The 50515-nt window shown below is 34.2% G+C and overlaps 3 protein-coding genes across 5 annotated transcripts; 2 read left to right on the top strand and 1 right to left on the bottom strand.

The window, feature by feature from the left end:
- Positions 1-1720: 1720 nt before the first annotated feature.
- Positions 1721-13139, top strand: LOC130946982 (probable fatty acyl-CoA reductase 4). The gene is made up of 11 exons (XM_057875901.1): positions 1721-1749; positions 5910-5953; positions 6051-6154; positions 6574-6776; positions 7211-7311; positions 7781-7970; positions 11884-12045; positions 12158-12239; positions 12386-12643; positions 12785-12843; positions 12927-13139. The coding sequence occupies exons 1-11, from the start codon at positions 1721-1723 to the stop codon at positions 13087-13089; spliced, it is 1395 nt and encodes a 464-aa protein (XP_057731884.1). The 3' UTR covers positions 13090-13139.
- LOC130946981 (proteinaceous RNase P 2) lies at positions 12984-17890 on the bottom strand. Of its 3 annotated transcripts, none has more exons than XM_057875900.1 (7): positions 17603-17890; positions 15839-16952; positions 15608-15709; positions 15328-15503; positions 14797-14917; positions 14212-14280; positions 12984-13861 (listed from the first exon to the last, which is right to left on the bottom strand). In XM_057875900.1, exons 2-7 carry the CDS (start codon positions 16781-16783, stop codon positions 13586-13588), a joined length of 1689 nt encoding a protein of 562 aa, XP_057731883.1. In that variant the 5' UTR covers positions 16784-16952; positions 17603-17890; the 3' UTR covers positions 12984-13585. The 3 variants fall into 3 exon arrangements, with proteins under 3 accessions (XP_057731883.1, XP_057731881.1, XP_057731882.1); XM_057875898.1 differs by having other exon boundaries at positions 15839-16905; XM_057875899.1 differs by having other exon boundaries at positions 15839-16840.
- Positions 17891-19284: 1394 nt separating this feature from the next.
- On the top strand, positions 19285-19932 carry LOC130945765 (uncharacterized). The gene has a single exon (XM_057874470.1). It carries the CDS (start codon positions 19285-19287, stop codon positions 19930-19932), a length of 648 nt encoding a protein of 215 aa, XP_057730453.1.
- The last annotated feature ends 30583 nt before the right edge of the window (positions 19933-50515 follow it).

The following is a 50515-nucleotide window of genomic DNA, read 5'->3' as shown; positions in this document are numbered from 1 at the left end:
TAAGAAAAAAATATAATTATAAAAAATTAACAAAATAATAAAAGAATAAAAAATAAATTATATTTTTTTATTAGTGTTTCTATATTTTTTTATTAAAATAAATACAAAATATACTAATTTAATATTTCTAACATAATATCTCTTTTTATATTTTATCTACCAAATATAATTTTATATTTTAATATTTTTATTTTAATGTCTCGTTCCTAAAAACAAATAGGGCCTTAGAAACTTCAAATAAGAAAATTAAAGGTACATCATAGAAAAAAGAGTGGACGTGGCTAATTTGCTAGGATATTCATATTACTTTTCTTCCACACCCAAAAAAATTCCACAGTTTAGTATAGCATATTCTATATTTATATAAAACAAGGACTAAGTAATGACACAAAATATATCTACAAAGTAGACTTCATTTTATATAGATAAAATAAATACACAGAAAGAATTCCACAGTTTAGTATACAAACTACAAAGTCTCCATCATTTTTTATGGATAAAACAAAGTACGCACTAAAAAATTCCACAATTTTGCATACAAACATTATTAATAAGGACTGAGAAATGACACAGAAAACCCACAAAATTAAAAAGTGCACCAGTCATATTGATAAAATAAATACACTAAAGAAAATTCCACGATAGATTTACTATACAAATAACTACATATTGCCCATCATTTTTTATAATAAAACAAATACACACTAAAAATATTCCACAATTTAGTATAGAGACATTAGTAAGGACTAAAAATCACACACACACACACAAACTACAACGTGCACATCATTTTATATAGATAAAACAAAAGCGCACTAAAACTATTCCACAATTTTGTATACAAACATTAATAAGGATTAAGAAATTAGACACCTCAGAATTTAAAGAAAAAACTACAAAGTGCACATAAATCATAATCTTCTATAGATAAACAAATACAAAATAAAAAATTCCACAATTTCCTACTATATACAAAGATTAATAAGGGCTAAAAAATATCCTAATTATATTAGTTACGTTGTATACTAAAATTAATTATTAAAATTAATTATTAAAATAAAATACACATTAAAAATGAGTTAAACTATATATATAAATATATAATAATTAATTTTAGTAACTAATTTTAATATACAAATAATATTTTAAAAATGATACATGTAAAAAAAGAAAAATAAACACCACTTTAAATAGATAAAAGTCATAGATCGAGAAGGATAATTAGGTTGCGTTTATTTTTTGAGATTGGAATTGCGACTGGAAATTAAAATTGAGTATTGTATTTAGTGATCAGATACTAAAACTAAAATTTTAATCCCAAGACTCATAATTTTAATTCTTTTCGGTTTCAGTATCTTCAGAAAGTGAGAATATATAAAACTGAAAGTTTTAGGAATAGAGATTGAAACTTTAATAATATTTTTTTAAAAAAATATTTTTATTTAACTTTTTAAATTTTAAATTTATCTTTCAATCTCTATATTTATCTTAAATCAAACATGATATTAAGGTATAATTTAATTCAGTATATTTTATACCAAGCACAGTACAAATACTTAATTTAATTTTATCTCTTAATCTTCATCTCCCAGTCTCAGTCTCTCTCCAAAGTAACCTCAAATAAGAAAATTAAAGATACGTTGTAGGAAAAAAAATTGTCCCAGTACTTTTTAAAAAGAAAAAGTATAGATAAACAATGAAAATATTAACAATGTGAATAATGGATATATCAGATGTTCAATTTACTAGGTGTGCAAATGGTTATTCTAATATTAAGATTTAGGTGAGTAATTTAAAGTGTAATATGTTTTACTTGAATTTGGCGAATTTTAAAATTTATTATTCATGTTGTTCGTTACCTAACATAATCCTTTTAGAAATTGGAGAACAAGTTATCTTAGTTTGGATTTGTCATTTATTATTGCATAATAAATTTAATAACGATTCACATATCTAACACGTAAATTTAATCTATTTATATATTGGTGAATGCTATCAAACTCCCTCTAAAATAACATGTAAGTTATCCTTTATTGTGTGTCACATTATAATTGGTCTTTATCTTAACCATAGTTGGATTATTTTATAATTTATTATTCTTAAAATATCAAAACCCCACTCCCGTTAATTGAAGCACATTCCACTCCTTCATTTTTTGTTCATCACTTCATCACCTAGATTCGATCCTTCCAAGCACCGTTGCGTTCGTGACAAGAAGCACCAACGTCATCGCCATCTACTGCCTTCCCACACAACCTCTATTTCTTTAGTGCATCATCCCTTAGTCATGTCGTTGAATTCCGTCGCCCATAACTTGTCCTTCCCAGTATAGACAGCGCTTCTTTTTGCCATGTATCACTGCTTATCCATATAATTAATGGTTAATTTTAGTTATTAAATTTTTTATTAAAAAAATATATCTTTATTTAATTACGTGACGGAACATGTAAATTAAAATATAATATAATAAAATAAATCTATTCAAAGTATTTAAAAGTATAATTAAAATTATGAACATACAAATATAATAATAAAATTTGTACTCCAAACAAATAAACATATTTTTTTTTTATCATACATATATTATTTAAAAAATAAATATATTATTAAAATTAATAACAGAAATTTAAAATAATAAAATTTAACTTTCTTACCGTATTTTTTATAGTATTTTTATTTTTTAATTTTTAATTTATTAGTACTTTATTATTTAATTAAAAATTAAACAAATTATTTTTATGAAAAATTATTTTTTGTATTATATTAGAGAAGAGACCAATATAGCAGTTTAAAAAATAAATTGTATAAATATTTAAGAGATAAATATAAAATACATACCTAAAATAAATAAAACAGACAAAATGGGAGTACTATTGAGAAATGGAGAATTATTTTTGTCTGTTTTATTTATTTTAGGCATGTATTTCATATTTATCTCTTAAATATCTATCTATATAATTTACTTTTGTATTTAAAAATTTTAATATTATCTATTTTTTATTTAAAAATTATTTTTACATTATTTTTTAGATTGTTATATTGGTCTCTTCTTTAAGATAATACAAAAAATAATTTATCATGAAGATAATTTATTTAATCATTAATTAAATAATAAAGTACGAATAAATTAAAAATTAAAAGAATAAAAATACTATAAAAAATACTTGTAAGAAAGTTAGATTTTATCATTTTAAACTTGTGTTATTAATTTTAACAATTTATTATTTTTTAAAATAATTTATGTACAATAAAAAATATATTTTTTATTTTAATTATACTTTTAAGTACTCTAAATAGAGTTATTATATTATATTTTACATATGAATATATGTTCTATCGTGTAATTAAATAAAGATTTATTTTAATAAAAAAAATTTAATAACCAAACTAAATATTACTTAGGTATGTATTTCATATTTATCTCTTAAATATTTATACAATTTATTTTTTAAACTGTTATATTGGTCTCTTCTCTAATATAATATAAAAAATAATTTTTCATAAAAATAATTTGTTTAATTATTAATTAAATAATAAAGTACTAATAAATTAAAAATTAAAAAATAAAAATACTATAAAAAATACGGTTAAAAAGTTGAATTTTATCATTTTAAATTTCTGTTATTAATTTTAATAATATATTTATTTTTAAATAATATATGTATGATAAAAAAAATATGTTTATTTTTTTGGAGTACAAATCTTATTATTATATTTGTATGTTCATGATTTTAATTATACTTTTAAATACTTTGAATAGATTTATTTTATTATATTATATTTTACATATAAATATATATTCCATCACGTAATTAAATAAAGATATGTTTTTTTAATAAAAAAATTTAATAACCAAATTAACCATTAATTATGTGGGTAAGCAGTGATTCACGCCAAAAAGAGGCACCGGCTATACTATACTGGGAAGAGAGGTTGTGTGGGAGGGCATGGCTATGACGTTAGCGCTTCTTGTCACGAACGCGACAGTGCTTGGAACGACCAAATCTAGGTGATGAAGTGATAAACAAAGAATGGAGGAGTGGAATGTGCTTCAATTAACGGAAGTGAAGCTTTGATATTTTAAGAATAATAAATTATAAAATAACCCAATTATAGTTAAGATAAGGACCAATTACAATGTGACACATAATAAAGAATAACTTACATGTTATTTTAGAGGAGATTGGGTAGCATTCACCTTATATATTTTATTTGAATATAATATATGAAATATCGTGTTTAAATTAAATTATAAATAATTAATTTATCCATATCATTTCTATTCTAAATAGACAACTATTTTGAATGGAATGAGTGAAAAAAAAATGTGAAAAGTAGTGCAAATTAAAGCTCCTAACTTAAAAAGCCAACCCTACTTTCTCTGTTATTAGTCCTACTTAACTTGGGCTAGTAAATTATTCTAAGTTTTAATTATTCTATTAATTTTTTATAATTTTATTAAATTTATATATTTTTTATAATTAAAATCTTACATATTTTTTTAATTTTATAATTAAATTTTGTTAGTATAAAAATATTAAAATTAATAAAATATTTATCTATAAATTAAAGATAATTATAATTAAATTAAAATTTTGACCACATATTTAAAAAAAATTAATTATTTTAATATTTTAAAAAAATCTAATTACAAAATTAAAAATTTATTTAAAAATGTTAGAAATTAAAATTTACTCAAAAATTGAATTTTTTTTATTTTAAAACAATTAAAAATAAATTATTTAAATTCTTTTAAAATTTTTAATTTTTAATTTTTTTATTTATAATTCAGATTAAAAAGAGTCTAATTTTCAAACTAATTCTCACACCTCTCAAATTTAATACGTCAAATATTAAAAACATTCTTATTATATTCATAATTTGTAAAATAACTTTGTCAAAGATAAAATTATAAAAAAAATTTTAATTCATGTAAAAATTGTTTTAAATTAAATAATTAAAGTCCATTCTATTAATACATTAAAGTCATTTTAAATTATAGAATTGAGTTTCAAATAGAAATAAATTTTTTATAAGAAAATAATATTCTTTTCTTATATTAAAAAAATTTTAAACAAACTCTAAAAATAATATAGAAATTCAATTAAAAAATAAATAAAAATTTAATTATAAATTTGATGAATATAATTATAACAAGGACTAAAAAATAATTAAACTTTTTGCTAAAACTATCATTGTTTACCGGCCTTTCTAGATTTCACCGCTTTTTTTTATATTAATTAAATATATGTGTAATACATTATTATTGAAAGATTAGGTGTATTTTTTTTATATGACTTTTTTTTAATTGATAATATTTAAATTGGACGGTCCAATTTATTTGAAAAAAAAAAATAAATTACAAATCGAAAGGTTCGATTTATATTTTTAAATTTTTTTTAAATAAAAATCGGACGGTCTAATTTTAATATTAATTTTTTTTAATTTTCAAAAACACAAATCCGACACCGTCCGATTTGTGATTGTTTATTTAAAAAACAAAACAATACAAATAAATCGATACCTCTATAGCAATGTAAAATACTTCTCTCCCCACAGTATCCTGTGATACACCACTCTCTCTCTCACGAAAAATAAAAAGCGCAGCAAGTGACTATAAGTACTAATTTCTAATTATAGATTCATTGATTTTGGGATAAGAGAAAAAAACTCAACATTAATGTGTATTAACTATTAACTCTTAATCCTACAAATTACGGCTGATATAAGACTTTTTTTTTTTTCGCTATATATATACAGGACCATTCCGTGGCAGTTATTGACATACAGAACCAAACTACATAAAATTTAGTACGCGTTTTCATATACCGTTAGTTACTTACAGCTATTTGTTATTTCAATTAGCTATGAGAGTTCACAAGTAATAGTGTTGAGGAGCATTTCAACAGGAAGACCATTTTAGTTACTGGTGCAACTGGATTCTTAGCCAAAAGTTATTATCTTGCATCTATATCTATACTTCTTATGGTGAAATTAGTACAATGATTAACGCTCTAATGGTTCTTTTTAAATTTTAATTTTGTTTATAGTTTTCGTGGAGAAGATATTGAGAGTTCAACCCAACATAAAAAGGTTATACCTTGTTGTGAGAGCATCAAATCCACATGTAGCTCTCCAACGCTTGCATAGTGAGGTACCCATTTTCATTTAATTTAGTTGTTTCTTGCTCAATTGCATTAGTTAGAAATTAACACATATGAACTACACGTAATACATAACGCGGCTAACATTTCTTTTATTGAAATTAATAATAATAAACGTTTCATCTTTTACTAAAAATACTGACTCCTTTTATACACACACTCAGACAGATTCATGTGTGAATTTGTGGGGGCAAACGCCCCACTAAAATTTGAATTTTTTTTAAATAATACATGATGATATTTATTTGTTCTTATTATATTAAATTATTATAAAAATTATTTTATTGACATATATATTTTGCGTTTACTGTTAAAAAAATTTTTTAGAACCATAATCTCTAACTATATAGATCCACTATAGGACAAATATTAAACAAATTTTATATCGACATATTATTTATGTAAGTAGATCTTTGGGAAGAAGTTGTTCAAAATACAAAAAGAAAAGTGGAGTGAAAAATTCAGCACCTTTTTGTCCGAGAAAGTGGTGGCAGTTGCAGGTGATGTTTCTCTTCACAATTTCGGAATCAAAGATCAAATCCTTATTGAAGAGATGTTGGAAGAGATTGATATTATAGTGCACAGTGCCGCAACTACAAGACTTGATGAAAGGTAAATAAGATTGCGTTATTTTAAGCAATAGCTATGTATGTGCCAAAATCAGTTATTGATATAAAATATATGTTAAAATATAAATATATTAAAAATAAATAAAATGATATATATATTTATATATAAATATATTAGTTAGTGATTAATTTTAATGTACAAATAATATTTTTTATAATTATTAAGCTGTCATACTCTTATTTTTTACGGATTTATCCAAAGAGGGTTTTAAAAATATTAATTGAGAGAGTAAAACTTTTTCTCTCTACAGTTATTTTTTTGAAAATTTTTTTAAATATATTAAGAATACTAGTATTGTAATAATTTTTGCTGTTGATTTCAATTAATATACATTATATATATTTTATAATTAAAATCAATAACTAAAATTACTCAAATACCTAAAATTCTATTAGTATTTAATTTATTTTATGCAGATATGATGTTGCAATGGCGACAAATACAGTGGGAGCTTATAATGTCATGAACTTCGCTAAAATGTGTAGTAGAATAGAGGTTCTTCTTTATGTATCTACTGGTATGCAATTCTTTAATGAATTAATTTGAAAAATAATAAAAACTGGTGAATAATCACTAATCAGTCAATATAAATTTTAAATGTGTAATTTTAAATTTTTAATATGTATTTTTTTTGGTGCTACTCACTTGTAAATAACAAACAGGAAAAGCCTCCTATGTTGCGTTTAAATATAAGTTGGTTGATTCATCATATGTAAAAGGAAAAAAAATTGTTTTAAATAATTTCCTTAATGATGAATACAAATTCTCATATTAGCCATATTCTCAAGAAAAGTCAGTAAAAATCTAAGAGATCTCAAAATCTAATATCAAAATTATTTTATTATAGTTTTACGGGAAATGCTATGAGTTAACATTTTTAGTAGAAAAAAAATTTGGTTATTAGACTTGCTTTAAATTGGTCAATATTTTTCTATTTTAGAACCAATGTGTGCACGTGTGTGCGTGTGGTTATATTTTGGTTTCAGCTTATGTTTCTGGGGAGGCAGAACTAATACTCGAGGAAGGATTTCATATGGGTCAGACCTTAAAAAGCCCTTTAAAATTAGACATCAACTTAGAAAAGAAGTTGATTGAGGAAAAACTTAGTGAACTCAAAGCACAGAATGTCAATGAAAGAACAATCACCTCAATAATGAAAGAATTTGGAACAATAAGGTAAACTGCAAATTAATATAAAGTCTATCTTGTGTGGAACTAAATAGAGTTTCCAAGCACAAATTTAATTTACTCTATTTTTACCACATTTTTATTTTTAACAAGTTTAATCACCCGTGCCATGCACGTGATAAGATTGAAATTATAATTTTAAGTTGTTATGTTAAATTTCATTTTAATTATAATAATTTAATTAATAAAAAAATAACTTGTATGCGTTGTTTTTTTCTCTTAATATAGTGTTAATTGTATTAGCTATAAAATAGTTATTTAATCTACTTTTTTCAATAAATCAGGCATATATACTCAATATGACCATAAATAATCTAGTAATACTTAAATCTACCAACAAAGTTTTATATGTTGGTTTACTGTAAAGTAAGAAAATATCAAAATCAGCTCAAAATGAAGAACAAATTAATAGAGAATCCTAATACAGAAAATTTTGTAATAAATAATAAATAATTTAAACCTACTGAATAACAATTCAATGCTATCCTTTGATACCTGCAAAATATATACATGAAACAATACTGTATCAATGTTTGTATATAAAATTATATGATTACTGTAATTATAAAATTGTTTGTCAAGAGAATAAAATTATACGACTTATATATATATATATATATATATATATATATATATATATACACACTAATTACAAACGATATGAATTTTTAATGGAGATACTAGATACTAATAGAAAAAAATTATATAAATAGAAATTATTTAATTTCAATTTCAATTTCATATAACAAAACAGTGGTTTTCAAAAATTATGGAATCTTTTTTTGACATATGTATTATGCCATACGTATAAATTATACGGGTTATTATATAAATTCATATATATGCATAACAAAACAGTTTAATATTATATATTTTCTACATTAATTATATGCCAATATTTTGAAAAAAGAGATAAAAGAAGAGATATATAAATATGTATAATATTATTGCTATATATGAAGCAATTTTATATTGCTTTAATTATAGAGACTTATTATAATTATATAAAATTTAATTTGAGGAAATAATTTCCATTGTCATAAATAATATACTAAAACTGTTATTATATTATCTTCTTTATGGTTAATTGAATTTATCAATGATTTTCCCGTGTAAATCGTTATTACCCGGTTTTTAATAATGACTTAATATACAAAATTTGAAATTGAAAATTGTTATTACTAATTCAATTAACTGGTTAATTGAGTAATAATTATCAAATTATTAAGGTGCAAAATCATTGATTTACTCAATAGATTTCCATATATTATTTATATATCAAGTAATAATTTAAAATTATATTATTTACCCAATTAATAATACTATTATTAATAATTATTTTTTGCATTAATTTTTAAATCAATTATTAAATAATTATTTTTGTTAAGATAATTGTTTATAAATTATTTCAAATTATATTTTGTTAAGATATAATTATTTAGATTATTACTCATGGCACAGGTATAATTTCATTTTATATCAATTAATCAATTATAATTATATGACACGGGTGTAATTTTAATTTTATCCACCAATTATTGGCAAATAAATTTTATTCCGATTATAAATAAAATCTGTTTTTATTGGTAAATAAATTGTCTTTAGGTCAACGATTTAATATATGTGTAGGTTCATTTTTTGTCAAATATAATGAAAATACAAATAAAGAAATAAAGGATAAAAATAAACTTAATAATATCTGACACTACTTCATTTTATTAAATTATTTAAAAATAGCACATCCACAAAAAATAATCGTAATATATAAATTGAGGCAATAATTTAAAATTCTATAATTATAATTTAATCAAATACTAATAGTAAAACCAAATTACCTAAACAATATTGAATCTATTCTAGTCCTTAGTCACGTATAGTATAGAATCATTCTTGTAACGACAACCAACTGAAATAACATCGTAAGTTTCAATATTTAGAATTCGTGTAAAATCAGACCATCCTCTTGTTAGATGAGCTTCATCATCCACTATCCATGCAATGCGGCAAGGTATAGAATTGCCACACCGAGAAACCAAACTAACTCTTATTCCCCTCAATGGTATTGCATGCATGCAAAAGAAAACTGGTAATTTCGGAAAAAATCAAAATATATATGTTAAAAAATTATTCTAATAATGAACAGCTTAAACTAAGAAAATTTAAATATATTACCAATCGTTGAAATTGCATATATGAATTTGTCACGAATTTAGCAAAACTGAACTGAAACTGAGGAAATTCAATTTTATTATGTGCTCCACTTCGAAGATTTTCGGGCAGACGTAAAAAGCATGGAGGGGATGGAACTTGAACTTGCCCTATAAAGTTCCGTGGATTCAATTCCTCAATCAAAAATCGAGCTCCTCCTAAGAAATCTAACTTTAACCACATTCCACTGGGTTGATTATAATAGGTGGGTAGATCCAACCATCCTACGGTAAAGTAGAGACTATTGCCTCTTCTTTGAACGCTTACATCCATGTAGTTGGAACCCGAATCAGTGAAGACAACTCGATGAGGTATTTCATGGATGTGATGCATTATAAATGATTGTGGCAAAAGACAATCCAACTGAAATATTAGACGATAAGAATAACTTAGAGTAACAAAAAAAAAAATTATCAAAAGAATAATATAATAGAATGAGTATATAAAAAATATTATAAAAAATTATAAATTGTACCTTAAAAGAATCAACTTCAATAAAAAAACGAAAAATACATTCTTATTCTATGAAGTAGTAAAAAAAAAAACTAAATACAAAATTATGAATTGACTCTTAAATTTAGATTCATCTACCACAGAAAAACACTATATATAGACTTTAGTAAAACAAAAATAAATATGTAAATTACCTATTATTAAGGTAATTTTTTAATAATGCATTAAATATTGATTTGATACAATTATAATGAATATATGTTCCTAAATTAGTATAATTATATATTAATTTCATCATATCACGGGTAACAAAGATTTTTTATTATTAGTATTACTATTATTGATATTATTATTATCATTAAAATAAATAAAAGTATTTTTAATTGATAATTGATAAGTAATTTAATAGTGCATTAAATTTTGATTTGATACAATTATAATGAAGATATGTTTTTAAATTAGTATAATTATATATTATTCATTAAATATTAAATACAAAATAATTATATTAAAGATATTTTTTATAAAATAATTTAAAAAATTATTTGATATACGTGAATCGAGTAACAAAGATTTTTTATTATTATTATTATTATTGATATTATTATTATCATTAAAATTATTAAAAGTATTTTTAATTGATAATTAATAAGTAGTTTAATAGTGCATTAAATATTGATTTGATATAATTATAATGAAGATATGTTGCTAAATTAGTATAATTATATATTATTCATTTAGTTTAATTATAATATAATTACAATAAAATAATTTAGAATAGAAAAAAAATTATTCGTTTTGGAGGGAAAACGGAGGCATGAGAGATCGACATGTCACTTTTAGTAGTTGGGGGAAAACCCAATTTTAGTATATTAAGTAGATATTGGGTTAACAATTGTGTTTTTTTGAATTGTAATCTACTGTGATATTTTTTTAAAATGTGAGATGATTTAATTTATAGAGTACAAATCGGACCGTCCGATTTTTAAAAAGTACAGAAATCGGACCGTCCGATTTGTGTACTTAGATCGATTTGTATAGTCTAAATTTTTAAAACTTTTTAAACACAAATCGAAAGGTTTAATTTGTTTACCCCCATAATTTTAAAAAACACCAAAAATTATCATGTTAAAGTATAACACACACCCTACTTCCATATCTAAATTTTTTAGCCTCTTTTTACTTCTTAGGTAAATTGTGAAAGTTTGATTGATTATCGGTGTTTTTTGTTTTTATATAGGGCACATTTTCATGGGTGGTCAAACACCTATACATTTACAAAATCAATGGGAGAAATGCTTGTGACAAATATGAAGGGTAATCTACCCTTGATCATCACGCGTCCGACTATGATGATCGGAACTCATTCACAACCCTTTCCGGGTTGGATTGAAGGTGTTAGGTAAATAGAATAATCATTTAATTTAATTAGCATGTATAATTAATAATATGTATTCCACACTATACATGACTATTTAAGAATGTAACTAAATGACATAATTTTACAACTTCAGAACTATAGACTTTGTGTTTGTTGAGTATTTCAAAGGAGCACTAACTAGTTTTGTTGGCCATCCAAAGACAACTATTGATCTGGTGAGTCTCACTCTTCAAATCATTTTACTTTGAATAGTTTGTATACAAAAGTAGACGAATTATTATCTTTGGAGTAGGTTATTGTTTGATGTTTGGAGTGGATGCTACATTTTTCTCCTCACTTGAGAATTGAAATGATGATACAGATACCAGCAGACATGGTGATAAACTCAATGATCATAGCGTTGTTGGTTCATTCTAAGAGTAATTCTTCCAACAGTTTGATCTACCATATTGGTACTTCGCTTGGAAATCCAATTAAACTTTCGGATATTCAAGATATAATGCATTGTTATATGACAAAAGAACCGTGGCTAAAAAATTCTGGGAAGTCGGGGGCATTCTATGAAAAATTTACATTCAACCCCAGTTATACGGAGGTTCATGAATTTCCCCAAAACAAGGTATTGGCTCAAATAAATTAAGTTGCCATATTTTATATTTAATGGAACTATTTTGTTACATAAAGGTTTATTAACGTTGAATTACTATGCTAAGTTTTTAACTAATAATTTATTTCCCCCTTGATTGTTACGGTGTTAAAGAGATCAAGGTTGAAGAGGATAATCAACATTTATCGTCCTTATCTTCACTTCTCGGGCATGTACGTAACATAATATTGTATCTAATTAATTATGTTATTGATTTATATATAAATATGCAACATTTTAATTTATTTGTTAACAGCTTTGATGATAAGAACACGGAGAAGCTGCGGATGGCAATAAAGGGTGTTGGCAGCGTTGAGAGGAAATTTAACTTGGATCCCAAGAGCATTGATTGGAAGGACTACCTGATGAATGTTCATTTTCCAGGTCTAATCAAGTACAGCATGCAACCTAAGATGTAACGAACGCCTGACCTTTGTTGAAAGTTGGAACAGCATAAGAATGATTAGGAGTATTGGTATTGTTTTACATGTTAGTACTAGATGTTTGCAGGAATTGCATTGGAAATTTCGAACTGCCTTAGCGTTGTTCCAGATTGTTGGCTACGCCCCTTTTGTGTATTTGTAGTGGCAGTGGTGTGAAGAAAATAGAATTAGAAATCAAACAAAAACTATACTTGGAATTAAATAAATAAATAAATAAGAAACTCTTCAATAATAATCTCTTGCTTGGTTATGAATGTCAGCCACCATGGTTGCCATGAAAAAGTAACACCTTAATATTAAGCCTGAATCCATCGCCTCAACAACGATCAAAATATAATTACATCAATGAGATTAAATTGTATAGATTGAACTTGGGTGGCCAAAAAATAAAGCCCCTCCTTTAAATTGATTTAAAATAATTGCAAATATAGCACCTTAACTTCAAACAGAATCATTCACGTTGAAAGATTTGTCACAAAGGAGGAGACCTCTCTTTTCTTTTACCAGTCAAGGAAGTTGTGTTGTTCTCATCAACTTGGGAATCCATGATACCGACACCATTTGAAAATTCCTGTGGTCCCTCGGCATCCTTTGTGTTATGGTGATTGAAGTTAGGAGTATCCACACTATTGCAAACATTAGCTTCGGCATCCTGAGAACTATGACGGGTAATACACAGCCAAGTCCTTGAAGTTTCATCACCAGTGTGCAGTGCTAAAGGCACATGCCATGACCCTTTTTCTGATTCCTGAAACACATACAAACCTTTTCAGATTTTTTTAAAGAATTTAATTCAACAGCAAGTCTCAAGAAACAAGTCGAAATACAATAGTTGAGACTCATTTGCATACCAACATCTTGGATGGCAATACACAAGATTCGATTCATTAAGACTCTATAAATACAAAAACTCATCCTCACAACAATAACAGTCCCTCTAAAAGTAGCATTAACCTTTATGAACATTACAGAAGCTTAAAAATATACTTAAGTATCAAATCTCCCAGCAAACACCAAAACCTAGAAAATCCTGACCGACACACATGTAGAGTGCAAAATACTTCTGCATACCCCGCAAGTACAGAAAAAGAATATTACCTGGATGACCAATGAGTATGGTGGTGGCATCTGAAGTTTCAGGTTTCCTTTAACAAATGTGTAGTGAACCTGTAGATGAGGAAAACAACTTAATTCACATGAATAAGCACACAATAAAAAACTTGAATGAGCTAGAGAAATTTTTTGCAACTTCAGAAGTATAAACTTGGATGACTCTATCAATGTGAAATAACTACTGCGAAGTCAAATATTGGAGAATGTACTAAAAATCAGTATGGTTTGTCCAACCACATGAAAATGAAAACAGATCAAACTCCATTTTTCTCCAAATAATCCCCCTCCCACCAGAAGTTTCACAGAAAATTATAATACACTAAAGAATATAATAAGAATATGCACATGAATGACAACAAAAAAGAAATAATATCATAGAATAAACACTTTCAAAAAGAATCTACATGAGTGAAAGTGCTCAAACCAAATTACAGGACAGAACAAACAGGGATGTAATAAATTTGAAAAATTAAATGAATAAGAAATAGACTTCCCATAGAAGATTCAGTCCATTTGAAATTGTGTGCAGGAATTAACTCACGCATTATGCTAGAATAAGCAATAGCTTACTTGATGTCTTTCTTTCCACTGGTTAAAAAAGTTGCTTCCTATGAGTTCAAATATGTGATCCCGCATTTCATCATTTGTCACAAGCAAGCATCTGAGTTTTACAGCAGCATAAAGCCAATACCTGAAATCCAAAATAGTTCATGGTAATAATATCAGTACACAAGGAAAATGAAATGAGTTAAAATGAGAAGTGTAACTGTGTAAACGGTACTTAAATGGAATAATCTAAAGGAGAATTTGCAAATTAGTGATCAAAAGAAATTTAAAACCAAAATTTAACCATATAATTGAATTGGTGCCTAACAGAGAAAGAATAATTATCATGCATATGTGACTAAATACGAATAGTAAATTAAGCATATTTGAAAAAACGGAAGAAAAATACTCACTAAAGCTAATTTTCCTTAAAACTTTAAAAAACTAATATATTATTAATCTTAAAGGAAAAGAAATGGTCAAACAGTAAAAGAACAATGCTATCAGTAAATTAAAAACAAAAGCAAATTGAAAGAAAATAATTTAGCAATTTACCAATCATCATTGGATCCAGTTGGAGTCGTATAGAGCGCACCATTATTCATCCACTCCTCTACCACCCTTCTGCTTGATGGATTATCCATAAGCCCTCTCATTCGCTTGTTATGCAAGATGACCAGTGGCCATTTTTTCCCGCTACAATTGTAAAGTTCTTTTACTACATCGTCAAGCTGAACTATTACAAAATCGACATGATAAACACAATTAGTTGCAAAAACCAACAAAGCTTGCTCATCACACAAGAGAGCAAGAACATGAAACATCGGCATACAACCTGAGAAATGCTAAATCCACCATCTGCAAAATTTTGTTGGTAGAGCCCAACATTCGCTCCATCCACTATAGCATCATAACACGCATGTTTGTCAAGCCAGCCCTATCATGAGGGTAACAAAGGTACCAAAACTGAGTTACTACTTACTACCATCAATTACCAACATAAGTGCTAAAAATATTCACACATGAAACCGAACTGTGTTTCAATGAGGGGACAAGATTAACTCACCTGAAATTCACTGAAATTAGCTTTGACCTCTCTTTCCAGTGCCAAATTAGCAACAGAACGTGCAAACTTGTCTGTCTCCTCATCATCGATATCAACACAAACTAATTGCTGGCTGCAACCACAACAACGTCCTTCAGCACTAACATTGGTCCTTCTAACAAGCCAGTCCCCTTTCCCAACCCACCCTTGACCATGCCACCCACCCCCATTTCGCAAAATCCCTTCTTTCACACGAGCCAAGTCCTCCAAACCAACCTCAGAACCCTTTCCACTGTGAAACCACTCTTCAATCACAGACGCCGTCGTTTCACTAACGCACCTCACTGAGCTCCTTAGCTTGTGCAAATACTCATACACCTTATCTGCATTCCCGTTCTTCGCACTCACCTTCAGCAGCGCCGTGAGTTGTGGTTCCTCGAGTGTCACACCAGAACCGTTCACATGCTCCTCCACCTCATAAGCCTTACCGGAATTTCCAAGCTCACAGAATCCGAACAAAGCAGGGTCAAAAGTCCTCAGCCTAGGGGCAGAGCCATAATTCTGAACGGCCTTCGCGAGCTCAAATGCGCGGTCGGCATTGCCTTTCGCGGCGGCAAGCCTGGCAACAGCGGTGAGGGTGGCTTCATTGGGGTTTATTCCGAGGCTGGTCATGTGATCGAAAATGCGGAATCCGTGGTGCAATGCGGTGTCTTTGAGCGAGACGTTGTTGACGGAATTGGAACAGAGGTAGAGTAAGGCATTGAAGTGGTGCTGATTGATGCGAGTGTTGGTCGAAACGGCGTCATCGTATACAGAGATGGCAGCGCTTAGATCCTTGGATTTGGAGCATGAGTTGAGCTCGAATTGGAACTTGGCCTCTGGAGTTTGTGCCTTCCTCTTCTTCTTGCTGTTGTTGTCCATTGATGCAATTTGGTTGGGTATTTTGGTGTTCAAATTTTGCACCATTTGAAACTCTATAAGCGTTAACTTTTTCGGTGAATCTATATAGCAGTTACCTATACACTGGTAGAATACGGAGAATTAGAAGAGGATTGTTCAGCACACACAAGGTTGTCAAGAACAAGTTCCTATATAGGCACGGAAGGTTAGTAAGCAGAGCACAGGATGTAAGTGCCTACAAAAATTTTAATCATGGCACGTAATATAAGAATGTAGGCTCACATAGAAATACATGTACTACATAATGATAAAATAATCATCAATCTCATATAATAACACAAATAGAGAAATTAATCACAAATACCATAAATATATTACGTTATAATAGTTCAAAATGCATAGAGTTTAACTTGAAAGTATTCAGCTCCAAAGCTAGTAGTTAAATATCATAAAATATAAGTCACATACCATAAAATAAAAAACACATCCACAAGTTTTTGACATATATTAAACTAACATGAGAAATATTCAAAATATCTAACACCAGCTATTAATCAAAGTGACATCTACAGCAGATCTTGGAAGCCATGACCATCATCATCTTCATTTTCATCTTCTAAATATATAATGTAGGGCAGTATGTTAATAACTTCACAATAAAACAACACTAAAAAAATACATAAAAAAAACATTAAAACAGTACTACAGGTCTATAACAGATTCACAATTGAAAAAAATAACTATTAATAATCAGAGCCTCACAAACCCTATATTAATAATTTCATATATTGAATTATATACATAATGCAAGACAGTAAATCACACACTCTGCATCAATTGTTGATTATTGGCAGAGCTAGACAACATTCACAAGTCACAACAAACCTGAAAGTGAAAGCAGACCGTGAAAACTGGAGAAATTCAGGGGCGGTTCAGGAACAGCAAGCGACGGCCGAAGGGAGCAATGAGTTTCGCCGCCGACGGAGAGCTACAGAGTTCAGACTCCGCGAGAGGCAGCACGCGGCCAGACTCGGTGGCGGCGCCCTGAGGTGTGCTTGTGCGGCAGTGGTTGTGAATGAAAAACGCAAAGACGCGGTGGTTTTGCGTTCTGCTTGTGCGGCGGCTGCACACAAATGCAACATAAAACGGCGGTGGCCGAAATGGTGATACGAAATTAGGAACACTTTGTTGTTGTGGATTGGAAGTTATCGTTTTTATTTTAAAGGAAATTAGGATTTTCTTTTTTGGAAGTTATGAATTTTTCTGGATTGGAAGTTATGGTTTTTGCACGAAAGCTTAGGACTACTCGATTGGGCCATTTAGGCCTTGGCCCATTTTAATCTTTAAAAATATTCTAGTTTTGGTCCAGCCTAAATATTTTGGGCCTTAATTGAGGGTTTGTTCTTTGGAAAATGGATCCTCTCCATTTTTTTCCACTTGAGAGAATAAAGTATAATCTCTCATCTTTAATTCTATAAGTGGGACCAAAAATTAATAAGAGAGAGAGAACAATGGATGATGAGATCAAACACCGGACACTATCCAGTTTTTTTCCCACTGGAGAGGATCCACTCCCTTGTTCTTTGTAACAAGAAACTCATGCTAGAGCGAAGAACAAATAATATTTTTGAAAGTCTTGAATTCAATCAACCTAGTGACCTGGTTGGTTGAATAATATCTAATTAATATTAAACATAGCTGGAGACTATCTTATCGTTAGCAAAAGCTATTTTCTCTCCGTACAGTTTCTTTCCTTCGTTCTTTTCTTTCATCTGACCGTTAACGGGAGGCCAGAAAATAATCCGGCCGACCACCAACCCATCAAACAGGAACGTGATCTCCTACAGTAAAGCATTAAAAAAATGAGAAAAGGTGAGGAGGGATTCACTGGCACCTCCATCCTCACTCCAAGAGTGAAAGACTAGATGCTGGAATAACCGGAGTCCAATAGAAGATCATATGCTAATATGGTCCGAGGAGATAACCCAGAAGATGAGATCGAGCTGGGAGATTCTCAAGATATCAAATCCAAACTAATTTAAATTAAACCGCTCATCCAATCCAATACAAACCGAAAATCGATTAAAACCGCATTAATTTAGATTTGATTGGATTTTATTTTTTGCAAACCGCTGGATCGGATCGGATTTCGGATCTATTTTTCACAACCGATCCAATCCAATCCAAACGGCACAGTGTGTTATAATATTATTATTTTATTATTATGTTTACGATTATACTTATAACATATTCAATTTGTTATACTTTTTTATATTTTTCATGTATTATTGTTATTTAATAGATATTTTATGTTCAAAATGTGATTTATTTATTTATTTTAACTAACCTATAATTTTATTTCTATTGTTATGCTATCGTTGATTTTTTAAGATATTGTTAAGACTTGTTATGTCATTGTTGGTTATTTAAAATTTGATGTTGAGACTTGTTATATATATTTAATTTTTTTAATTTACAAAACCGCAAGTAAACATAGTGTTCAGATCGGATGAGTTTTTTACTCAAAATCGATCCAAACCGCACCCTGAACACTCCTAGGTAACGATATGTCGAGGGAAGAAGGCAGCCAACTTGAAGACATCTCTGAAACAGAAAACAAAGAAATAACAGATAAACATAAAAATACAAGCAAATCAGATATCAAAGTGGTGGACTTGGGGGAAAGCCTCTTCAACATCCTGATCAGTGAAGTAGCGGAGCGTGAACAATGGAAACCTTGGTGGAGATCTCTAATAGTCAAACTGCTAGGAAGGAAAATAGACTATGCAGCCATGAAGAGAAGATTGGAAGCCATTTGGGGCAGATTTGGTGGTATTGACGTCATAGATTTGGAAAACGATTTTTATATCGTTAAATTTTTGGCACAGGATGATCTCGACCATGCTCTACTCGATGGTCCTTGGAAGATATATGACCACTACTTGGCTATTAGGCTGTGGGAACCAAACTTCAATCCTCTTCTTACAACCATAAACAAGATCACATCGTGGGTTAAATTACCCCAACTCCCCATAGAGCTCTACAATGACCAAATTCTAAGGAAGATAGGAGACCTTATTGAAAAAACTTGCAAAGTTGACTACAACACCTCCCAACTTTGTAAAGGAAAGTTTGCAAGATTGTGCGTGGAGGTTGATCTCACGAAGCCTCTCCTTGCGAAAAAGTGGACCATGATCAAAAGAATTGTGCCATGAAAAAAGAAAGAGTAGAGCAGTCCAATGATCAGCAAGATGCCAATAAGGATCAAGTAGGAAATGAAGCCTACAACCAAGCGCAGACAGGGAACAATAATTAACCAAAACAAGATGACAAAGAAGAAACCATTAGAAAGGACAAAGAAAAAGCCATAATGAATCAGAGCAATGACAATTTTGGTCTTTGGATGGTAGTCCAAAGACAAAGATGGAAAAAAAGAATCAAAATAAGAGGGCACCAAAAATGGAGCAAGTACCAGCAAGACCACAGAAAAAAGAGGGATATTTCAAGATTTAGTGTCCTCGAAGTAGAAGAACCACAGCAAAGTACTGAAGAACTACAATCAAACAACGAAGTCGAGAACACCCACCAGAATAACAACACAAACCAGCACCATATGACAAAAGCTAAACCCCAACCAGAACAACAAACGAAAACAATAAGAGGAAGCAAGTCCAAAAACACAAGTTCCCAAACCAAACAATACACAAGGAAAAATCAAGTTACAAGGAACCAAAAGAACATACAACCTGAAGCAGAAACCAAAGACATTCCCATAAACCACCAAGAAGCGGCATGCAAAGAAAACTGGATAGAAGCTAATGATGACACTCAAGATTAAGAGGAACAACATGCAGAAAAGAGACAAATACACAGCAAAATAGGGAAGAAGACAAACCACATGACCCCACACACCTACTGAAAAGTAGAGGAGAAGATATGGATTTAGAAATTCAGAAAGAAATATAAAAATTAGTTGAAGGGGTTGACTTTGAAACCCCACCTAGCAAGGGTTGAAAAGATGAAGAATCTGCAGATATGCAATTAAACTAATTTCTTTATCTTTTACAATGATCATTATGTCATGGAACGTTAGAGGTGCGGCTAGTGCGACCTTTAGACGCACCTTCAAAAAATACATGAGACAATACAAGCCTGATATAGTTATTTTGATGGAAACAAGAATTAGTGGTGACAATTCTAGGAACACCATTAGGAACTTGGAATTCAGCTACTGCATTATTGAAGAAGCCCAAGGTTTTGCAGGAGAAATTTGGATTTGTTGGAATGATACGAGTATAATATTACCCCATAGAACAACACCCACAATTTATACACATCATTGTTAAGAGACCCAGGAGAGAAGATCGGTGCCTTACCGCGGTCTAGGCCAGCCCCCAACCATAATAGAAGAACCCTTTGGCCTCACCTCCAAAATATTGCGAATGCCATGAATAAGGCTTGGCTGGTCATAGGAGATTTCAATGAAATCAAAGGCAATTCAGAAAAGAAAGGTGGCGATAACACGAACACTAGAGCATGTAGAAACTTTGCGACATGGATCAACAACTGCAGCTTGATTGACCTAGGCTTCGTAGGCTCAAAATTCATTTGGAGAGGACCTCAGTGGGAAGGACAAGATAGAGTTTTCAAGAGACTTGATAGATCCCTTGCGAACTCCCAATGGAGGATTTCCCACTAAGAAACCACTGTCAATGTCCTCCCTATATATAATTCGGACCACCCCCCCCCCCATAACCGAAAATAAAAAACTTAGTAGATGCGATAACAAACCATTCAGATTTGAGCTCATGTGGTCTACACATCCGGAATATGATGGTTTGCTTCAACAACATTGGAAAAATGATAATAGCCTCATCAGCAACCTCAACAATATCAAAGCAGAACTCAACACTTGGAATAAGGAAACATTTGGTAACATCTTTAAAATAAAAAGAAAGATCATGAACAGATTGGCGGGCATCCAAAGACATCACTCCTATGGGAACAACCCTTTCTTAGAACAACTTGAAACATCCTCCAAAAGGAGCTAAATGATATGTTGGACAAAGAAAAAAATTTTTGACTACAGAAATCCAGAGAACAATGGATTACAGAACGGGACAGAAATACGAGGTTCTATCATACAAAGACCATCATCAGAAGAAGGAAAAATAAAATTCTAAAACTTAGAGATTAGGAAGGCAACTGGATAGAAGAGGAGCAGCAACTGGAAAAGCACATTAGTGATTATTTTCACAATCTCTACAAAAAAGAGGTAAATATAGCTCATGTATATCCTCTAATAACTTCTTATCCTAATCTAGATCCCTCTACTTGCAAAAACTTGGAAGCAACTCCAACAAATGAGGAGATCAAAAGAGCCTTTTACAGTATAGGCTCACTCAAAGTCCCAAGAGAGGATGGGTTCCCTGTTATTTTTTATAAAAACAACTGGGAGCTGTTGAGCAAAATGACAAGTGACCATATAAAAGACTGCTGGAACAATCCAAAACATATCAAAGACTCCACACCACCCTCTTGGCTCTTATCCCTAAGACTCAAAATCTGGAGTTTGTCTCCCAATTCAGGCCCATAGCCCTTTGCAATGTGAGATACAAAATCTTGACAAAGATCATTGTAAAGAGATTGAAGCCCCTTCTTAATGAAAGGATATCTTCGCACCAATCCAGCTTCATACCAAGCAGGAACATCCAGAATAACATCCTTATAGCCAAAGAAATTATGCATTCCATGAAAATGATTAAAGGGAAGAGAGGATACATGGCAATAAAGATTGACTTTGAAAAAGCCTACGACAAGATTAATTGGAAATTTATTCAGAGAAGGCTGAGTGACTTCAAGCTCCCTACCAAGATCAGCAACATCATAATGCACAATCGGTCAATTTTAATATCCTGTGGAATGGTAACAAAACCAAAGATTTCAAACCCGGTAAGGGAGTGAGACAGGGAGATCCAATATCCCCCTATCTCTTTGTGATTTGCATGGACTATCTATCACAGTACATTGAACAAGAAGTGGATGAGGAAAACTGGAGTCCTATAAGGGTGGGGATGAATGGCCCCAAAATTTCGCACCTCATGTTCGCGGACGACCTCTTGCTATTCGCGGAAGCTTCTGTCAACCAGATTACTATAATTAAAGAAGTATTGGAGAACTTTCATGTCAGTGCAGGGATAAAAGTCAACAAGGACAAATCCACCATAGTATTCTCCAAGAACACAACAACCCACATCAGACAGAAAATTACTAGTAGAACTGATTTAAGAAAAAATAACGCTTTGGGAAGATATCTAGGGGCTATAATAAACAACAATAGGAAAGGCAAGGAGAATTTCAAAACTGTTATCGATAGAGTCCATAGTAAGTTGAAAGGTTGGAAAAGTAAGTGCTTATCCTTTGTAGGAAGGATCACCTTAGTCCAATCAGCCATCAGTCCCAGTGTAAACTTTGAGATGCAAAACGGAAGGGTGCCTAAAAGAATATGTGAAGAAATTGAGAAGCTGCAAAGAGGATTTATTTGGGAAGACACTGAAACTCAAAGAAAATTTCATACAATAGGATGGAAAACTCTCTGCTCCCCCAAGCATGAAGGGATATTGAGCCTAAAAAAACTTAGCATTATGAATGACGCATTTCTTATAAAGATAATCTGGCAACTTAATAAAGAACCAGATTCTCTTTGGGCAGAAGTCATTAGACACAAATACTATAATGGCAACAGACAAATCATACAACCAAGAGCAAGAAGAATGGACTCACCTTTATGGAAAGAATTAGTCCAAGTTTGGCCAGAATACAAGAGAAATACGTTTTTCCATATTAGGGATGGTGATGAGCGGATAATTTATACGCTTTTTGGCATTGTTTTTATATAGTTTTTAGTAAGTTTAAGCTACTTTTAGGGATGTTTTCATTAGTTTTTATGTTAAATTCACATTTCTGGACTTTACTATGAGTTTGTGTGTTTTTCTGTGATTTCAGGTAAATTCTGACTGAAATTGAGGGATTTGAGCAAAACTCTGAAAAAGGCTAACAAAAGGACTGCTGATGCTGTTGGATTCTGACCTCCCTGCACTCGAAATGGATTTTCTGGAGCTATAGAACTCCAAATGACGCGCTCTCAACGGCGTTGGAAAGTAGACATCCAGGGCTTTCCAGCAATATATAATAGTCCATGCTTTATTCGAAGAATGACGACGTAACTTGGCGTTAAACGCCAAGTTCATGCTGCTGTCTGGAGTAAAACGCCAGAAAAACGTCATGATCCGGAGTTAAACGCCCAAAACACGTCATAACCTGAAGTTTGACGCCAAGAAATGCCTCTACACGTAGATTGATCAAGCTCAGCCCAAACACACACCAAGTGGGCCCCGGAAGTGGATTTATGCATCAATTACTTACTCATGTAAACCCTAGGAGCTAGTTTATTATAAATAGAACATTTAACTATTGTATTAGTCGTCTTTTTGACCACGTTCATCTTTGGTCTCAGTTTTGTTTTATTCTTCATCTTAGGAGATCATTGATCACGTTTAGGGGGGCTGGCCATTCGGCCATGCCTGGACCTCTTGCTTATGTATTTTCAACGGTGGAGTTTCTGCACACCATAGATTAAGGGTGTGGAGCTCTGCTGTACCTCAAAGATTAATGAAGTTCTATTTTCTTTTATTCAATTCCTCTTTTATTCTTATTCCAAGATATTCATTCGTACCCAAGAACATGATGAATGTGATGAGTTAATAACCCTCATTAACGTTCTCACTGATGAACGCGCGTGATTGACAACCACCTTCGTTCTACATGTAACAAGGCTTGAATGTGTATCTCTTAGATTCCCCAACAGAATCTTCGTGGTATAAGCTAGATAGATGGCGGCATTTATCTGGATCCGAAAAGTCCAACCTTGTCTGTGGTGTTCCGAGTAGGATCCTGGGAATCCGGAAAGTCTCACCTTGTCTGTGGTATTCCGAGTAGGATTCCGTTCATGAATGACTGTGACGTGCTTCAAACCTGTAACTTGCTGGGCGTTAGTGACAGACGCAAAAGAGGGATTCTATTCCAGTAGGGGAGGGAACCAACCGGTGATTGGCCGTACTGTGACAGAGTGCGTGAGCATTAGCTTTCACTGCGAGGATGGGATGTAGCTATCAACCATGGGTGATGCCTCCAGACTGGTTAGCTGTGCGAGTGACAGCCGCATAGGATATTTCCCCGAGAGGACTGAAAGTAGCCACAGTTGATGGTGAACCCCTATACAAAGCTTGCCATGGAAAGGAGTAAGAAGGATTGAGTAGAAGGAATAGGAGAGCAGGCGTCCGAGAGCTCTACAGCATCTCCATTCCGCTTATCTGAAATTCCTACCAATGAATCTACATAAGTATTCTATCCCTTTTATTATTCCTTTTTATTTAATGATAATCACAATTACTCTTTAATCCGCCTAACTGAGATTTGCAAGGTGACCATAGCTTGCTTCATACCAACAATCTCTGTGGATTCGACCCTTACTCACGTAAGGTTATTACTTGGACGACCCAGTACACTTGCTGGTTAGTTGAACGGAGTTGTGAATTCCACCAGAGCCATAATTAGAACATTGATCACAAATGATACAAGAATTTGAATCACAATTTCGTCCACCAAGTTTTTGGCGCCGTTGCCGGGGATTGTTCGAGTATGGACAACTGACGGTTCATCTTGTTGCTCAGATTAGGTAATTTTCTTTTCAAAAATCTTTTTCAAAATTTTTCTTTTCTTTTTCGTTTTCTTCAAAAATATTTTCGAAAAAATTAAAATAAAAATACAAAAAAATTAGAAAATCATAAAAATCAAAAATATTTTGTGTTTCTTGTTTGAATCTTATGTTAATTTTTAAGTTTGGTGTCAATTGCATGCTTTTAAAATTTTTCTTGCATTTTTCGAAAATCTCATACATTCATAGTGTTCTTCATGATCTTCAAGTTGTTCTTGATAAGTCCTCTTGTTTGATCTTGATGATTTCTTGTTTTGTGTCTTTTCTTGTTTTTCATGTGCATTTTTGCATTCATATTTTCCATGCATTAAAGATTTCTAAGTTTGGTGTCTTGCATGTTTTCTTTGCATTAAAAATTTTTCAAAATTATGTTCTTGATGTTCATCATGATCTTCAAAGTGTTCTTGGTGTTCATCTTGACATTCATAGCATTCTTGCATGCATCTTGTGTCTTGATCCAAAATTTTCATGTTTTGGGTCATCTTTGTGTTTTTCTTTAAAAATTTAAAAATCAAAAATATCTTTTCCTTATTTCCCTCCAAAATTTCGAAATTTTGGGTTGACTTGGTCAAAAATTTTCAAAATTAGTTATTTCTTACAAGTCAAGTCAAAATTTCAATTTTAAAAATCTTATCTTTTCAAAATCTTTTTCAAAAATCATATCTTTTTCATTTTTTATATAATTTTCGAAAATTTCAAAAATTATTTTTCAAAATATTTTCAAAATCTTTTTCTTATCTTTTTATCAAATTTTCGAAAATTAAGCTAACAATTAATGTGATTGGTTCAAAAATTTGAAAGTTTGTTACTTTCTTGTTAAGAAAGGTTCAATCTTTAAGTTCTAGAATCTTATCTTGTGGTTTCTTGTTAGTTAAGTAATTTTAAAAAATTAAATCTTTTTCAAAATATCTTTTCTTAAAACTTTTATTTTATTTTTATCTTATCCTTTTCAAAAATTTTATCTTTTTTTCAAAATTTGATTTCAAAATATCTTATCTAACCTCTTATCTTCTTATCTTTTTCAATTTTGATTTTAAATCTTTTTCAATCAACTAACTAACTTTTTGTTTGTTTCTTATCTTTTTCAAAACCACCTAACTACTTTTCCCTCTCTAATTTTCGAAAATACCTACCTCTTTTTCAAAAATTCTTTTTAATTAATTAATTGTTTCATGTTTTAATTTTAATTACATTTTATCTCTAATTTTCGAAAATCACTAACCCCTTTTCAAAATTATTTTCGACATTTCTCTCCTCTTCTCTTCTTCTATTTAATTATTTAATTACTAACACTTCTCTTCACCTCTCTTCATCTAAAAACCGAACCTCTTCTTCATTCTTCTACCCCTTCTTTTTCTACTGACCTAAAGGAATCTCTATACTGTGACATAGAGGATTCCTTTTTCTTTTCTTGTTTTCTTCTCTTTCATATGAGCAGGAACAAGGATAAAGGCACTCTTGTTGAAGTTGATCCAGAACCTGAAAGGACTCTGAAGAGAAGATTAAGAGAAGCTAAATTACAACAATCCAAAAACATCTTTAAGAGAAACAACCTTTCAGAAATTTTTGAACAAGAGAAAGAGATGACAGAAGAAAATAATAATAATAATGCAAGGAGAATGCTTGGTGACTTCACAAAGCCAACATCCAAGTTTGATGGAAGAAGCATCTCCATTCCTGCCATTGGAGCCAATAACTTTGAGCTTAAGCCTCAACTAGTTGCTTTAATGCAACAAAACTGCAAGTTTTATGGACTTCCATCTGAAGATCCTTACCAGTTTTTAACTGAGTTCTTGCAAATCTGTGACACTGTAAAGACAAATGGAGTTAATCCTGAAGTCTACAGACTCTTGCTTTTCCCTTTTGCTGTAAGAGACAGAGCTAGAGTATGGTTGGATTCACAACCCAAGGATAGCCTGGACTCATGGGATAAGCTTGTCACTGCATTCTTAGATAAATTCTTTCCTCCTCAAAAGATGAGCAAGCTGAGAGTGGATGTTCAAACCTTCAAACAAAAAGATGGTGAATCCCTCTATGAAGCTTGGGAAAGATACAAGCAGCTGACCAAGAGATGTCCATCTGACATGTTTTCAGAATGGACCATATTAGATATATTCTATTATGGTCTCTCTGAGTTTTCGAAAATGTCACTAGACCATTCTGCAGGTGGATCTATTCACCTGAAGAAAACGCCTGAAGAGGCTCAAGAACTCATTGACATGGTTGCAAACAACCAGTTTATGTACACCTCTGAGAGGAATTCCGTGAATAATGGGGTACCTCAGAAGAAAGGAGTTCTTGAAATTGATGCTCTGAATGCCATATTGGCTCAGAACAAAATGTTGACTCAACAGGTCAACATGATCTCTCAAAATCTGAATGGATTGCAACATGCATCCAATAGTACTAGAGAGGCAGCTTCTGAAGAAGCTTATGATCCTGAGAACCCTGCCATGGCAGAGGTTAATTACTTAGGTGAACCTTATGGAAACACCTATAACTCATCATGGAGAAATCATCCAAATTTCTCCTGGAAGGATCAACAAAAACCTCAACAAGGTTTTAACAATGGTGGACGCAATAGGCTGAGTAATAGTAAGCCATATCCATCATCTTCTCAGCAACAGACAGAGAACTCTGAACAAAACAATTCTAATTTAGCAAATATAGTCTCTGATCTGTCAAAAGCCACTTTTAGTTTCATGAATGAAACCAGATCTTCCATTAGAAATTTGGAGGCACAAGTGGGCCAGCTGAGTAAGAAAGTTATTGAAACCCCTCCCAGTATTCTTCCAAGCAACACAGAAGAGAATCCAAAAGGAGAGTGCAAGGCCATTGATTTAATCAAAGTGGCCGAATGCACAAGGGAGGAGGAGGACGAAAATCCTAGTGAGGAAGACCTCCTGGGACGTCCCTCAAGCAAGAAGGAGTTTCCTATTAAGGATCCTGATGAATCTGAGGCTCATACAGAGACCATAGAGATTCCACTAAACCTCCTTCTGCCATTCATGAGCTCTGAAGAATATTCATCCTCTGAAGAGAATGAAGATGTGACTGGAGAGCAAGTTGCTCAATATTTAGGAGCTATCATGAAGCTGAATGCCAAGTTGTTTGGTAATGAGACTTGGGAAAGTGAACCTCCCTTGCTCATTAGTGAACTAGATACTTGGATTCAGAGAACTCTACCTCAAAAGAAACAAGATCCTGGCAAGTTTCTAATACCTTGTACCATTGGCACCATGAGCTTTGAAAAAGCTCTATGTGATCTGGGGTCAGGGATAAATCTTATGCCACTCTCTGTAATGGAGAAGCTGGGAATCATTGAGGTACAACCTGCCTTGTTCTCATTACAATTGGCAGATAAGTCCATAAGACAAGCTTATGGAATAGTAGAGGACGTGCTAGTAAGGGTTGAAGGCCTTTACATCCCCACTGATTTCATAATCCTAGACACTAGGAAGGAAGATGATGAATGCATCATCCTAGGAAGACCTTTCCTAGCCACAGCAGGAGCTGTGATAGATGTCAACAGAGGTGAGTTAGTCCTCCAATTGAATGGGGATTACCTTGTGTTTCAGGCACATGGCCATCCCTCTGTGACAAAAGAGAGTAAGCATGAAGAGCTTCTCTCAGTTCAGAGTCAAGAAGAGCCCACACAGTCAAACTCTAAAGTTTGGTGTTGTGAAGCCACAACCAAACTCTAAGTTTGGTGTTCAAACCCCATATCCAAACTCTAAGTTTGGTGTTGGAAATATCACACTTAAGTTGACCTGATCACCTTGTGGCTCCATGAGAGCCACTGTCAAGCTACTGACATTAAAGAAGCGCTTGTTGGGAGGCAACCCAATTTTATTTATCTAATTTTATTTTATTTTGTTTCTTTGTTATTTTTGTGTTTAATTAGGTACATGATCATGAGGAGTCACGAAAAAATCAAAAAAATTAAAAACAGAGTCAAAAACAGAAGAAAAAAATTTTTCACCCTGGAGGACGCACGGGCTGGCGTTCAACGCCCAGAAGATGCATCTGGCCGGCGTTCAACGCCAGAACAGAGCACCATTCTGGCGCTGAACGCCCAAAACAAGCAACAACCTGGCGTTAAACGCCAGGATGCGCACACAGAGGACAATCTGGCGCTGAACGCCAGAAACAAGCATGGAACTGGCGTTCAACGCCAGAAACATGCATTACATGGGCGTTTAACGCCCAGAACATGCACCAATGGGCGTTTGAACGCCAGAATGATGCATGAAGGCATTTTACATGCCTATTTGGTGCAAGGATGGAATTCCTTGACACCTCAGGATCTGTGGACCCCCACAGGATCACCTCAAGGATCTGTGAACCTCACAGGATCCCCACATACCTCGCCCTATCTCTCTATATTCATGGTCATCCCTTCTGTTTTTCATTCACCACTCACCCTTTCCCATAAACCCCACTCACCTTCAAAATTCAAAATTCTTTCCCACCCAATCCCACCCATATAGCCAAATCCATCTCCCCTCACTCACCTCTATTTTTTTTTCTTCTTCTTCTTCTTCTCTTCTTTCTTCTTCTCTTGCTCGGGGGCGAGCAATATTTTAAGTTTGGTGTGGTAAAAGCATAGCTTTTTTGCTTTTCCATTACCATTAATGGCACCTAAGGCCAGAGAAACCTCAAAGGGAAGACAAAAGCTTCCACCTCTGAGTTATGGGAGATGGAAAGACTAAAAATATAAGCCGTCATAGCTCAGTGGTAGAACATGTGGCTGCAAATCAAGAGATCCCTGAGATACCTCAGGGGATAAGTTATCCTCCACACAAATATTGGAAGCAACTAAGGGTGGAACATCATGAGCACTCCAGAAATAAGAGAAGAGCAAAAAAAGTAACAAAGGCAAGGAAGAGACATAAAGGAGCTCAAAGAGCACCATTGGACCTTCAAAAAGGCGCCACCTTCACTCAGGTGGATTCATTCCTTGTTCTTTATTTCTTTCTGTTTTCGGTTTTTAAGTATTATGTTTATCTATGTTTTGTGTCTTTCTTTCATGATCATTAGTGTGTAACCATGTCTTAAAGCTATGAATAAATTCCATTAGTCCTTCACCTCTCTTAAAAAGAAAAATGTTTTAATTCAAAAGAACAAGAAGTACATAATTTTCGAAATTATTATTGAATTTAGTTTAATTATATTGATGTGGTGACAATGATTTTTGTTTTCTGAATGAATGAATGAACAGTGCATATGTCTTTTGATCTTGTTGTTTATGAGTGTTAAAATTGTTGGTTCTTGAAAGAATGAGGAACAAAGAAAAATGTTATTGATGATCTGAAAAACATCATGAAATTGATTCTTGAAGCAAGAAAAAGCAGTGAAAAATTCAAAAAAAAAATGGAGCTAAAAAGAGTATATAGAAAAAGAAGGAGCAGTAGAAAAAGCCAATAGCCCTTAAAACCAAAAGGCAAGGGTAGCAAGGATCCAAGGCTTTGAGCATCAATGGATAGGAGGGCCCAAGGAAATTAAAATCCAGGCCTAAGCGGCTAAATCAAGCTGTCCCTAACCATGTGCTTGTGTCATGAAGGTCCAAGTGAAAAGCTTGAGACTGAGTGGTTAAAGTCGTGATCCAAGGCAAAAGAGTGTGCTTAAGAGCTCTGGACACCACTAACTGGGGACTTTAGCAAAGCTGAGTCACAATCTGAAAGGGTTCACCCAGTTATGTGTCTGTGGCATTTGTGTATCCGGTGGTAATACTGGAAGACAAAGTGCTTAGGGCCACAGCCAAGACTCATAAGTAGCTGTGTTCAAGAATCAACATGCTTAACTAGGAAAGTCAATAACACTATCCGAAATTCTAAGTTCCTAGAGAAGCCAATCATTCATAAACTTCAAAGGAAAAAGTGAGATGCCAAAACTGTTCAGAAGCAAAAAGCTACAAGTCCCGCTCATGTAATTAAATTAATATTCATTGATATTTTGGACTTTATAGTATATTCTCTTCTTTTTATCCTATTTGATTTTCAGTTGCTTGGGGACAAGCAACAATTTAAGTTTGGTGTTGTGATGAGCGGATAATTTATACGCTTTTTGGCATTGTTTTTATATAGTTTTTAGTAAGTTTAAGCTACTTTTAGGGATGTTTTCATTAGTTTTTATGTTAAATTCATATTTCTGGACTTTACTATGAGTTTGTGTGTTTTTCTGTGATTTCAGGTAAATTCTGACTGAAATTGAGGGATTTGAGCAAAACTCTGAAAAAGGCTGACAAAAGGACTGCTGATGCTGTTGGATTCTGACCTCCCTGCACTCGAAATGGATTTTCTGGAGCTACAGAACTCCAAATGACGCGCTCTCAACGGCGTTGGAAAGTAGACATCCAGGGCTTTCCAGCAATATATAATAGTCCATGCTTTATTCGAAGAATGACTACGTAACTTGGCGTTAAACGCCAAGTTCATGCTGCTGTCTGGAGTAAAACGCCAGAAAAACGTCATGATCCGGAGTTAAACGCCCAAAACACGTCATAACCTGAAGTTTGACTCCAAGAAATGCCTCTACACGTGGATTGATCAAGCTCAGCCCAAACACACACCAAGTGGGCCCCGGAAGTGGATTTATGCATCAATTACTTACTCATGTAAACCCTAGGAGCTAGTTTATTATAAATAGAACATTTAACTATTGTATTAGTCGTCTTTTTGACCACGTTCATCTTTGGTCTCAGTTTTGTTTTATTCTTCATCTTAGGAGATCATTGATCACGTTTAGGGGGGCTGGCCATTCGGCCATGCCTGGACCTCTTGCTTATGTATTTTCAACGGTGGAGTTTCTGCACACCATAGATTAAGGGTGTGGAGCTCTGCTGTACCTCAAAGATTAATGAAGTTCTATTTTCTTTTATTCAATTCCTCTTTTATTCTTATTCCAAGATATTCATTCGTACCCAAGAACATGATGAATGTGATGAGTTAATAACCCTCATTAACGTTCTCACTGATGAACGCGCGTGATTGACAACCACCTTCGTTCTACATGTAACAAGGCTTGAATGTGTATCTCTTAGATTCCCCAACAGAATCTTCGTGGTATAAGCTAGATAGATGGCGGCATTTATCTGGATCCGGAAAGTCCAACCTTGTCTGTGGTGTTCCGAGTAGGATCCTGGGAATCCGGAAAGTCTCACCTTGTCTGTGGTATTCCGAGTAGGATTCCGTTCATGAATGACTGTGACGTGCTTCAAACCTGTAACCTGCTGGGCGTTAGTGACAGACGCAAAAGAGGGATTCTATTCCAGTAGGGGAGGGAACCAACCGGTGATTGGCCGTACTGTGACAGAGTGCGTGAGCATTAGCTTTCACTGCGAGGATGGGATGTAGCTATCAACCATGGGTGATGCCTCCAGACTGGTTAGCTGTGCGAGTGACAGCCGCATAGGATATTTCCCCGAGAGGACTGAAAGTAGCCACAGTTGATGGTGAACCCCTATACAAAGCTTGCCATGGAAAGGAGTAAGAAGGATTGAGTAGAAGGAATAGGAGAGCAGGCATCCGAGAGCTCTACAGCATCTCCATTCCGCTTATCTGAAATTCCTACCAATGAATCTACATAAGTATTCTATCCCTTTTATTATTCCTTTTTATTTAATGATAATCACAATTACTCTTTAATCCGCCTAACTGAGATTTGCAAGGTGACCATAGCTTGCTTCATACCAACAATCTCTGTGGATTCGACCCTTACTCACGTAAGGTTATTACTTGGACGACCCAGTACACTTGCTGGTTAGTTGAACGGAGTTGTGAATTCCACCAGAGCCATAATTAGAACATTGATCACAAATGATACAAGAATTTGAATCACAATTTCGTCCACCAGATGGACTCTTAACGAACTTCTGGCAAGATCCCTGGGTAGAAGACATAAATAGCCTGCTGAAATTCGCAACACAAAGTATTTCAGACACTGAATCCACTATTTGGGAATGGACCAACAACAAAGGAGAATGGGATACTGACAAATTAAAGGAATACTTACCGAAAAACATTGTGGCCAAGATCACAGCATCTCCACCTCCATCCCTGGACCAAGATGAGGACACGATAGGTTGGAAGCACACGGAGGATGGTGATTTCTCCATTGGAGCTACACACAAAACCCTAGAGAAATGGACAAAATCCCAACGAAATGATTGGACCAAGATATTGAAATGGCAAGGGCCTCAGAAGGCTAAAACGCTAATGTGGAGACTTTTACACGACAAATTGCTAACTAACCAGAGTAAAGCCCACACTTTTGGTGGTGATGACACATGCCATAGTTGCAGAACTCAGCCAGATGAGACTTTAGATGCTTTTAGAAACTGCCTGATTGCCTTAAGCACCTGGATGAACCTGATAAAATCGGTTGATGTGCAAGCTTTCTTCGGAACCAATTTGAATGATTGGATCACTCTAAACCTCAACAATCAACTAGGAACCTCACCAGATACAGAATGGAATGACACTTTCATCATCACATGGTGGAACCTGTGGAATTGGCGAAACAAAAAACTTCATGAGAATAGCTATCAAAGACCTCCCAATGCAAGTATGGAGATTTTAAAAAGGGTGCGAAAAATCCGTGAAGCTTTTGATAGAAAGAAAATCTCACCTTTGGAAACTCGAAAGGAAACCATCAGTGTGAGATGGAATCGGCCACCATCAAATTGGATCACGCTGAACATAGATGGCGCTATGGATGGCACGACGATGAAGGCGGGTTGCGGAGGACTCCTCAGAGGTAGCGACGGGAAGTGGATTGGCGGCTTCTCCTTCCTCATCGGTCGTTGCTCAGCTTACAAGGTTGAGTTGTGGGGCATTCTGAAAGAACTGTATCTGGCCTGGGCTTTGCGAATAAGGAAATTAGTTATATAGTGTGACTCCCAAGTTGCTATATCCATGATTAATGGTCAAAAAGATCTTAGCAAACATCCTAATACCTTGATCAAAAACATTAACCAGTGAAAAAAAAAAGTCTTAAAAAATTCTTTTTGTAAATATTTATAGGGAGAGCAACAGATGTGCTAATTGCCTAACTCGAAAAAGTCTAAACTTAGACCCATGCCAGGCTTTTATTTTTGGGACCTGCCTCCTAGAGAGGTTATTAACATCTTAGCTGATGATGAACAAGGGGTTTCTATGCCCTGTTTAGCTTGTATTTAGTCTTCTTTTGGGCATTGGCCCGATTAATCACAAAAAAAAATCTAATTAATATTCTACATATATATTAGATTCTAGTAAAATAAAAAATGGGTTAACTATTAATATAGTAATCAAAAGATTCAACTGCTAATAAAATAGTCTTGAAAAATATTATTAACAAAATAACTCTTAAATAATTTAAAAATATGACAAAAAGAACTAACAAATATTATATTTTTTATAAAAAACAAAAAAAATATATTTAGCAAAAACTTATCCATTATATCTAAATTTTTGTGGTAATATTTGAATAAATATTTAGAAAATATACAAAAGTTTCGAAACAAAATTTGATCTTTAGATTTTTGCTTTTAAAAAAATATGGTTATTTACAATAAAAAAATTTTAAAATTTACTTCACAAAAAAGTACAAAATTTTTAAAATAAAAAGATCTTATTTTTTAATTATAATTATAAAAATATGTATCAAAATTTATTAATTTCTAAAGTTATTTTTTAGCATATATTTTTAATATTTAGTTATTTTTTTGTTTTTATTTTTATTTTTTACAAACTTATTTATTGTTAATATCTTTTAAAATTAAATTTTTTAATATTATTTTAATAATTTATTCAACTAAAAAAACGAGGGATCAGCATATATCTTGGTAGATTATAGGTAGCAGATAGATAGAGAAGATTGCTCCACTGGACTCTGACCACTCCAGCTTTTAAGACGTGTGTTGATTTTGTATGTCGGTTCCATCCATTTGAAAAATGATTCGTTTCGTTATTTATTTATAATATTGTAGATTCGTAGTATCATAGCACCAGCAATGTATATGATGAATGATGCATGTGAATTGTTTTTACACTATCTCAGTAGTCCTTGTGTAGGAGCGAGTGTCAATAATAATTTAAAGACATATAATATTGTTTAGTTACAATAATTGATAGGTTACCTTGTTAATTAACTTAAATAATATGTTAAGGTGAAACTCCAACTCATATAGCATGCATAAGCCTATGTCACTTTCATCTATAGAGGATGACGACGGTCGCACTCTACACTCTCTAGGGTCTCCCCCTCTATACATAACCAACATGCATGCTTCACATTCAACATATACATCTCTATTTAATTTCTATATATAGATATGGACATATGGTTAAATTCATTTATATTATATCTGTATATGGTTAAAATTTGATTTCTTTAACGTACATGTGTATGGGTCAGGTATGAAAGAACATACACATGCCCAATCATTCTCCGTCTCATTCGGATCCAAGTGATAAATGCAGCCTTCAGTCGTCACGGAAGTAGAATGAAATATGCATGCCTCACATTTTTCATTTATAGTCACCTAATTTGATTTAAAAAATACTAAGTATATATTAAAAATCAGTCACTATATATTTGTATATAAATATATATAATTTAATTTATTTTTAATATATATTCTATATTATTAATAACTCATTTTGATATATATTAATGTAATTTTTATTTATTATTAGTTGCTTATACTCTATTTCAGGGACGCACTTATCGTTGAAAACAAGTTCACTATTCAAAATTCAAATAATCACTTAATTAATTCGTGAGTTTATAAAAAACATTAGTCATAAATATCTAATTCATTTTATAAAAGACAAAATCTATATGAATATGTTAAACTATTTAATAGTCCAGAATAATATAAATTTTACATTAAGATATCTTTACAAAATTAAAGTAGTCGCCATTTTCTTATCCATCAAATTTTGGTTTAACGTGAATGTCAGAATTGGAGGGTTGAACAACCCAAATTGTTCAATAATTTTAATTATTAAGATGTTGAAACTTGAAACATTACTTCGTCTAAAAGGGGTTCTCCCATACCGAAATTGTTGAAACTTGCATTGAAACGCTACTTCATCTAAAAAGGGTTTCTAATAATATATATCAGAATCCTTAATTACATCACATCTATAAGCTAATTAAGTAATTATTAATAATTACACATACGTAATACATTACCAAAAAACCACTTTTTCAAAAAAAATATTTAATAAGAGAAAGCACATAGTAGCTAAATTTCTAACACGTATTTTTACTAAGATTTTTTTTTTTAATTTTGTGATTTTTTCATAAACTTTCTTTTTTTTGTTAAACTTACGCTATAATTCTTTATTTTAGAATGACCAATAATTGATGAACTCTAAATTTTTAAATTATAGAAATTTTAATATTATATCACAATATCATATTTTTTAAAAATTTAAATAAATAAATAAAAATACAAAAATAATCATATCTCTAATATGTCTTTCATACAAAAAATTTTTTTACTAGTCACAATTATTTTTTTTGAATCAACAAATATCGAATTTTAAATTTTTAGGTTATAAAAATTTTGATAGGATGTCATCATATACCACTTCTCCAAATAACTTTTTTTAGACGGAAAAAAATATATTATAAATTTTATATTTTTCAAAAATAATTTTATAAAAAAATTTATAAATATAAAACATTTCTAAACTAGTAGTGTCATCAAATACAACTCACTAATACATATAGGAAAAAAAAAAAGAAAAAGAATTAAGGTACTTGATCAATAAGATATAGCACACGTTATAATTGCGCGACAGAATTGAAAAGAAAAAAAAAAAGAAAAAGAAAATGATGTTTTCTACATGCTATTTCTTTCTTTTCTTTTTGTTGAACGGACTTTCCTCAATATATGTATAAGTTCTCTGTATTAGCTTAATTAAGGAACCCATAGACATTCTCTGCATCAGCTTTTCCAAATTGTCTCATAACTTTTTTGGGCATATACGTGACACGTTTTGCATATATATATATATATATATATATATATATATACTGAGTCAGGGGTTAGCACCAAGCCACCAATCTCCTCATGCCCAATTGATAGAGACATGAAACGGTCAAAGTGCAATCGAATTGGATTTTGGATAAGAAGAAAAGAAAAAGAGAAATGTCATTTATTAATATTAGTTAACGTTTTGAATTAATATTTTATTTTTATATTATTAAAATTTAAATTTTAAAAATTAAAATTTAAAATTTAATAGTTAAAATTTTGGCTAAATGTTATTTAAAAATAATAAATTATATTGATGACGTAATATTATTATTAATGGTGTGGCTTCTAGATATCTTTTCAGCTTTAATTTTTCATAGACTAACAATGTGTGTGATGGGAAAATATATCTATTAATCTATGTTTGATCTGCATTAATTAACATAGCTAGTCTACTTTGTATGACGACTGAATTTACAGAGTAATAATCCTTCTACCGATGAATATAACGAGGCAATTTATATTTGAACTAATCTTATCTATTTTGGGTTTGATATTTAGTGTATACTATTCCTTATGAACATTAAAAATGATGAAAATAAAGAACTAGACTACTATTAGATATTAAAATTAAGGGTAAAATATGTGCATAAACCAAACACGTATCAATATTAAGCGAAAGTCCCAAAATAAAAAATCTTATATGTATTTGTTTATATATTTATATAAATCGAATTTAATGATTTTGATTTAGTTCTTTTAGTGTTAAATCAAATTAAATTGATTTAAATTAGTAGTGTTTTATATATTTATATAAATTGAATTAATTGAATTCGAATTAATTATTATAGTAATAAATCGAATCTAGTTAATTTAATTTATTAATGCACAGTATATATATAATAAATCGATCAACTTAATTAATTTGATTTACTATACAGATTGACATCTATTACTTTTAAGTGAATTGTCAATAAAAAAATACTCTATTTGAATTCAAATAAAATATCGAAAATTTTAAAATAAATAAGAATAAAAATTCAACTTTTGTGATTTAGTTTTAATTTCAAAAAATTTACATTTTTATAATAAAGTTATGAATTTAAAACAGAACAATAAACGATTTCTAAAAATTTATTAAAAATTATCCTTTGACTCATTAGCATTTAAAGAATCATTATCGAAATTTTTGATGTTAAAAAAGTTAATATAAAATATAGCCCTTCAAGATGACATAAGAATTAAAACTTGAATTTATTCAAAGTCAGATGTAACAAATAGTTAAACTAATTCGATTTACTATATATATGCTGTGCAGTAGTAAATCGAATAAACTAGATTCGATTTATATATATTTAGTGTACTAATAGTAAATCGAATTTAGTATTATAATGGCTAATTCGAATTCAATTAATTCGATTTATGTAAATATATAAAACACATTATTAATTTAAGTCTGTTTAATTCAATTTAGTACTAAAAGACCTAAAACACACTATTTATATATATATTTCGAGTAATATTAGTATGTATGTGTTTAGTTTATGCACGTATTTTATTCTAAATTTGAAAAAACGAGTGGACTATTTTTAATTTTATTTTAAAGTCAGCTTATAGAATAATAAAAAATATTTTATATTTATAAATTTTTTTCAAAAATTTTATTTTTAAAATATGTGAGACTAATAACAGAGACAAAGCAGATGGTGTCCATATCTATGTAGTTTTACTTGTATTATTATTAACACATGCATGGTTCGTCACCTGAAAAATAGTGTACTACACACTAATAAGAAATCCACTTTTTCCCTTAGATGACACTATATTTATTCATAACTTAGGCTCACTTGATGAGTATATCCATATTTAAGGGGGGCCGGGAAAAAAAGGAAACGAAAAAGTGACACTTATTGGAGTAAAGGATACCGACATGTATGCATGGGTTAGACAAGCTTGACCACACTTTTGAATTGCTGATTCCATGTTCAAAATACAAATATTTGCCCATCTATCTAGCTAGCTAGCTAGCATGCGGCAAATTTTTGTGTATACGATGTAAGGTTTGGTGTAACGCCAGGTTATGAAGTTTATAGGAGTTTTACACCAATGTAACAGCGGTCAAGTAACGAAGAAAAATTGGACGGTCTGATTTCTTACAGGTAGGAGGGGACACAAATCAGATTGTTCAATTTGTACGTGATGGATAGTTACGTGCACAGAAGTTGGAGGCTGAAAGTGATGGTGGGGTAAAGGTGGAATTTGAAGAAGAGGAAGAAAGGTGAAATGAGAAACTCAGCTTCACTTAGTGTATACAACATTCATTATCGGTTTTTGCATGTTTGACACGTGGCTTGGGGGCACAAATCAGACGGTCCGATTTGTGTACTTTCTTAGTCAGTAATCGGACCGTCCGATTTTCTAATCCTAGCCGTCACACTCCCGTTAAGCATCCTGCACCCCCATAATGCGATTATACACCATCACTTATCCAATATTAAAAATAAAAAAGTGGCTAGCATGCATGTATAATTTTGTTAACTCACATTTTGTAATATTTTAATTATGATAGTTGTTATATACATTTATAATTTAAAAAAATATTAAAAGATAAGTAAAATTTATTATTTTTAACTAGTAGTTAATTATTAATATTTAAAAATATAAACTAAATATATATTATTAGAATACTAAATTAAAAAAATTAAATTAATAATTAAATATAATAATAGTAAAAAATAATATATTTTTATTACTCTTGAACCTTTTTCTATAATTTATTTAAAAAATAAAGTGAAATCCTACTTAAACGTGCACTCATTAATCATTATCACAAGTTGTTAATATTTTTTTTTTTTTTTTGGAACTGGATAAAAAATAGTTAGTTTAGATCTCATACTACATATACACTATACATAATCGAATAAAAAAAATTTGATTATATTATGTAAAATATCACGCAATAAGTCGCATACAGGAATTATATTAAGAAGATAGAATTAAAGATTTTTTGTAGATCATAAATACATTATTTATTTTTATAACAAATAATTTTTTTTTTTTAGATTATGAAAGTAATAGCACTTGTTACGGTAGGTAACCGGAGATTAATACGGCCAATGGCGTTTGGCGGCCCAAGTGTGTGATGGAGGAGAACTCCAGGTAGGTCCGCAACTCGGGAGGCTCCGTCCAACTTGTGCGCGCGCGTGAATGGGGGGTGGTACCTGCAAAGACACTCCGATGCCTAAGTTAGCAAGAGTGTAAGCAGGTCTAGAGAGTATTGGACTTAGAAATACCTGAGGGGTGTCAGTGTACTTATAGTGGTGAGCCAATAACCACCGTTGGTGTAGTGCCGTATCTTTAGGATGGTAACCGTCCCTATTATCTTGGGGAGGTTAAGATATGGCTTTATAAGGCGGTTAGAGAGATTTTAGGGGCGGTTACCCATTTGAATGAGTGTTTATCTGCCAGCTAATCTCACATCCGACCTCTTCAGACCAAGTCGTGGTTAACACCGACTTTTTATGTGAAGGTCGGCACTTAGCTAGGCTCTAATCCCTTAGATTAGGCCTTTTAGTTGGACCTGGGCCTTTGTATTGGGCCAGGGTATGAACAGTGCCCCTACTTGAGCCCAAATTTTCTTCAAAGTTTGGGTTCAAGTATTCAACTCGGGTGCGTAGTCGACTTGTTTGAAAGAATACGGGTTTTGGAAACCGACGTGATTTTCGTGACCTTTAGTTTCTGACAGTTACGTCAATTCAAGCGTCGTGTCCGTTGAGGGATCATTTAGGGATTGAGGACCTTGGTAACGGTGCAGTCTCATTAATGACTGCCTCGCTTTTTACCATTATGCCCCTTAGCGTATTTATAAATACTTTCCCTCTCTCTCCATTTTTCGTTTCTGCAATCTTTCAAACTTCTCCTTATCTTGTTCGTGCTGCATTCTTGCGTTCGAAGGCTTCTGTTCTTCTCCAACCTCCATTTTTCGGCTAAAGGTTAGTTTTGTTTTGTGTCATGCTTTTGCATGTGTTGCGAGTAGATAGGTTGACCTGTAGATTCTAGTTTCGAATCTTTCTCCTTAGAGGCCGTGTTTTTTGATTTTTCCTTTTCTTTTCCCTTTTTGTAGGTTTCTGCCACTTTTCTTTATATAAAAAAAATGGCTTCCGTAGACGTTCTTTCTCAATGGGTAGATGTTACGGTCCTTGGGGAGGAACCGTTGGTCGACGCTGAGTTCATCACTCATCTTCGCACTCATCACAGGCTCTGTACTTCAGAGGAGGACGAGCCCAAATACGAACTGATAATCCCGGGTCCTGAAGACCGGGTCTGTTTTGGGAGAGAAAATGAGGAGGCCCCTCATTTTTTCTTTATGTATGAGTGCATGATCACCCGTTTGGGTGTTTTTCTTCCTTTCTCAGATTTTGAGATATCTGTTTTGCATCATTGTAATGTCGCCCCTACTCAACTTCACCCCAATTCTTGGGGTTTTTTGAAGATTTATCAGTTTATAAGCCATGCTCTGGACTTTTCGACCTCTCTAAAGATTTTCTTCTTTCTCTTCCATGTGACCAAGCCCTTTAGTGGGCTCAACAATAAACAGCAATGGGTATCCTTCCGAGCCATTCAAGGTCGGAGGATTTTCACCCTTTTTGATGAATCTTTCCATGACTTTAAAAACTTCTTTTTCAAAGCTCAAGCCGTAGAGGGTCACCACCCTTTTTTTCTGGATGAGCATTCCTCTCCCCGCTTTCCCTTTTATTGGTCGCCGCCCTCCTCTTGCGAAAAATATGGTCCCGATGACCTGGATGAGGTGGAGGCGGCCATTGTAGGGTTTTTCCGAGAAGCGTGGGGGAGGTCCCCATATTTGGATACCAGAAAAATTCTTCAGGGAACACCGTCTTTCGTTCAATCTCAAATAGGTAGTGCATGCATTCTTTATTTCCGAGTTGTTTCCGCCGACTTACATTTTACCGACTTGTAACTTGGTTGTTTCTTTTGTAGATATGGCAAAAAAGAACGCTCAGGAGGCCTACCAAAGGGTCCGGGAGGCCAAGGCGAAGTCCCGGGCTAGGTCCGGGGGTGCCGGGGCGATCACCTCTCCTCCTCCTCCACCTCCTCCTCCTAAAAACACTGGCACTCCTTCTCAACCCATTGTCATTTCTTCCTCGAGTTTGCCCCGACCACCTCCTTCTGCCCAAATTCTCTCCGAGCCCGAGAAGAAGAAGCGTAAGACTTCAGAGTCTGGCTCTTCTTCTTTTGATGGTGGGGTTAAGGCGGATGCTATGGCATTCGTCCGAAAGAACATCTACCCTTTTATCAGTATGGATGATGTTTCTGTTCGAAACCACCTCACCACCATGGCTGAGGAGAGTTTTAGGGCGGCGGGTGTTTGCGGCAAACTTTTGGACATCTTTGAGATGGCTCCCCTTAGCTCCTTGGGTGCAACCTCGAGGGTTGAAGAGTTGGAGGGGAGACTTCTTCTTTTTGAAAAACATGAGAAGGAGTTGAAGGAGGAGAGAGATAAATTGAGGAAGGAGAGGGATCACCTTAGGGAGGAGGTAGGTAAGCTCCGGGCTCAGTGTACTTTGGAGGCTAACCTGAGGAAGACGGCGCAAGACAGCTACCATAGCTTATTTCAAGATATTGTGGCCGTGAGGAAGGACTTGCTGAACTCTCGGAACGCATACGCCGAGTTGGAGGACTCTATCGCCGATGGTGCCGAGGAGTCTTGGAGAATTTTCTTGGAACAAGTCAGAGTTATCGCTCCCGACTTGGACCTTTCTCCTTTACATCCCGACAAGGTAGTTATTGATGGCGCCATCGTTGATCCTCCTGTCCCCGAGGTCATTTCCGAGTCAGACCTGAAAACTCGGGGACAGAGAATTATCGAGTCTCCTCCTCGTCCTACGGATGCCTCGGGTTCTTCCTCCGTTCCTCCGTCCGGTCTTGGTGGCGCCCCTCCTGAGCCTAGCGGTGGTGGTGATTCCTCTACTCCGATCAAAAAATGACTTCTTTATTTTTATGGCTATATGGGGGCCCGGCCTGTGGGTCCCCCCTTTTTTAAACTTTATTTCTTTGTTTGGTGGTTGTGAACAATTACTTTTTCTGGCCTTTTAAGGCCGTAAACAAAATATTCCAATCCGTACCCTTTTTTTTGGATAAGGGTTTAAGTTACCTTGAGCGTGCACATGCTTTTCTGTTTTGGATATGTTTGATCTTTTTCGGAAAAAACCTTTGTTAGCTTGCATTGTTTTCTCGAGCCTTTTTCGTGCAAAGGCTTGTATGCAAACTTTGAACTTTTTCCAGGTTTTGATATCTCTTTTGTTATCCTTTATACTCAACTTTTGCTTTAGTGAGTTTTTATGACTTAGGTTATTTTTGCGATACATTTTTCATTAACTCGGAGTATGTCCGAGTTTTTCTACTCGGGCTCTTGTCTTCGACTTATAAGTCGGACTGTTCCTGAGTTTAGTACGATCAACTCATATAACCTCTTTACACCGACTTGTACCTCGTCGTTTCATCCTGACGACCATGTTAGGTCGGTTCATGGGATTTTCACGTTTTGTCGAGCTTAAGTCGGCGCGTTTCGTAGAAAGACTTATAAAAATAAAGAAGGATATTTAAGAGAGATATAATAAACGAAAAAGATCTTTATTAACTGGGAAGGTACCTTTTTGCTACTAAGGGTCTTGATAGCTTATTTTCCCTTAGCCTCTACTATGATGCCTCGTTAAAAACCCTTCTCCAGAAAAAACCCTTTTCTTTGGGAAAAAATCGTGAAGTTGGGAAAAGAGTACATCAGGGAGTAGAGTTCGCTTCTAACTGTAGTACCTTTTCATATTACAAGCATGCCACGACCTCGGTAGCTCATTGCCATTTAGGTCGGTTACTTTATAATAACCTTTTCCTAAGACTTCTTTGACTTTGTACGGTCCCTTCCAATTCGCGGCGAGTTTTCCCTCTCCCGATTTGTTGACTCCGATGTCATTTCTGATTAGGACCAAGTCATCTGTAGCAAATGTTCTTCGAATGACTTTTTTGTTGTACCTCGCAGTCATTCTTTGCTTTAGTGCAGCTTCTCTTATCTGGGCCCCCTCTCGGACTTCGGGGAGCAAGTCGAGCTCCTCTTTGTGCCTCTGTATATTTCCGACCTCATCGTGGAGAATTACCCTTGGGCTTTGCTCGCTGATTTCTATTGGAATCATGGCTTCTACGCCGTAGACTAGTCGGAAGGGTGTTTCCCCTGTGGCGGATTGGGGGGTTGTCCTATAAGCCCATAGCACTTGAGGGAGCTCCTCAGCCCAGGCTCCCTTTGCTTCCTGGAGTCTCTTCTTCAGTCCTGCCAGTATGACTTTGTTAGCTGCCTCGGCTTGCCCATTGGCTTGTGGGTGTTCTACCGAGGTGAATTGATGTTTGATTTTCATACTGGCTACCAAACTTCTGAAGGTGGCGTCGGTGAATTGGGTTCCATTATCTGTGGTGATGGAATAAGGTATTCCATACCTTGTGATAATATTTTTGTAGAGGAATCTGCGACTTCTTTGAGCGGTGATAGTGGCTAGTGGTTCTGCTTCTATCCACTTTGTGAAGTAATCTATTCCTACGATCAAGTATTTGACTTGCCCTGGTGCTTGGGGAAAAGGACCTAACAAATCCATTCCCCATTTTGCGAAAGGCCAGGGGGAAGTTATACTGATGAGCTCTTCTGGAGGAGCCACGTGGAAATTTGCATGCATCTGGCATGGCTGGCATTTTTTCACAAAGTCGGTTGCCTCTTTCTGCAAGGTCGGCCAATAGAATCCTGCTCGGATTATTTTTCTGGCCAGCGACCTTGCTCCGAGATGGTTTCCGCAGATCCCACTATGTACTTCCTCCAACACCTCGGTGGTTCTTGAGGTCGGTACGCACTTCAGCAATGGCGTTGATATCCCTCTTCTGTAAAGGACATTTCTCACCAAAGTATAATGTTGTGCTTCCCTTCGGATCTTTTTAGCCTCTTTCTCCTCTTTGGGGAGGATATCGAATTTCAGGTATTCGACTAAGGGGTTCATCCATCCGAGGTTTAGGCCGACTACCTCAAGTACCTCTTGTTGATCCTCTGTTTTTGATACCGAGGGCTCTTGGAGGGTTTCTTGGATCAGGCTTCTATTGTTCCCTCCGGGTTTGGTACTTGCTAACTTGGATAGGGCGTCAGCTCTGCTATTTAGATCCCGAGTTATGTGCTTAACCTCGGTTTCCGCAAAGTGCCCCAGATGTTCCAAGGTTTTTTCCAAGTATTTCTTCATATTGGGGTCCTTCGCCTGATATTCTCCACTTACTTGGGAAGTCACCACTTGTGAGTCGCTGTAGATCATCACCTTTGTAGCGCCAACTTCTTCTACTAACTTTAATCCGGCAATCAAGGCTTCGTATTCTGCCTGATTGTTTGAAGCCGGAAATTCAAATTTTAAGGAGACCTCTATCTGGGTTCCTTTTCCATCTACCAATATTATACCTGCGCCGCTCCCTGTTTTGTTGGAGGATCCGTCTACATAGAGCTCCCATGTAGTCGGTTTTTCCTCTTGTTCTCCTGCATATTCTGCAATGAAGTCGGCGAGGCATTGGGCTTTGATTGCTGTCCGAGTTTCATATCTCAAATCGAACTCGGAGAGCTCTATCGCCCATTGAACCATTCTCCCTGCAACATCCGTCTTTTGGAGGATTTGCTTCATGGGTTGGTTTGTACGGACTCTTATTGTATGAGCCTGAAAGTAAGGTCGTAGCCTTCGTGAGGCTATCACTAAGGAGTAGGCAAACTTCTCTAGTTTGTGGTACCTTAGCTCAGGGCCTTGTAGAACCTTACTGGTAAAGTAGACCGGGTGTTGACCGACCTCGTCTTCTCTGATCAGGGCTGATGAGACAGCCCTGTTTGCCACGGATAGGTATAGGACAAGGTCTTTTCCCGGTACTGGTCGGGTTAAGATAGGAGGTTGGCTTAAGAATTTTTTGAACTCTTGGAACGCCTCCTCACATTCCGGAGTCCATTCAAACTGGCATCCCTTCCTTAATAAGGAGAATAATGGAAGGGATTTTAGTGCCGATCCTGCCAAAAATCTGGAGAGGGCTGCAAGTCGGCCATTGAGCTGTTGAACCTCTCTTAAACAAGTCGGGCTCTTCATTTCTAGGATGGCTCTGCATTTTTCGGGATTGGCCTCAATCCCTCTTTGTGTTAGCATGAAGCCTAGAAATTTTCCTGCTTCTACTGCGAAGGCGCATTTTGCGGGATTTAGTCTCATCCCATGCAACCTTATAGTGTTGAAGACTTGTGAGAGGTCGGTTAAGAGGTCGACTTCTTGCTTGGTTTTTACTAACATGTCGTCGACGTATACCTCCATTAAGCTCCCTAAATGGGGGGAAAACACTTTGTTCATCAGCCTTTGGTACGTGGCTCCTGCATTCTTCAGTCCGAATGGCATGACCACGTAGCAATAGTTGGCTTTTGGTGTGATGAACGATGTTTTCTCCTGGTCGGGTTCATGCATCGGAATTTGGTTATATCCCGAGTAGGCGTCCATGAATGATAGGTATTGGTACCCTGAGCTGGAGTCCACCAGGGCATCAATACTCGGTAGAGGATAAGGGTCCTTAGGACATGCCTTATTCAAGTCGGTATAGTCGACGCACATTCTCCATTTACCATTTTGTTTTTTGACTAGCACTACGTTGGCTAGCCACGTTGGGTATTTGACCTCTCTAATAAAGCCGGCTTCCAGGAGCGCCTGTACTTGCTCTTCTACTATGGAGGTCCTCTCTGGGCCGAGCTTGCGTCTTCTTTGCTGTACAGGTCGGGACCCTGGGTAAACCGAGAGCCTATGGGACATGAGCTCGGGATCAATCCCGGGCATGTCGGAAGCCTTCCAGGCGAAGAGGTTGGAATTAGCTCTTAGGAGTTCACCCAACCTTTGTTTCAGGATTTCCCCCAGGTTGGCTCCTATGTAGGTGTTTTTTCCTTCCTCCTCACCGACTTGTATCTCCTCGGTTTTTCCTCCCGGCTGGGGTCGTAGCTCTTCTCTGGTCCTTGTGCCGCCCAGCTCTATGGTGTGAACTTCTTTGCCCTTTCCTCTCAGATTTAGACTTTCATTATAGCACTTCCTTGCCAATTTTTGATCTCCCCTCACCGTTGCTATTCCCCCTGAAGTCGGAAATTTCATGCAGAGGTGAGGAGTTGATACCACTGCTCCAAGACGATTAAGGGTAGCCCTGCCGATTAAGGCATTGTAGGCTGACCCTTCATCGATGACTATAAAGTCTATGCTCAGAGTCCTTGATTTTTCCCCTTTTCCAAAGGTGGTGTGAAGGGGTAAAAATCCCAGCGGCTTTATTGGCGTATCCCCTAACCCATATAGGGTGTCGGGATAAGTTCTCAACTCTTTTTCATCTAACCCTAGCTTGTCGAAGGCGGGCTTGAAAAGGATGTCCGCCGAGCTTCCTTGGTCTACTAGGGTTCTGTGGAGATGGGCGTTGGCTAGGATCATAGTTATCACCACGGGATCGTCATGCCCGGGGATTATCCCTTGCCCATCCTCTTTAGTGAATGATATAGTGGGGAGGTCGGGTGTCTCATCCCCGACCTGATAGACTCTTTTGAGATGTCTTTTGCGAGAAGATTTGGTGATTCCACCTCCCGCAAATCCTCCTGAGATCATGTGGATGTGTCTCTCAGGGGTCTGTGGTGGAGGATCTCTCCTGTCCATATCATCTCGCTTTCTCTTTCCATGGGTGTCCGACCTCTCCATGAGATATCTGTCAAGCCGACCTTCTCTAGCCAGCTTTTCTATCACATTTTTGAGGTCGTAACAGTCGTTGGTGGAGTGACCATATATTTTATGGTACTCGCAATACTCGCTGCGACTTCCCCCTTTTTTATTTTTAATAGGTCTTGGGGGTGGCAGCCTTTCAGTGTTGCAAATCTCTCTGTATACGTCCACTATAGAAGTCTTTAGAGGAGTATAAGAGTGATACTTCCTGGGCCTCTCGAGACCGAGTTCTTCCTTCTTTTTGACTTCCCTTTCTCTCTCCCGAGAGGAGGAAGTGGGTCCAGGTCGTGAACTCAGGTCTCTTAGCTTTGCGTTCTCTTCCATGTTGATGTACTTCTCGGCCCTTTCTTGTACATCACTTAGAGAAACGGGGTGTCTTTTAGATATGGATTGTGAGAAGGGACCTTCCCTGAGTCCATTGACTAACCCCATTATTACTGCCTCTGTGGGCAGGTCCTGGATCTCTAAACATGCCTTATTGAACCTTTCCATATAGGCTCGTAGAGATTCCCCGACCTCCTGTTTTACTCCCAGGAGGCTCGGTGCATGTTTTACTTTATCCTTCTGAATTGAGAACCTCATCAAGAACTTCCTTGAGAGGTCTTCAAAGCTGGTGATGGATCTCGGGGGAAGGCTATCGAACCACTTCATCGCTGCTTTCGATAAAGTGGTCGGGAAAGCCTTGCATCTCGTAGCGTCGGAGGCATCAGCTAGATACATCCGACTTTTGAAGTTGCTAAGGTGATGCTTTGGATCCGTAGTTCCATCATAGAGGTCCATATCAGGGCTTTTGAAGTTCCTTGGAACTTTTGCCCTCATTATGTCCTCGCTGAAGGGATCTTCTCCGCCCGGGAGTTGGTCTTCGCCTTCGTCGCGGGAGTTCTTGAGGGAGGATTCTAGCTGTAAGAGTTTTCTTTCTAACTCTTTTCGCCGCTCCATCTCCTCTTTAAGGTACCTTTCGGTTTCCTTTTGTTTCTCCCGCTCTTGCTCCAATTGCTCCAGGCGGCTATGAACCAATCCTATTAGTTCAGCTACGTGGGATGGTCCCTCCTTTTCTGATTCACGCCCATCTGAGGAATTTACCTTCGGATTCTTTACTCCGGAGGTACCCTCTCTATGCTGGTCATTGTCTTCATTACCATTTCCCATGTCTAGATTCTCTTGTTCAGAATCTGTTTCGACATGGCCTTCTTCATGGGATCTATCTGCCATCGTGGGATGATCTCGCGGGTTCCCGGCAACGGCGCCAATGTGGCGGTAGGTAACCGGAGATTAATACGGCCAATGGCGTTTGGCGGCCCAAGTGTGTGATGGAGGAGAACTCCAGGTAGGTCCGCAACTCGGGAGGCTCCGTCCAACTTGTGCGCGCGCGTGAATGGGGGGTGGTACCTGCAAAGACACTCCGATGCCTAAGTTAGCAAGAGTGTAAGCAGGTCTAGAGAGTATTGGACTTAGAAATATCTGAGGGGTGTCAGTGTACTTATAGTGGTGAGCCAATAACCACCGTTGGTGTAGTGCCGTATCTTTAGGATGGTAACCGTCCCTATTATCTTGGGGAGGTTAAGATATGGCTTTATGAGGCGGTTAGAGAGATTTTAGGGGCGGTTACCCATTTGAATGAGTGTTTATCTGCCAGCTAATCTCACATCCGACCTCTTCAGACCAAGTCGTGGTTAACACCGACTTTTTATGTGAAGGTCGGCACTTAGCTAGGCTCTAATCCCTTAGATTAGGCCTTTTAGTTGGACCTGGGCCTTTGTATTGGGCCAGGGTATGAACAGCACTCATATCACAATAAATCACTCTATACCTCTATAAATCTATATTTGACTACTTTTACTACCATTTCAAAATAAAAAGTGTATTTACATGACCGCTGCGCTTATTATTAATATTTAAACTTACCATATAGAGTAAAAATAAGAGTAAATATGTTTTTTTATTTTTGGCTTTTTGTTCGAATGAAAATGTATTTTTTTACGATTTAAATTTTTTTAATTAAATTTTAATTATTTGTTATAAAATTATTTTTATCAAAAGTTTAAATTAATAGAGAAGATACGTATAAATGATTATATTTTTAATATATTCTTTCAAACATAAATTTTTCACTCTTTGAATTTATTTAAATTTTTGCATATATTTTTTATTTGTCTTTTACTTATATTTTTATTTTGAGTTCAATAAAGATCAAATTTTAGATATTTTAATCATAAAAATTTTGAAATTAAGTCATAAAATTATTTTTTCTATCA

The sequence above is a fragment of the Arachis stenosperma genome, chromosome 8, assembly GCF_014773155.1.
Source record: "Arachis stenosperma cultivar V10309 chromosome 8, arast.V10309.gnm1.PFL2, whole genome shotgun sequence".
NCBI classification, from domain to species: Eukaryota; Viridiplantae; Streptophyta; class Magnoliopsida; order Fabales; family Fabaceae; genus Arachis; species Arachis stenosperma.
The sequence above is the reverse complement of the archived record's forward strand: the minus strand, read 5'-3'. Positions and strand labels throughout refer to the sequence as shown.

Coding starts and splice junctions, on each gene's coding strand:
- LOC130945765 (XM_057874470.1), top strand. CDS start 19,285: ATGTCGAGGGAAGAAGGCAGCCAACTTGAAGACATCTCTGAAACAGAA.
- LOC130946982 (XM_057875901.1), top strand. CDS start 1,721: ATGGATATATCAGATGTTCAATTTACTAG. Junction 5,954..6,050: donor AACTGGATTCTTAGCCAAAA/GTTATTATCTTG, acceptor TTTTGTTTATAG/TTTTCGTGGAGAAGATATTG. Junction 7,971..11,883: donor AAAGAATTTGGAACAATAAG/GTAAACTGCAAA, acceptor GTTTTTATATAG/GGCACATTTTCATGGGTGGT.
- LOC130946981 (XM_057875900.1), bottom strand. CDS start 16,783: ATGGTGCAAAATTTGAACACCAAAATACCCAACCAAATTGCATCAATG. Junction 15,710..15,838: donor CTAATTTCAGTGAATTTCAG/GTGAGTTAATCT, acceptor CCCTCATGATAG/GGCTGGCTTGACAAACATGC. Junction 13,862..14,211: donor CATACTCATTGGTCATCCAG/GTAATATTCTTT, acceptor TATGTGTTTCAG/GAATCAGAAAAAGGGTCATG.